The 72089-nt window shown below is 33.6% G+C and overlaps 1 protein-coding gene across 1 annotated transcript; it reads right to left on the bottom strand.

Annotated features, from left to right (window-relative positions):
• Positions 1 to 52395: 52395 nt before the first annotated feature.
• Positions 52396 to 54080, bottom strand: LOC139867309 (protein ASPARTIC PROTEASE IN GUARD CELL 2-like). Its single transcript, XM_071855663.1, has one exon. It carries the CDS (start codon positions 54056 to 54058, stop codon positions 52556 to 52558), a length of 1503 nt encoding a protein of 500 aa, XP_071711764.1. The 5' UTR covers positions 54059 to 54080; the 3' UTR covers positions 52396 to 52555.
• Positions 54081 to 72089: the final 18009 nt, after the last annotated feature.

Genomic DNA, 72089 nt, shown 5'->3' with positions numbered 1-72089 from the left:
ACATGTCAAAATAATCATTACTAGCAATTAAACAAGTCTCAAATGGCATTATCTTTCAAAAATCAAGTTCATGAATTTTAGACTTGAAAAAGTCCACTTTAATTCTTAAAATCATATTTAGGCTCAAAGTTTGGATCATTTAACTACCTAAACATGTTACACTGCTTATTTTAGCAACAATTCATGACAAAAATCGGCCATAACCTGTTTATATCAAAAAGCCCCAAATTTGCTCAAGAACACAAACCCTAAATTATTCAAAATTTGAAGTTTAAGGCTTCTAATCATGTTAAACAGCATCAATCTAGGTTATACAAGCATAATACATAAACAATTTAAGCCTAATTACACTAAAAAGCATCAAAATCAAATTGGGAAAAAAATGACTCAAGAACACCAAATTTCGGATTAAATGGTGTTTAGGTGTAGAAATTTACTGTTTTTCTTGAGTAATTCTTAGATAGCATCCTTCTCAACATGATTTTAGCAAAAGATTTGGTGATTAACGGTTAAAAATTGTGATTTTGGGGGTTTTTTCTCGGGTATTTTCGTGGGTTTTCGCAGTTTATTTTCTGTTGTGGGGAGTGAAACTGAGCTGTTGCAGCTCTTTATTTTTTTTTCTGTAATCCGACTCCTCCGCGACTCGCGGCGAATTGCACTTCAAACTCCACGAGTCGCGGAGTTTGCTATTTTTTTTATTTTTTATTTATAATCATTAACTTATGAAACAATTAAGTACTTAATTTTAAAATTTTGTTTCCTTTGTTATTTAGGACGAGGTCGTTTCGGATCGATGTCCTAGTCCGTCCCTCGACAAAATTTTAAAATTTGTCTTTTTGTAGCGATTGTTTTAAAAGCTAAGATTTTTGGATTTTTTAATGTTTTTGGCATACTTTAATTCAATAAGATTAAAAATAATGATAATAAAAGTTCTCGTCCCTCCCTCGGGTAAAGCAATTTCGGTTCAAAGACCTAGTCTTCAACTTACGACGAATTTTAAAAATCATATTTTTAACTTAATGAGATAAAGTAAATTTTTTTTTTTAAATTCACACAACTTAAATATAAAAAAAAATTCACACCAAACTTAAAATTGAAATGCATAAAATTAAAAATTTATATTTTAAAAATTAAAAATTCACACCAAACTTAATTTAAAAATTTATAAATTCATACCAAACTTATATTAATTTTTCAAATATTTACAATTTTAAATATATTGTTTTTACAAAGTTTACAATATTAATTTAAGATTTAAATTTTAATTTTAAAAACATGGTAAGAATAAAATTAAAAATCTTTTTGTCTTTTTATCCCACTTTAATCAATCAAATATTATCAAAAATATGCGCCCCTCTTTTCGGTAAAGTAATTTCGGTTCCAAGACCTAATTTAACTCATGACGAATTTTTGAAATATTTTGGGTTGATTGATTAAAGATATTTATACCTTAAGAATAAACGTTAAATTTCGCAGTGTTGTAATAAATTTTTGAATGATATCAATAATTTCGGTCGCCAAACCTAATTTTATTCAATACCAATTTAATACTTTTTAGCGAACAAATTAGCGTTTATTATCAAAAGGTTAAAAATAAAAAAAAATAAAAATAAAAACTGTACAGACATACCTGTGAAATAGATTTCTTAGTTATATGATCTATCCCATTCATAAGATAGTCGGTTTAATTGGTTTTCCATGGCTACATAGGCGTAACCTCGCGCATTCAGTGTCTTTTCTTCTAAACATATGAACGGTTCGTCTCTGCATAAAGTAACAAATTCGGTATTTGAATAGGTTTGATTATTTGAACATTTACCTCCATGTGACCATTTTCCGCATTTGTGACATCGTTCTAGGTGTCGTGCTCTTCTTTTCGCTGCGGATTTTGATTTTCCTTTACCAAATTGTAACTTATTATCTTCGCATCTGGATTCTTTTCTAACTCCGTCCATTCTTTCTCTGATTACTGATACTATTTCACTTGGTAGTATGTCATTATTTCTTTTAGTGATCAAAGCGTGTAGCATTAGGCCATGGTTTAGCTCACAGGCAGTCTTCATTTTGTAAAAACCTAAAAAAATAAAAATTCAGAATGGGGGGAGAAGACTAGTTCTTTAGGGTCTGCTAGGGAAAGACCATTCGGGTTCCATTTTCGAGATTTACACGAAAACAAACAATCTAACTCTAACAGAAATACATATTATCCTTTAAAGACTTGATTCTCCCCACACTTAGTTAGCTGTGGTGTCGAAATTATGATTAACTTCGTTGTCGACTTCCATCGGACCATGTATGTAATGTTTAACTCTGTGACCATTAACTTTAAATTCCATCCCATTTGAATTTATTAATTCTATCGTTCCGTATGGGAAAACTCTTTTGACTATGAATGGTCCAGACCATCTTGATTTCAATTTTCCAGGAAATAGCTTGAATCGTGAATTGAAAAGAAGAACTCTGTCTCCTTCTTTAAATTCTTTTGAACTTCTGATTCTTTTATCATGCCATTTCTTCGTTCTTTCTTTATAGATTAACGAATTTTCGTATGCTTCATGTCTTAATTCTTCTAATTCGTTTAGTTGACTTAATCGTAGACGTCCAGCTTCATGTAAATCAAGATTACATGTCTTCAAAGCCCAAAATGCTTTGTGTTCAATTTCTACTGGAAGATGACATGCTTTTCCATAAACAAGTCTAAAAGGTGTGGTTCCAATTGGAGTTTTGTAGGCTGTTCTAAAAGCCCAGAGTGCATCCTCCAATTTAATGGACCATTCCTTCGGATTTGATCCTACGGTTTTCTCTAGAATACGTTTTAAAGCTCGGTTGGTATTTTCAACTTGTCCACTTGTTTGTGGATGATATGCGGTGGAGATTTTATGAGTTACTCCATATCTTTTAAGAACTTTCTCAAGTTGATTATTACAAAAATGAGTTCCCCGATCACTTATTAAAGCTTTCGGTGTTCCAAACCTTGCAAAAAGATGTTTTAAAAAGTTGACTACAACTCGTGCATCGTTAGTTGGGAGAGCTTGTGCTTCCGCCCATTTAGATACATAATCAATGGCTACGAGTATATATAGATTATTATGAGATTTTGGAAATGGACCCATAAAGTCAATACCCCAAATGTCAAATACTTCACATACTTGGATGACATTTTGTGGCATTTCATCATGTTGACTTATTTTTCCGGCCCTTTGACATGCATCACAGGATTTGCAAAGAAGGTGTGCGTCTTTGTAAATTGTAGGCCAATAGAATCCAGCTTCATAAACTTTTCTTGCTGTTAGTTGAGGCCCATAATGCCCTCCTGTTGGTCCTGTGTGACAATGGTTTAAAATTTTACTAGCTTCATCTCCAAATACACATCGGCGTATTATTCCATCGGGACAACTTTTAAACAGATGTGGATCTTCCCAGAAATAGTGTTTTATATCACTGAAGAATTTCTTTCGTCTTTGGTACGATAATCCTTTTTCAAGGAATCCACAAACTAAGTAGTTTGCATAGTCTGCAAACCATGGGATTTCTTTATAATCTATCTTCAATAGATATTCATCAGGAAAGTTGTCTTGTATGGCCGATTCATTTAGAACTTCTAATTTGGGATTTTCAAGACGAGAAAGATGATCAGCGGCGAGATTTTCTGCTCCTCTTTTATCTCGGATTTCAATATCAAACTCTTGTAAGAGTAAGATCCAACGGATTAATCTTGGTTTAGCATCTTGTTTTGAAAATAGGTATCTAAGAGCAGAATGGTCGGTATAGACCACCGTTTTTGCTAGAACGAGATATGATCGAAATTTGTCAAAAGCAAAGACAATAGCAAGGAGTTCTTTTTCAGTAGTTGTATAGTTCGTTTGTGCTCCTTGTAATGTCTTACTAGCATAATATATAGGTTGAAAGCGTTTTTCAATCCTTTGTCCTAAAACGGCTCCCATTGCAAAATCACTTGCATCGCACATTAGTTCAAATGGTAGATTCCAATTTGGTGTTATCATGATCGGCGCATTAGTGAGTTTCTCTTTAAGAATATTAAAAGATTTGATACACTCATCTGAAAAGATGAATGGAGCATCCTTTTCTAGGAGTTTATTCATAGGAGTGGCAATTTTAGAAAAATCTTTTATGAAACGTCGGTAAAAACCGGCATGCCCTAGAAAACTCCTAACTCCTCTAACATTGGTGGGATGTGGAAGTTTATCAATTACATCTACTTTAGCTCTATCCACTTCAATTCCTTCTTTTGAAATTTTATGTCCAAGAACGATGCCTTCTTTAACCATGAAATGGCATTTCTCCCAATTAAGTACTAGATTTGATTTTTCGCATCTAATTAGCATTCGTTCCAGATTAACTAGACATGATTTAAATGTATCACCGAAGACTGAAAAGTCATCCATGAATACTTCCATGCATTCTTCTATCATGTCGTGAAAAATCGCCATCATACACCTTTGAAAGGTTGCAGGGGCGTTGCAAAGTCCAAATGGCATGCGTTTGTAAGCAAAAGTACCATAAGGGCACGTGAATGTGGTTTTCTCTTGATCTTCGGGTGCTATTGGAATTTGAAAATATCCGGAAAATCCATCTAGAAAACAATAGTAACTATTTCCGGCTAATCTTTCCAACATTTGATCTATGAAAGGTAAGGGAAAGTGATCTTTTCTGGTGGCGTCATTTAATTTTCTATAATCAATACATACACGCCATCCTGTTACAGTCCTAGTAGGAATAAGCTCATTTTTCTCATTTGTGATGACAGTCATGCCACCCTTCTTAGGCACGCATTGAACTGGGCTTACCCATGGACTATCAGAAATTGGATATATCAAACCTGCATCTAGCAGTTTAATAATCTCTTTCTTAACTACATCTTGCATATTAAGATTTAGTCTTCGTTGGCATTGCACATACGTTTTATGACCTTCTTCCATAAGGATTTTATGTGTGCAATACGAAGGACTTATTCCTTTAATATCATGAATCTTCCATGCAATGGCTGGTTTATGAGCTTTCAACACAGAAATGAGTTGTGATTTCTCATTTTCAGTAAGAGAAGACGATATTATTACAGGTAATTCAGATTCACCATGTAAATAAGCGTATTCCAAATGGTTTGGAAGTGGCTTTAACTCTAATTTCGGAGGTTCTTCTATCGATGATTTGTATCGATATCTGTCTTCTTCTTTTAGCATTTGAATTTCTTCTGTTGTTGGTTCATATCCATTAGCTATAAGTGTAGCCAACATTTCAGCTTCATCAATTGGTTCATTACCTTCTCCTAAAGAACATTCTCCTGTTCCTTGTAATTCTGGAAATTCTTCTAATAATTCTGCATGTGCATCTATAGTTTGAATATAATAACATGTATCATCTGCAGATTGTGGTTGTTGCATTGCTCTATCAACTGAAAAGGTAACACTCTCATCCTCTATACTTAGGGTCAGTTTCTTACCGAACACGTCTATCATTGCTTTAGCCGTGTTTAAGAATGGTCTTCCTAATATGAGAGGAACTTGAGAATCTTCTTCCATGTCCAAAACAACAAAATCTACTGGAAATACTAAAGTACCAACTTTAACTAGCATGTTCTCCATTATCCCTCTAGGATATTTTATTGATCTATCGGCTAGTTGTATGCTTATTCTGGTTGGTTTCAATTCTCCAAGGTCTAGTTTAGTGTATAGTGAATACGACATTAGATTTATACTAGCACCTAAGTCTGCCAATGCTTCTATTGAACTAAGACTACCCAGAAAACATGGAATTGTGAAACTTCCTGGATCAGATAGTTTTTCTGGTATCTTATTCAACAGCACTGCTGAACAATTAGCATTCATAGTAACAGCCGAGAGTTCTTCCATTTTCTTTCTATTTGAAATTAGATCTTTCAAGAATTTAGCATATCTAGGCATTCCTGAAATCACATCAATGAAAGGAAGATTTACATTTATCTGTTTAAACATATCCAAGAATTTGGATTGCTCGGCTTCAAGTTTCTCTTTCTTCATTTTACTCGGGTAAGGAAGTGGTGGTTGGTATGGTTTAACATAAGGTTTATCCTTAACTGTGTTATCTTCATTAACCTTTTCAACTACCGGTTCTTTTTCCTTATCTTGATCAGGTTGTGGTTCTTGTGGAGTAGGAATGGCTTCATCAGAAGTTACAGGTATTTCAGGTGGTTTAAGTGTTGTACCACTTCTTGTGGTAATGGCTTTAGCTGTTTCATTCCGGGGGTTAGCATTTGTATCACTAGGTAGACTTCCCGGTTTTCTTTCACCTATTAACCTTGCTAGGTTACTTACTTCTTGTTCCAGATTTTGAATAGAAGCTTGTTGATTTCTAAATGCTTGAGCATTTTGTTCATTGGTTTGTTTTTGAGATGTGAAAAACTGCGTTTGAGTTTCAACTAGCTTCGTCATCATATCTTCTAAATTAGGATTTTTATCATCGGTTTGTTGTGGTGGTTTGTTTTGAAAATTTGGTCTTTGCTGATTGTAAGTATTATTGGATACTTGTTGATTGCTAGGACCTTGTTGGTTGTTGTATGGAATATTTCTGTTATAATTCTGGTTTTGATTGTAAATCGGTCTTGGCGATTGATAATTATTCTGATAATTATTTCCAGGCCTTTGGTTTATGTATGAAATATTCTCTCTTTGTTCCATTGTTAATTCAATACTGAGACAATCTTTTGTCAAATGTGGTCCTCCACACTGCTCACAACTAATTCGTATTGAGTGAATATCCTTAGTCATCTTTTCCATTCGTCTTTCCACAGCATCTATCTTTGCGGAAATGGAATCTAAGTCATGGCTAGAATCGGCTCTAGCTGCTTTAGATGATCTAACGATGTCTTTTTCTTGGTGCCACTCATGTGAGTGAGAAGCAGTATTATCAATAATTTTGTAAGCATCAGTTTCGGTTTTTTTCATAATAGAACCACCAGCTGCTATATCTATGTCTTTTCTTGTAGTGATGTCGCATCCTTGGTAGAATATTTGTACTATTTGACAGGTGTCTAAACCATGTTGCGGACATCCTCTTAACAATTTTCCATATCTTGTCCATGCCTCATATAGAGTTTCATTTGGTTTCTGTGTAAACGTAACAATTTCTGCTTGAAGTCTTACGGCTTTAGATGCAGGAAAGAATTGTTTAAGAAATTTGTCAACTAAAACGTCCCATGTATCGATCGCCCCTTCAGGTAACGATTCCAACCAATCTTTGGCTTCTCCCTTTAAAGTCCAGGGAAATAACATGAGATATATCTGTTCATCCTCCACTTCTCGGATTTTAAATAGTGTGCAGATCCTATTAAAGGTACGTAGATGTTCATTTGGATCTTCCTTCGGCGCACCACTAAATTGGCATTGATTAGTCACCATGTGTAGAATTTGTCCTTTGATTTCATAATCTGGCGCATTAATGTCTGGATGAGTAATTGCGTGACCTTGGCCAGTGCGTTTAGCTCTCATTCGGTCTTCCATACTTAAAGGTTCCAGATTTTCCATAATTGAATTTGTTGAATCGGTATCACTAGATGATTCTGATTTAATGGTTCGTTCCTCAACAATCTCTGTTTGAATGATTGGTGGCTCCGGAGGAAAGTTTAGTGGTTCAGGATCTACGAACCGTTCCTGAATATTTTCCGGATTCTCAATTGTGAGGTCGGGTTCAAAAAATGGATTATCGGAAATTTGAACTGAAGTACTTGGTCGACTGGATGACGATTCTAAAGAAAAATCAACGGCGGTTATATTTGCTAAATGTCTTGATCTAGTTACAGGTGGTGAACGTACAAAAGGTGGTGAGCGTCTTGCTCGGTGCATTCACTGAATATCCTATTAGTTTTTAAAAAGGAAAGAAAAATTATAATAAGTTATCCAATCAATAGACTTTTCTGATTTTGCCCACGTTTCGAATAGCCAAAAGATGCAGCAGAGGGGCAGGATTCGTTTGGTCTCAATATAATTGAGGACTGTTTGGCTCCAATAACCCGGTCCACGTACAAATCCAACTATTACTACGAACCAGAAAATTTTGATGTCTATCAATTTAACCACTCAAAATAAATTTTCGTAATTTTAAGAAATTTAGATAAGAAGTAGAATAAAAATCTATGTCCTAAAAACTAGAATAGCGAGAAATAAGAAAGAAAAAGAGTTCGTCGAAAAAGGTTGAAAAAGAAAAATGGTTGAAAAATAAAAGGTGACGGAAAAATAAAAGAAACTTATAAAAACTTAAAAATACTTGACTAACCTAACCTTATTACTACAACTAACTTAAAATTATAATCGCAAATTGAAATTACTAATTGGAATGATAATTGATACATAGTAAAAGGTGTCTAAAAATATTAAAGCTTACAGGAAAACTAAATCCCAAATGAAAATAACTTAAAAAGAAACTAAAACTTAAAAAGGCGTCGCAAAATTCTAACGCACCTAAATCTTAGTCTAAAGAAAAAGCACTTAAGGAATTTTACGGCAAAGCCTAAAAATCTAGGAGTAAAAATGACTATGGCAAAAACTAAGTTTAAAATTAAATATGAGCGAAAAAATACAAATATTACGCTACAACGATTAAAAAGGGACAAAATATAAAAATATACAAAATGTTGTAAAAATTACAATTTTTATAAAAATATTATTTTTATATTATTTATTTAATAAAACTACTAATTTTACAAATTAATTAAATTAATTAAACTAAAAATACAAATTAATTAAAAAGTAAAAGTTAAAATAAAACTAATAATAATAATAATAATTATTAGGGTTAAATAATAATAATAATTAATAATTATCCGTAATTAATGCTGAATTAGGGTTTTGTCGCCTGTCAGAAAATCTCCGCGAGTCGCGGTATTTATTGCATCAAACCCCGCGAGTCGCGGGGTTCAGAAATTCAACTCTGGAGCAGTTTTAATTTACGCGTTTTTTTTTTTGTTTTAATATAAATAAAAGATATTTAAATAAAACTTATATTTTTATAAACTAAAAGAAACTTATAAAACTTTTTAACAAACTCTTAAAAATATATAAATTTTTGTTTTTCTTTTTATATTTTCGAATATTCAAAACATATTTTTACAAAAGCGAATTTTAATAAAAGTAAATAAAAAATCTTTTTTTTTTATATTAGCGTTGCGCTTCCGGCTTTTAAGATGGTCCCCGGCAGCGGCGCCAAAAATACTTGATGTGCAGCGGGGCGTATATAAAATAGTTATTAAATTTTAGCAGGAAATACTATTAAATACGATACAATTTTACACAAGATATTTATTTATTTATAGAATGGATATACTTAAACCTTGCTACAACACTTATAGGCAGTGTACCTAATCGTACAGTAGTGTAGTTTTTAGTAAGTCCGGTTCGTTCCACAGGGAATCTTTTTTAAACAAAGCTCAACGCTATATTAGTTTACTTTTATAAAAATACAAACATATATATAAGTAATATTATTATTATAAAGGGGGGTTTTTACCGTTTAATGACCGGTTTGTCGATTTTTAGACTTTAGTCGCAGTTAAAACCAAATGTAAAATAATAAATATAAATACAAGACTTAAATTAAAGCGTAAAGTAAATAACAATAATGAAATTGCGAATAATAAAAATGCGATAATTAAAAATACGATAATTAAAAATGCAATTAAATAAAATAACAATAAAAATGCGATAATTAGAAGTGCAATTAAATATAAAATAAAGGAAATTAAATATGAAATAAAAGAATTATGCTTATTTAAACTTCCGTAATCATGATGTTTGACATGTTGATTTTAGTTTTATACCCATGGGTTAATTGTCCTTTGTCCTGGATTATTTAATATGTCCGTCTGGTTTTTGTCCATAACAGTCCATCAGTCATAAATATAAAGTGCGAGTGTCCTCGTCAAATTATTCTTATACCCGAAGTTAAATATTCCAACTAATTGGGGATTCGAATTGTAACAAGGTTTTAATACTTTGTTTAATGAATACACCAGGTTATCGACTGCGTGTAAACCAAGGTTTTACTACTTTGTTAACAATTACACCAATTACCCTTGAATGTAATTCACCCCTGTTTCAACAAGTTTATTAACTATTAATCCATTTCCGTGTCCGGTTAAATGAACGATTATTCGTACATATAAATACCCCGCCCATCGTGTCCGATTGAGTGTATATGGTAATTTATAGGGACGCCCAATTGTAAATCTTTATATTAACATTAACAAACTATCATTTAGTTAAACAAATATAAAGCCCATTAATAGCCCATAGTCTAATTTCCACAAGTGTCGTTCTTTTGTCCAACCCCCAATTATGGTACAAAGCCCAATTACCCAATTTTAGTAATTAGCCCAACATCATGATTACTTCGTTTTAAATAAGCATAATAATAACTTAGCTACGAGACATTAATATAAAAAGGTTGAACATAACTTACAATGATTAAAAATAGCGTAGCGTTACACGGACAGAATTTCGACTTACACCCTTACAATATTCGCTAACATACCCTTATTATTAGAATTATAATTAAAATTAAAATATAAATTATAAATATATATATATATATATATATATATATATATATATATATATATATATATATATATATATATTTACGTATGAGGAGAAGAAGAAAAAGATGATGAAAATTATCAGAATTCGGTTTGCTTTATAGGGAGTTTCAAAACTGGGGGTTCCGCGACTCGCGGCCATTTTGGCCTTCAAACTCCGCGAGTCGCGGAGAATGAAATTACAGCTCAGTCCCTTGGAGTCTTTCTCTGCCGACGGTTTTTATTTATAAATATAATATATATATAATTAATATAATTAATTATATATTATATTATATTTATATACATAGTTAACTTGTAATTTTTAGTCCGTTGCGTCGAGCGTTAAGAGTTGACTCTGGTCCCGGTTCTGGATTTTCGAACGTCCTTGCGTACAATTTAATATCTTGTACTTTGCGTTTTGAATCTTGTACTCTTGTAATTTCGAGACGTTTCTTATCAATAATTGGAACCTTTTTGATTGTCTTTTGTACTTTTGAGCTTTTTGGTCGTTTGCGTCTTCAATTCGTCGAATCTATCTTTTGTCTTTACCTTTTATTATTTAAACGAATATCACTTGTAAATAGAACAATTGCAACTAAAAGCTTGTCTTTCTTGAGGAATAATGCTATGAAATATATGTTCGTTTTTAGCATTATCACTCATGTTTGTCAATTGAAGTAAAAATGGTTATTTGATAATCTTATAGGTTTTTAGATGTATGTATGCCCTGCTTCGTTTGAGATTAGTTTGATAATCTCAAACTAATCTTATAGGTATTTAGATGTATTTAGATGTATGGTTATTTGATAATTTTATAGGTATTTAGATGTATATAATGAAATTAGTTTGTACTAAAAACATATACAATTAGAGATGTACATAAAATATTATTTTTAACAATTGATTTTGAAATAACTTTTTAGGGGGCTCATGTTTGTTGTTTAATCGATTATTTGTCTATTTGGAGTTAAACTGATTTCAACATACAGACTCATAATCTATGCGTTAATATTCAATATTAATGTTTTGGATACAAATGTTATCAGTAATAAAGGATTTTGTTTAATTGTAATTGTATTATACATCCGATAAGTATCAATGTTAACGTTATCGATTACTAATTTATACAAATGTCTTGTAAAGCACGGACTCATAAAACTAGTATATATATACATATATATACACACACACACCTTACATCTTAGATAGGCGACATCGACATCACTCAGAGGGGACTTAAGCACCTTCGCGATCATGTCACCCGCATACATGTTAGGAGGAAACTTAATCGCGACGATTTTGGCAGTAACATCAAAGGTTGGAAAAACCCTCACGAGACCTTCCCAAATCGCATTGATATTAACAGTACCATTAAAGGTTCGAAACTCCCGCTTGAAGTGAGAATCAAACTTGGGTTGACAGTACCCCAAGTTGAATCTCACCCATACCACTCAAGTCGAGGCTTCGATAATATTATATATACATATTACTTTATATATACTTTATATATACTGTAATATTACAAACATATCATTAACCTTGACTGACAAGAACATTAACGCTCACTCTTTCATCACTTCAATGTTCTCAGAAAATATATGATATGGACACTAAATTAAACTCATTAACACTTCTAAACAAATAATATTTCGTAATTTGTAGTTTTTGTTCGAAATAGATCATATGGAATGTGTGGATAAACCGTTGAATCGTGTAATCACTTTCACGATAAAGACGTTTTTCGATTTCATACATTGCCTTAAAATTACACGAAATCTTTATTCAAAATAAGACAATGACACAATTCCAATTTAACGCAACCGACATTTAGAGTCAAAAACAAAGAAATTTTGTATATTATGATTGTTCCTCATTTCATTATATATAAATTAAAACAAGAACTTCATATATATATAGAGTGTATGTGAAAGGTTAAATCTTTTGGTGAAAATGTGTGCATGAATGATCACACCTTTTGATGAAAAGGTACCATGAATGGTCATACCTTTCGGTGAAAATGTACCATAGATGATCACATATTTTGACACCTTTTCATAAAAAGTAGACAAAATTTCATTCCTCGTCCCTGAACTTTACATCGACTTTGACTTCAGGTCCTTTTTCTTTTTTTTGTGCATTCCGAGTCCCTAAACTATGAAAAGAGTACATGCCTCGTCCCCCCGTCTAGTTTCTGTCAATTTCAGCCGTTTGTTCAGTCATGTGCAAATCATGTGAGGGTAAAAAGGTCATTTTGTCTTAAATGTATTTAATTATTAAAGGTTCACCCATTTTGGCTTATTTTGGCTAAGGAGGGACAAGGAGAATAAATTATGGGACCCACCTACCAAACTTCACAAATATTACACTCAATCCACCCGTAACTACTGATGTTGCTGTTTCTTCTTCACACACACACACACACACACACACACGCGCGCACACACATACACACACACACACACACATATATATATATATATATATGTGTGTGTGTGTGTGTGTAATTTTTTTTTTATGTTTTTGAACAGCAACATCATAAGTTTTCGAACACCAAGAACAGAGTGTGGCCGAAGATGGGTGGTTAGTGGCGGTTGGTGGTGGTGTTAATGGAAAACACCTCAAAACTCCATGAAACTTCATGAAAAGTTGCAAATAGCTGCAGTATCAACCATTAAACACATCTCCATTCTTAGATTTTGCAGAAACACAACCAAAATCGATGAACAATTCGATTTTAGTTTCAATTTTTTTATCAAAATAAAATATACAGATCTCAGTGATGACAACGAATTAGCTTCTGGTATTTTGAACACACCTTCACGAAAGGATTACCAAGCTTTCCATTCAAACACAATTTCCAATTTTGTTCTCGATTTTCAAAACCCAAAAGTCAACTAAAAAGTCAAACTTTCAAAAAACAAAAATTGGTTTTTCAGCAGTTGAGATGTTGTTTTTGGATTATATATATATGAACCTTCACGTTTGACTCGAGTGAATCCGAATTTTGGTGGTGGTGATTGTAAATGTGATGAGATTGAAGAAGATGAAGAATTGAAGTGGGTCCATTTGGGATTTTGATTTTTTTTTTTCTTCTAAAGAATGAGTGGGTGATAAATGGGATTTAATAAAAAATGATAACTTTGTTATGTGAAGAAGAAGACATAATTACGCTCCTCATCCCTGTAGTTTAATGACTTTTTTACCCTCACATGCTCTGCACGTGATAGGAGGGTAACGGAAAATAGACAGAAAATAAACGGGAGGATGAGGGATGTACTCTTTTCATAGTTTAGGGACTCGGAATGCACAAAAAAAAGAAAAAGGACCGGGAGTTAAAGTCGATGTAAAGTTCAGGGACGAGTTTCGTCTTTTTGAAGAAAAAAAACACAAACCAACCAACATATTTATTGACTTTAGTTACCTTAAACAAGTTTACATTCAACACTCTCCTAACTTAGAATAAAGATTAACTAAAAATTCACTTATCTAAGTAAATCACCATCACACATAGAATAATCAAGAATCAACAATACTAAAATTCCCAACACTTCCACATTAGCGATAATAAATTGTTGAACGATTCAAACGTATTTAGATTATTTATACATATATAGTTCCATACCGACTTAAACATATACGGAGTAACTTATTTAAACCAATATATTTAAACCAATACATCCATTACACTAAGTACTACACCATTAAACTTTTACACCATTCTCCAAGTCGTTAATCGTTGTGAAATTTTATGTTTTCGCGTCTTCTACTGTTTTTGTTTATCATCGCATCGCTTTGAGTTTGATGTTGCGACGACATTTTCTTTAGATAACATTGACTGCGAGACATCAACGGCACGAGTTTTCTTGAATTTCCAACAAGAACAGTGGCACCGGGAGACCTTTTCATCATCGTTATCATAACTCATGCGTTTCTCGCCATCTCTACGATTTTCGATTTCTGTTATCTTCTTTTTATGAAGCTTTCCCATTGCATAAACCTCAGCCAAAGTGCTACCTGCCATACTATTTGGACTCAAATGAGAAATTTTATGTGAAAGTACATACAGATTGAAAACGCCACTAATTTATATAGTACTCCGTACTATAAAGGTGCTTGGGCAACAAGGAACTTTTGTGGCTAATAAATTAAATAACTTTGAACTTTAATTAATCAACGGTTCACCTATTAAAAATTGCATTAGTGTATGTTAAAAAGTGTAGTTCACATGGATAAAATAAAAACTGGTTTTGTCACCATGGAGAATGCTACAAAATTGTTAAAGGTAGCACTAAGATCTACACTTATGTTATAATATATAAATTGTTATAATTCAGTAGGCTTATAACTAATTTTGACCTAAGCCTATACAATCCTTAAATATGAGAGAGTAGTAATGGAAGAGAGAGATAGTATATTTCTTATATGTAAGAAAAATGGTGTGTATATGTGTGTTCATTATCCACATATATATAGTACAAATTTTACTATCCATATTTGACTAATTACCATCCATATTTTACTACTAAATTTACAACACTCCCCCTTGGATGGTAATTTTTTTAAAGAGCAATTAATACTGCCTCGTTAAAAACCTTGCTAAAGAAAATCCAGTGGGATAAAACTTTTAGCTAAGGGAAAAAGAGTGCAGCATAGAGTTGACTCCCCCTTAAGTAGACAACGCTGAGTCGTCACATCTTTTGAACTTGCCTCATGCCAATATTGTGAATGTATGTTTTGAAAAACAGCGATTGACAGTGCTTTGGTATAAAGATCAACAGAGTTGTTGATTGAACGTATCTCATTTTAATCTGGTTATCTTTTACGAGATCTTGAGTATATGAGAAGAATCTGAGGTTTTCATCTGAAACTGTATCATCTAAATCTTTTATGTACAAGACTGGTCCACGTGATTTGTCTACAGTCTCCTTCATGGTTTGTTCAAACTGTTGTTTCAATTCCTATTCCCTTTCAGTCTTTTTCTGAGCCTTACCAATATACCATTCTTTTCCATCAAACTTATGACTGTTGAGACCGTTTATAACTTTAGCGCCTCGTCAGCATTTATGTTTTGTTCTGTCATTTTTTGATACTCTTCTTTCATTTGTACTATGTAAGCTGTATTATCTTCATAGATAGTTGTTAGGCTTTTATAGCGTTCTAGTCCACAAGAATCAATAATGATTTGTATCATTGATCTTAACTAAAATCATTCCCGAGTAGCTTCATGTAATGCAATCACTTCGGCATGATTTGATGATGTTGCAACAAGTGTTTGTTTTGAGAACGTCATGATATTGCGGTGTCTCCATTTAGGAATACATATCCAGTTTTGAGATTTAGCTTTATGTAGATCAGATAAATAATCTGGATCTGTATAACCAAACAAATCTTGTTTCGAGTTGTTAGAATAAAATAATTATAAATCAGTAGTTCCCCGAAGGTATCAAACTATTTGTTTGATCCCATTCCAATGTCTTTTGGTATGGGCTGAGCTGAACCTTGTCAACAAATTAACTGCAAAATAAACGTCAGTTCTTGTACAATTTGTAAGATACATAAGAGCTTCAATTGCATTAGGATATGGTATTTCTGGTCCCAGAATATCTTCATGATCTTCACAGAAATTAAATGGCTCAGTGTCAACATTAAGTGATCTAACAATCATAAGAGTAGTTAATGGTTTTGTCTTGTCCATATTGAAAATGTTTTAAAATCTTTTCTGTATAAGCTGTTTGATGTACAAGTAAATCATTAGGCATATGCTCAATTTATAAACCAAGGCAATACTTGGTTTTTCCGAGATCCTTCATTTCAAATTCTTTCTTTAGAAGTTGAATGACTTCATGAATCTCTTTATTTGTACCTATGATGTTAAGATCATCAATATAAACAGCTATAATCACATATCCGGATGTTGTTTTCTTAATGAAAACACATGGGAAAACAAGATTATTTGTATACCCTTTGCTTATCAAGTAATCACTTAATCGGGTATACCACATGCGACCCGATTATTTCAACCCATAAAAATCTTTGTGATTTAATGGAATACATTTTCTTGTGTTTTGCATCAGATGCTTCTGATACCTTAAACCCTTCATGTATATTCATGTATATATCATTATCAAGTGATCCATACAGATAAGTAGTAACAACATCCATGAGATGCATTTAAGTAACTATTAGGTTGATTAAGTATCTAATAAGTAATTGTATCCATTACAGGAAGATAAGTTTTCCTTATAACCCATTTTCGGTCTTTGTGGGAAATCTTGAGTTACAAGTCTAGTTTTGCCTTGTAACTTTATTTGCACATTTCTTTTTCGGATAAAAATTCATTTGTATCCCTTACGTTTCACATCTTTAAAAGTGATAACGATTGATCCGAAATTTTTTTTTTATTGAGCGATTCTAGTTCAGCTCGTAATGCTCCTTTCCATTGAGCTCAATCATATCTATTTTGATATTTAATTACAGATTTTGGTTCAAGATCATCATCTTTAATCATGATGTCATTGTAATATTATATGAAAATATCTCATCAAGATTTTTCATTTCATTTTGGGTTCCATAATATTGCATAAGTTATCGCAATTTATGTATTTACATTTATCAATATCCTCTGCAGAAGGAATATTGATTTGTGGTTCTTCTTGAACACTTTCTTTTACCTCATTATCAGCTGATTTTCTTTTTCGAGGATTTTTATCTTTGGAACCAATTGGTCTCCCACGTTTCTGCCGTAGCAAAGACTCATAAGTGACATTATTGCCAGCTTTTGTAATTTCAATTCTAGCTGAAGCATTTACTGCTGGTATATATGATTTAGTCACTTATTTTTTGTATATTTAAATGCATAAAGTAATTAATTTGCAAGTTCTTGCATATGCATTATATTTGAACTTTCTTTTCACATTCTTTTGTGTGATGATCAATATTCCTTAATTGATGTTCACACCATGAAACATCATTTTATTTATATTTCATTTCTCCCCCTAATATAGGGAACAATGTTTCATTAAAGTGACAATCGACAAAACTTGCTGTAAAAACATCACCCGTCATGGGTTCAATATATCTTATGATTGAAGATGTTTCATATCTAACATATATTTCAATCCTTCTTTGAGGAACCATTTGTTGTGATTGTTCAATTAAAAATACACTGCACAATCAAATGTTCTAAGATGGAAAATATTCGGTCTCCACCAAAATTAAGTTGGTAATGGAGAATATTTATAACTTGCACTTGATGTAATGCGAATTAATGTCACATCATGTAAATTTACATGTCCCCATATAAATATTGAGAGTTTTGTACTCATTTCTAATTGTCTAGTTATTAGCTGTAAGCGTTTATCTATTGATTCAGCTAAACCAATTTTGTGTATGCACATGAGCAACTGGATGTTCAACAACAATCCTTGTAGACATATAATAATCATTAAAAGCTTGAGATGTTAACTCACCAGCATTATCAAGTCTCATCCTTTTAATAGTGTAATCAGAATAATGTGTTCTTAATTTAATAATTTGTGCAAGAAACTTTGCAAATACCATATTACGGCTTGATAACACACAAACATGAGACCATGCGTTAGATGCGTCTATTAGAAAAATAGTCCACATGATGGATGAATTGGTCCATATATATACCCTTGAATTTTTTCAAGAAACATTGGTGATTATTTCTCAATGTGCTTTTCATTAATCGCCATATGTGCTTTTCATTAATCACCATATGTGTTTTTCGTTAATCACTATATGTGCTTTTCATTAATCACTATATGTGCTTTTCATTAATCACCATATGTGATTTTCATTAATCACCATATGTGCTTTTCATCATATATCATTTTCACCATATGCGCTTTTAATCATATGTGCTGCGCTTTTCGTCATATGCACTTTTCATTATATGCGCTTTTAATTATATGCGCTGCGCTTTTCATCATATGCCTTTTTTATCATATGCGCTTTTAATCATATGCGCTGCGCTTTTCATCATATGCGCTTTTTATCATATGCGCTTTTAATCCTATGCGTTGCGCTTTTCATCATATGCGCTTTTTATCATATGCGCTTTTCGGTGCTACATAGATATTTCTCATTTTCGATTATCATTGACTGATAATCATATCCATTATGATATATATCAGAGAAACTTAACAAATTTCTCTTTGATTTGGGAGAAAACAAGACATTGTTTACCAAAAAATTCGTACCATTTGGTAATATGAAATTTTGCCTTTTTCGTTCCTTATATCAAGTTTGCAAGAGTTGATATAGTATTTATAATTCCTTCATTTGATTTAAATCAATGAAATATTTGATAGATTTGATCATAGTGTGTATGTTACTACTATCTGCAATACATAGGTCTTTACCATTTAATTGATGTTGTATTTCAGCAGGATTCATACTAAAACTTCAAATAAGATAAGCAAATAATGAGTTATATTTCAGCAAGATAATCAAATTATATTACCTGCAAACAAGTTATAATCTGAAGTACATAAAAGATAACACTTAATAAAACATATGCGTTATGGTCTAAAACCATTTATTTATGAGTGATACATAAAAAAAACTAGGCATCTTAGAAAATTCAAACCATTCAAGTCTCAAGGTAGCTCAGAGTTAATTTAATCAAGATTTGTCAACAGATTCACTCTCGTTTTCTTTTCTTTTGGGACTTATTTGTAGAGCTAAACGAGATGTTCATGTATTCAAGAAATACTAGACCGATGATCCACGTTACCAGATCATTAATAAGAATCTCCGAAATTCTTATAAGAGCGTCTACTAATATCTTTAATTTTATTCTTTCATGGATCACCGTTATTATTATTTATTTATTTTTGATAATTAATATCGTATCTATCTTTGAGTATTTTCCATAATACACTTGGATTTTCGATCATATAATATGTAGATTCTAAGGACTCGTCAATATGTTTACTAAGAAAAATACTTACTATTGCTTTCTCTTGTTCGGAATAATTGTTATTTTCATTTAGGGTTTCTAAAATACCGTTTGATTCGAGATGTTTTTCTACATTCATAACCCATGTTAAGTAGTTGTTCCCACTTGTTCTAAATGAGCAAATTTAAGCCTTTTCAAATTCGACATTTTCTATTATAAAAAAGATGAATAACATAAATCATAATCATAATCAACTTCTATTCATAGACAAATAATAAAATGAAATTAGAATCATTTTAAATTCATAAGTAGCAAACAACAGAATAATGGTATGATTACAAATAATAAAACCACAAGGGCAGGATAGAATATAGGTTCACCCGGTGGTATATTAGCAACAATGATGATAGTTAATATGACCAATACAATAGGAAAAATCATCCTTGTGTGAATCATTTTTACAAAAACTTTTTGAGAGTAGTAATCTGAAAAATGAAAATTGATTTGTGAAAATGTGAAAACGGAGATGTTTATTTTATATTTGAAAAATATAGTTGTTGTAACGTCGTTAGTTGACGTTAACAACCGTTATGTATATATGACCGTTGTAACGTCGTTAGTTGACGTTAACGAATAAAGTCACTATATCAAAACGCGTATGAGTAATATAAAGGACAAGATTTTTTTTTCTTATTTTAACTTTTAAGATTTACTTTTAATAAAAATACAAACAACTTTTTCTTATTTTAACTTTTAAGATTTACTTTTAATAAAAATACAAATAACTTTTCTTATTTTAACTTTTAAGATTTACTTTTAATAAAAATACAAACTACTTTTCTTATTTTAACTTTTAAGATTTACTTTTAATAAAAATACAAACTACTTTTTCTTATTTTAACTTTTAAGATTTACTTTTAATAAAGATACAAACTACTTTTTCTTATTTTAACTTTTAAGATTTACTTTTAATAAAAATACAAACTATTTTTTCTTATTTTAACTTTTAAGATTTACTTTTAAGAATAAACATTAGTATGCATGAAATAAATAATGATTAATTGCATAAGTAATCATAAATGTTAGATAACATATAAAGACCCCATCGTATTCGTATTGATCGGAATTAATCTCGACCCATGGTACCGTGTTGTCAAATGACGTGTTGCGTACATAAAGTACCGTGTTGTCAAATGACGTGTTGCGTACAATCATGAGGTCTTATTAACATAAATATAAATGTTAGTGAAGTTAATAAGAGTTAGATTACAGAAAATATAATTCAGGCGGTATAACCGGCCATATATAACTTAAATAACATAAATATAAATGTTAGTGAAGTTAATAAAAGTTAGTAAACATAAATGATAGTTAGGCGACAGTGTCGACCATATATAATTTAGGTGGCAGAGCCAACCATATAATAAGAACAATACAAATGCACTAAGAACTTAATAAAAATTAGTAGTTCAAAATGTTAGTAGTCCAAAATTTGATATGTCCGAGTCTGAAAAACCTTAATAATTTCATACCTTGATTAGTGACTCGTGATCGTTTGAGATATCCTTTGATTACACTAAGCTCTTCGTGCTGATAACGTGTTATAATTCAGTAGGCTTATAACTAATTTTGACCTAAGCCTATACAATCCTTAAATATGAGAGAGTAGTAATGGAAGAGAGAGATAGTATATTTCTTATATGTAAGAAAAATGGTGTGTATATGTGTGTTCATTATCCACATATATATAGTACAAATTTTACTATCCATATTTGACTAATTACCATCCATATTTTACTACTAAATTTACAACATAAATATATATATAAATGGATAGTCAATTATTGATACACAAAAGTAATATTATTGTATTATCTAAACTTGTGATATTTTTGCTATAAATAGCCATGAATGCAAGCATTAAACTTGCACCATTTTCTCACACTTACAAAGTGTTTCTTTCTTTCTCTCCATTATCATCTTTGTTCTTACACTTCATTATTAGCATTCTTAATCAAGAATCAAACCACTAAAGGTAGTTATAAGCCTACTGAATTATAACATCAAGAATCAAACCACTAAAGGTAGTTATAAGCCTACTGAATTATAACACGTTATCAGCACGATAATCTTAATACTAATTATGGTTGGCTCTGCCACCTAAATGATATATGGTCGGTTATACCACCTGAATAATATATGGTCGACACTGTCGCCTAATTATCATTTATGTTACTAACATTTATATTTCTATTATCTAACATTTATATGGTAGACACTGTCGCCTAATTATCATTTATGTTACTAACATTTATATTTCTATTATCTAACATTTATGTGGTCGACACTGTCACCTAATTATCATTTATGTTATATAACATTTATTTATGATTGCTTACATATGGTCGACACTGTCGCTTACTTATCATTTATGTTATATTAAATTTATGTTTAATGTTTATATACTTATGAATATAAATCGACTCTAATTTATCATGTTGTTTGTTTTAATTTTTGATAATAGAAAATGTCGAATCTAGAAAAGCTTAAATTTACTCCTTTAGAATCGACAGGAAACAACTACATGTCATGGGTTATAAAAGTAAAAATGCATCTTAAATCAATGGGCATTCTTGAAACCATAAATGAAAACAACACTTGTTCTGAAAAAGAACAAGCAACGGCATGTTGCTTTATTCATCAACATATTGATGAATGCTTACAAAATAATTATGTGACTGTAGAAGATCCCCATGTTTTATGAGAAGGTCTCAAAAGCAGATTCAATAATCAAAGAGAAATTTTACTTCCAGCTGCTATGGATCAATGGAGAACATTAAGGTTCCAAGACTTTAAGAAAGTAAATGAATACAGCTCAACTCTGTATAATACAGTCTCACAACTTAAATTCTGTGGACATGAAATAAGTGATGCAGACATGTTGGAGAAAATTTTCTCCACAATGAATGCTGCCAACATCACAGTGCAAAGAAATTTGAGAATGCTAAAGTTCAACACATATCCTGAACTTAATTCATATCTCTTGGTTGCAGAGCAAAATGATGAGCTATTAATGAAAAATCAGCAATCCCGTCCTACTGGTACACTTGCAATCTCTGAAGCAAATACTGCAAATAATTATAAACAGGGACAAGGACGCGGGCAAGGTCGTGATTATAATAACCATCACCATCATCATGCCAAAAGCCATAACTATGGTAGAAACCATCCTTATGGTAATGGGAATGGGAATGGGCGTGGATGTGGCCGTGGTCGTGGCCGTGGTGGTCAAAGAAATAATAATCCACGAAAATATAAATATCAACCACAAAACAAGCCCACTAAACAAGATGTTGAAGAAAATTCTTCTAAAAATTCTGAAGAATCTTGTTACAGATGTGGTAGAATGGGGCACTGGGCTAATACTTGCCGAACATCTAAATATCTTGTTAAGATGTATCAGGATTCGCTGAAAGGTAAAGAAAAGGAAGTAAATTTTGTGGATAATATTGATCCAACAGTCACTGAGCAACCATCTGATTTATATGAAGATTTCTTGAATTAAATTAATATGTTTCTTTTATAAATAAAACGATTTAACCTTTGTCATCATGTTTTCTCAAATGTTTCAGTTCTATATGTTTTATCAAATGTTCCAGTTCTATGTTTGATGTTTCAATTCTATGTATGTCAAATGTTTCAGTTTTATCTATTTGTGTGTAATAAACATTTTGTGCAACATTTATATACTTACTGTTTGTTTCTTATATATGAGGTTTAATATGAATTCTGCTGGAACACAACATCAATCAAGTAGTGGAGATATCTGTATAGCAGATAGTGGTACTACACACACTATACTTAAATCTGAAAAATATTTCATTGATTTGAAACCAACGGAAGGAACTATACATACAATATCAGGTGCTGCTAACTTGATAGAAGGGATAGGAAAGGCAAAATTCATATTACCAAATGGTACAACATTTTTAATTAATAATGCCTTATTCTCTCCTAAGTCAAGCAGAAATTTATTGAGTTTTTCTGACATATACCTTAATGGATATGATTATCAGTCAGTAACAGCAGAAAATGAGAAATATTTAAGTATCACTAACAAGAATCACGTGATTGAAAAACTGCCAAGACTTAATTCTGGATTACATTATACACATATAAATGTACCAGAAGCACATATGGTGATTAAAGAAAAGTATATTGATCCTGGTGTATTTAATTTATGGCATAACAGATTGGGCCATCCAGGATCAACAATGATGAAAAGAATTATTGAATGTACACATGAACATCCACTGAAGGATAGAAAAATCCTTCATGATGAAATGTCCCGTTCTTATTGATTAAAAACGTTCCATATTAATTGATTTCGTTGCGAGGTTTTGACCTCTATATGAGACGTTTTTCAAAGACTGCATTCATTTTTAAAACAAACCATAACCTTTATTTCATAAATAAAGGTTTAAAAAGCTTTACGTAGATTATCAAATAATGATAATCTAAAATATCCTGTTTACACACGACCATTACATAATGGTTTACAATACAAATATGTCACATCGAAATCAGTTTCTTGAATGCAGTTTTTACACAATATCATACAAACATGGACTCCAAATCTTGTCCTTATTTTAGTATGCAACAGCGGAAGCTCTTAATATTCACCTGAGAATAAACATGCGTTAAACGTCAACAAAAATATTGGTGAGTTATAGGTTTAACCTATATATATCAAATCGTAACAATAGACCACAAGATTTCATATTTCAATACACATCCCACACATAGAGATAAAAATCATTCATATGGTGAACACCTGGTAACCGACATTAACAAGATGCATATATAAGAATATCCCCATCATTCCGGGACACCCTTCGGATATGATATAAATTTCGAAGTACTAAAGCATCCGGTACTTTGGATGGGGCTTGTTGGGCCCAATAGATCTATCTTTAGGATTCGCATCAATTAGGGTGTCTGTTCCCTAATTCTTAGATTACCAGACTTAATAAAAAGGGGCATATTCGATTTCGATAATTCAACCATAGAATGTAGTTTCACGTACTTGTTTCTATTTTGTAAATCATTTATAAAACCTGCATGTATTCTCATCCCAAAAATATTAGATTTTAAAAGTGGGACTATAACTCACTTTCACAGATTTTTACTTCGTCGAGAAGTAAGACTTGGCCACTGTTGATTCACGAACCTATAACAATATATACATATATATTAAAGTATGTTCAAAATATATTTACAACACTTTTAATATATTTTGATGTTTTAAGTTTATTAAGTCAGCTGTCCTCGTTAGTAACCTACAACTAGTTGTCCACAGTTAGATATACAGAAATAAATCGATAAATATTATCTTGAATCAATCCACGACCCAGTGTATACGTATCTCAGTATTGATCACAACTCAAACTATACATATTTTGGAATCAACCTCAATCCTGTATAGCTAACTCCAACATTCACATATAGAGTGTCTATGGTTGTTCCGAAATATATATAGATGTGTCGACATGATAGGTCTAAACATTGTATACGTGTCTATGGTATCTCAAGATTACATAATATACAATACAAGTTGATTAAGTTATGGTTGTAATAGATTTGTTACCAATTTTCACGTAGCTAAAATGAGAAAAATTATCCAATCTTGTTTTACTCATAACTTCTTCATTTTAAATCCGTTTTGAGTGAATCAAATTGCTATGGTTTCATATTGAACTATATTTTATGAATCTAAACAGAAAAAGTATAGTTTTATAGTCGGAAAAATAAGTTACAAGTCGTTTTTGTAAAGGTAGTCATTTCAGTCGAAAGAACGACGTCTAGATGACCATTTTAGAAAACATACTTCCACTTTGAGTTTAACCATAATTTTTGGATATAGTTTCATGTTCATAATAAAAATCATTTTCTCAGAATAACAACTTTTAAATCAAAGTTTATCATAGTTTTTAATTAACTAACCCAAAACAGCCCGCGGTGTTACTACGACGGCGTAAATCCGGTTTTACGGTGTTTTTTGTGTTTCCAGGTTTTAAATCATTAAGTTAGCATATCATATAGATATAGAACATGTGTTTAGTTAACTTTAAAAGTCAAGTTAGAAGGATTAACTTTTGTTTTCGAACAAGTTTAGAATTAACTAAACTATGTTCTAGTGATTACGAGTTTAAACCTTCGAATAAGATAGTTTTATATATATGAATTGAATGATGTTATGAACATCATTACTACCTCAAGTTTAGTAGGTAAACCTACTGGAAGTGACAAGAAATGATCTAGCTTTAAAGGATCTTGGATGGCTTGAAAGTTCTTGAAGTAGGATCATGACACAAAAACAAGTTCAAGTAAGATTTTTACTCGAATTAAGATATTTTATAGTTATAGAAATTGAATCAAAGTTTGAATATGAATATTACCTTGAATAAGAAAGATAACCTACTGTATATAACAAAGGTTTCTTGATCTTAGATGATTACTTGGAATGGATTAGAAAGCTTGGAAGTAAATTAGTAAACTTGAAGGGATTTTTGAAGTGTTCTTGAAGTGTTCTTCCTATGATGATTATAGCTTGATTCTTGAAGTGATTTTTGATGAAGATGATGATTAACTACTGGAAAAATACGTTCATAATAGTGTGTGTGTTGAGAGAGAATTAGAAAGAGAATTGGAAGTGAAATGGAGTGAATAATGAGTGGTAATTGGTGAGTGGTGAGTGGGGTTAAAAGGAGTTCTAGTTAGTTGACTAGCTCATGGTAGAAGTTAAAATTGATTAGTCATACATGACATAATCAAGAGTGGAATCCCATGCTAGTTCCTATTGGTATATACCCATAGTAAGCACGTTTTGAAGCTGTGTATAATACGAGTAAGAATACGACTAGAATTCTTGATGAAAGAAAAGAATGGGAAAGTAACTGTAACCATTTTCGTTAAGTATGAGTGTTTTGATATATGTCTTGAAGTCTTCCAAAAGTATTTTAATACATCTAAATACACTACATGTATATACATTTTAACTGAGTCGTTAAGTCATCGTTAGTCGTTACATGTAAGTGTTGTTTTGAAACCTTTAAGTTAACGATCTCAATTAATGTTGTTAACCCATTGTTAATTATATCTAATGAGATGTTAAATTATTATATTATCATGATATTATGATATATTAATATATCTTAATATGATATATATACATTTAAATGTCGTTACAACGATAATCGTTACATATATGTCTCGTTTCGAAATCCTTAAGTTAGTAGTCTTGTTTATATGTATATAACTCATTGTTAATATACTTATGGAGATACTTACTTATCATAATCTCATGTTAACCATATGTATATCCATATATATATCGTCATGTCGTTTTTACAAGTTTTAACGTTCGTGAATCGCCGGTCAACTTGGGTGGTCAATTGTCTATATGAAACATATTTCAATTAATCAAGTCTTAACAAGTTTGATTGCTTAATATGTTGGAAACATTTAATCATGTAAATATCAATCTCAATTAATATATATAAACATGGAAAAGTTCGGGTCACTACAGTACCTACCCGTTAAATAAATTTCGTCCCGAAATTTTAAGCTGTTGAAGGTGTTGACGAATCTTCTGGAAATAGAACCTTAACGATCCATTATTTCGAACCTTAACAATTGGTATCTTGTTTTGCTTAAGTCTTTTAACTTCACGATCCATTATTTCGACGGGTTATTCGATGAATTGAAGTTTTTCGTTGATTTGGATTTCATCTAACGAAATAGTGAGATCTTCTTTAGCAAAACATTTCTTCAAATTCGAGACGTGGAAAGTGTTATGTACACCCGCGAGTTGTTGAGGTAACTCAAGTAGGTAAGCTACTGGTCCGACACGATCAATAATCTTGAATGGTTCAATATACCTTGGATTTAATTTCCCTCGTTTACCAAATCGAACAACGCCTTTCCAAGGTGCAACTTTAAGCATGACCATCTCTCCAATTTTAAATTCTATATCTTTTCTTTTAATGTCAGCGTAGCTATTTTGTCGACTTTGGGCGGTTTTCAACCGTTGTTGTATTTGGATGATCTTCTCGGTAGTTTCTTGTATAATCTCCGGACCCGTAATCTGTCTATCCCCCACTTCACTCCAACAAATCAGAGACCTGCAATTTCTACAATAAAGTGCTTCAAACGGCGCCATCTCAATGCTTGAATGGTAGCTGTTGTTGTAGGAAAATTCTGCTAACGGTAGATGTCGATCCCAACTGTTTCTGAAATCAATAACACATGCTCGTAGCATGTATTCAAGCGTTTGTATCGTCCTTTCGCTCTGCCCATCAGTTTGTGGATGATAGGCAGTACTCATGTCTAGACGAGTTCCTAATGCTTGCTGTAATGTCTGCCAGAATCTTGAAATAAATCTGCCATCCCTATCAGAGATAATAGAGATTGGTATTCCATGTCTGGAGACGACTTCCTTCAAATACAGTCGTGCTAACTTCTCCATCTTGTCATCTTCTCTTATTGGTAGGAAGTGTGCTGATTTGGTGAGACGATCAACTATTACCCAAATAGTATCAAAACTACTTGCAGTCCTTGGCAATTTAGTGATGAAATCCATGGTAATGTTTTCCCATTTCCATTCCGGGATTTCGGGTTGTTGAAGTAGACCTGATGGTTTCTGATGCTCAGCTTTGACCTTAGAACACGTCAAACATTCTCCTACGTATTTAGCAACATCGGCTTTCATACCCGGCCACCAAAAATGTTTCTTGAGATCCTTGTACATCTTCCTCGTTCCAGGATGTATTGAGTATCTGGTTTTATGAGCTTCTCTAAGTACCATTTCTCTCATATCTCCAAATTTTGGTACCCAAATCCTTTCAGCCCTATACCGGGTTCCGTCTTCCCGAATATTAAGATGCTTCTCCGATCCTTTGGGTATTTCATCCTTTAAATTTCCCTCTTTTAAAACTCCTTGTTGTGCCTCCTTTATTTGAGTAGTAATGTTATTATGAATCATTATATTCATAGATTTTACTCGAATGGGTTCTCTGTCCTTCCTGCTCAAGGCATCGGCTACCACATTTGCCTTCCCCGGGTGGTAACGAATCTCAAAGTCGTAATCATTCAATAATTCAATCCACCTACGCTGCCTCATATTCAGTTGTTTCTGATTAAATATGTGTTGAAGACTTTTGTGGTTGGTATATATAATACTTTTGACCCCATATAAGTAGTGCCTCCAAGTCTTTAATGCAAAAACAACCGCGCCTAATTCCAAATCATGCGTCGTATAATTTTGTTCGTGAATCTTCAATTGTCTAGACGCATAAGCAATCACCTTCGTTTGTTGCATTAATACACAACCGAGACCTTGCTTTGATGCGTCACAATAAATCACAAAATCATCATTCCCTTCAGGCAATGACAATATAGGTGCCGTAGTTAGCTTTTTCTTCAATAACTGAAACGCTTTCTCTTGTTCATCATTCCATTCAAATTTCTTCCCTTTATGCGTTAATGCAGTCAAGGGTTTTGCTATTCTGGAAAAGTCTTGGATGAACCTTCTGTAGTAACCAGCTAGTCCTAAAAACTGGCGTATGTGTTTCGGAGTTTTTGGGGTTTCCCACTTTTCAACAATTTCTATCTTTGCCGGATCCACCTTAATACCTTCTTTGTTCACTATGTGACCGAGGAATTGAACTTCTTCCAACCAAAATGCACACTTTGAAAACTTAGCGTACAATTCTTCCTTCCTCAATACTTCTAACACCTTTCTCAAATGTTCACCGTGTTCTTGGTCATTCTTTGAGTAAATAAGTATGTCATCAATGAAAACAATGACAAACTTGTCAAGGTATGGTCCACACACTCGGTTCATAAGGTCCATGAACACAGCTGGTGCATTAGTTAAACCAAACGGCATGACCATAAACTAGTAATGACCGTAACGTGTTCTGAAAGCAGTCTTTGGAATATCATCTTCTTTCACCCGCATTTGATGATACCCGGAACGTAAGTCAATCTTTGAATAAACAGACGAGCCTTGTAGTTGATCAAATAAGTCGTCGATTCTCGGTAGTGGGTAGCGGTTCTTGATGGTAAGTTTGTTCAACTCTCGGTAGTCGATACACAACCTGAATGTACCATCTTTCTTCTTGACAAACAAAACAGGAGCTCCCCACGGTTATGTGCTTGGTCGAATGAAACCACGCTCTAAAAGTTCTTGTAATTGGCTTTGCAGTTCTTTCATCTCGCTGGGTGCGAGTCTGTAAGGAGCACGAGCTATTGGTGCAGCTCCTGGTACAAGATCTATTTGAAATTCAACGGATCGATGTGGGGGTAATCCCGGTAATTCTTTCGGAAATACATCGGGAAATTCTTTTGCAATGGGAACATCATTGATGCTCTTTTCTTCAGTTTGTACTTTTTCGACGTGTGCTAGAACAGCATAGCAACCTTTTCTTATTAGTTTTTGTGCCTTCAAATTACTAATAAGATGTAGCTTCGTGTTGCCCTTTTCTCCGTACACCATTAAGGGTTTTCCTTTTTCTCGTATAATGCGAATTGAATTTTTGTAACAAACGATCTCTGCTTTCACTTCTTTCAACCAGTCCATACCGATTATCACATCAAAACTCCCTAACTCTACTGGTATCAAATCAATCTTAAATGTTTCGCTAACCAGTTTAATTTCTCGATTCCGACATATATTATCTGCTGAAATTAATTTACCATTTGCTAATTCGAGTAAAAATTTACTATCCAAAGGCGTCAATGGACAACTTAATTTAGCACAAAAATCTCTACTCATATAGCTTCTATCCGCACCCGAATCAAATAAAACGTAAGCAGATTTATTGTCAATAAGAAACGTACCCGTAACAAGCTCCGGGTCTTCCTGTGCCTCTGCCGCATTAATATTGAAAACTCTTCCGCGGCCTTGTCCATTCGTGTTCTCCTGGTTCGGGCAATTTCTAATAATGTGGCCCGGTTTTCCACATTTATAACAAACTACATTGGCATAACTTACTCCGACACTACTTGCTCCGCCATTACTCGTTCCGACACCATTTGTTCCTTTCGTTCTATTAACCCCTGGTCCGTAGACCTCACACTTCGCCGCGCTATGACCATTTCTTTTACACTTGTTGCAAAATTTGGTGCAGAACCCCGAGTGATACTTTTCACACCTTTGGCATAGCTGCTTCTGATTGTTGTTGTTGTTGCGGTTATTATTGTGGTTGGGATGATTGTTGTAGTTGCTGTTGTTGTTGTTGTTGGGCCGTTTGTTGTAGTTGCGATTGATGTTGCGATTGTTGGGATAATTGTTGCGATTATTGTTGTAATTGCTGTTGTTGTTGTATTGGTGATTCTTATCACCCTTTTCCTCCCACTTTCTTTTGACTTGCTTCACATTGGCCTCTTCAGCAGTCTGTTCTTTAATTCTTTCTTCAATCTGGTTCACTAGTTTGTGAGCCATTCTACATGCCTGTTGTATGGAGGGGGGCTCGTGTGAACTTATATCTTCTTGGATTCTTTTCGGTAATCCTTTCACAAACGCGTCGATCTTCTCTTCCTCATCTTCGAATGCTCCCGGACACAATAGGCACAATTCTGTGAATCGTCTTTCGTACGTGGTAATATCAAATCCTTGGGTTCGTAACCCTCTAAGTTCTGTCTTGAGCTTATTGACCTCGGTTCTGGGACGGTACTTCTCGTTCATCAAGTGCTTGAATGCTGACCACGGTAGTGCGTACGCATCGTCTTGTCCCACTTGCTCTAGATAGGTATTCCACCATGTTAACGCAGAACCTGTGAAGGTATGCGTAGCGTACTTTACTTTGTCCTCTTCAGTACACTTACTTATGGCAAACACCGATTCGACCTTCTCGGTCCACCGTTTCAATCCGATCGGTCCTTCGGTTCCATCAAATTCCAAAGGTTTGCTGGCAGTGAATTCTTTGTAGGTGCATCCTACACGATTTCCTGTACTACTAGATCCAAGGTTATTGTTGGTATGTAGCGCAGCCTGTACTGCTGCTATGTTTGAAGCTAGAAAAGTACGGAATTCCTCTTCATTCATATTCACGGTGTGTCGAGTAGTCGGTGCCATTTCCTTCAAAATAGTCAAATGGAACAAGTTAATCATACAGAATATCAAGAGTAGTTAATATTATTTCGTAGCATAATATGAACTCATTTATAAAAGCTTTTTCTTCATATTAGCGTTTTATAAGTTTAAATTCGGGTAGTACCTACCCGTTAAGTTCATACTTAGTAGCTAATATACAATTCAACTACTACAATTCTATATGAAAAACTGATTATAATAATATTTCGCGTTCAAACTTTTATACAATATTTTACAAACTTACAATACCGCTTATTTTACATAAAGCATGAAATATAGCACACAATAACTTTGATACAAGATAGTTGTGAAGATAATTCTAGCTAGTACACAAGTCGTTCAGCAAAGGCAATAAAGACACGTAATTCATACGTCCAGAAACAAGTCATGCATTTTGGTTTTACTAGGACTACTTCCCATCCTTGGTCTTGTGGAACATAACCGTTATGGCCGTTGATAAGACAGCGTGTTGTAACGTCGTCAAAGGGACGAGGGTTACGTAATGTCCAACAGTCCCGTAACAATCTAAAAACCTCATTTCTTACCCCAATTACCGACTCCGTCACTTGTGGGAACGTTTTGTTTAATAGTTGTAGGCTGATGTTCTTGTTCTCACTTTGGTGAGAAGCGAACATTACTAATCCGTAAGCATAACATGCTTCTTTATGTTGCATGTTAGCCGCTTTTTCTAAATCACGAAGTCCAATATTCGGATATATTGAGTCAAAATAATTTCTTAACCCATTGCGTAAAATAGCATTTGGGTTCCCCGCAATATATGCGTCAAAGTAAACACATCGTAACTTATGGATTTCCCAATGTGATATCCCCCATCTTTCGAACGAAAGCCTTTTATAAACCAAGGCATTCTTGGAACGTTCTTCGAATGTCTTACAAACTGATCTCGCCTTAAATAGTTGTACCGAAGAATTCTGACCGACTCTAGACAAGATTTCATCAATCATGTCTCCGGGTAGGTCTCTTAAAATATTGGGTTGTCTATCCATTTTGTGTTTTTATACTGTAAAATAGACAAGAGTTAGATTCATAAAAAAAATACTTATTAATACAAGCAATTTTTACGCATAAAGTTCATCGGGGTTGGAATTAGATTTCTCTATTTTTATGCCCTTTTCCTTATTATTTTCTTTTGCCTTTTTAAATTCAGTTAAGGTAATTTCTATAACATCATCGGAATTCTCGTCGGAATCCGATTCATCGGAGAATTGGTAATCCTCCCAATATTTTGCTTCCTTGGCGGAAACACCATTGACCATAATTAACCTTGGTCGGTTGGTTGAGGATTTTCCTTTACTTAACCATTTTATTATTTCCCCCACCGGTTCTATTTCTTCATCCGGTTTCGATTCTTCTTTCGGTTCCGATTCTTCTTCCGGTTCCGACTCTTCTTCCGGTTCCTCTTCGGGAACTTGTGAATCAGTCCAATATATATTCGACTCTTCGTTATTATTAGGTGAGTCAATGGGATTTGTGCTAGAGGTAGACATCTATCACACAATATCAAACATGTTAAGAGATTAATATATCACATAATATATACATGTTAATAATATATAGTTTCCAACAAAAATGTTAAGTAATCATTTTTAAAGAAAACACGATCGAAGTCCAGACTCACTAATGCCTCCTAACAAACTCGATAAGACACACTAATGCAAATTTTTTGGTTCTCTAAGACCAATGCTCTGATACCAACTGAAATGTCCCGTTCTTATTGATTAAAAACGTTCCATATTAATTGATTTCGTTGCGAGGTTTTGACCTCTATATGAGACGTTTTTCAAAGACTGCATTCATTTTTAAAACAAACCATAACCTTTATTTCATAAATAAAGGTTTAAAAAGCTTTACGTAGATTATCAAATAATGATAATCTAAAATATCCTGTTTACACACGACCATTACATAATGGTTTACAATACAAATATGTTACATCGAAATCAGTTTCTTGAATGCAGTTTTTACACAATATCATACAAACATGGACTCCAAATCTTGTCCTTATTTTAGTATGCAACAGCGGAAGCTCTTAATATTCACCTGAGAATAAACATGCTTTAAACGTCAACAAAAATGTTGGTGAGTTATAGGTTTAACCTATATATATCAAATCGTAACAATAGACCACAAGATTTCATAATTCAACCATAGAATGTAGTTTCACGTACTTGTTTCTATTTTGTAAATCATTTATAAAACCTGCATGTATTCTCATCCCAAAAATATTAGATTTTAAAAGTGGGACTATAACTCACTTTCACAGATTTTTACTTCGTCGAGAAGTAAGACTTGGCCACTGTTGATTCACGAACCTATAACAATATATACATATATATTAAAGTATGTTCAAAATATATTTACAACACTTTTAATATATTTTGATGTTTTAAGTTTATTAAGTCAGCTGTCCTCGTTAGTAACCTACAACTAGTTGTCCATAGTTAGATATGCAGAAATAAATTGATAAATATTATCTTGAATCAATCCATGACCCAGTGTATACGTATCTCAGTATTGATCACAACTCAAACTATACATATTTTGGAATCAACCTCAACCCTGTATAGCTAACTCCAACATTCACATATAGAGTGTCTATGGTTGTTCCGAAATATATATAGATGTGTTGACATGATAGGTCGAAACATTGTATATGTGTCTATGGTATCTCAAGATTACATAATATACAATACAAGTTGATTAAGTTATGGTTGGAATAGATTTGTTACCAATTTTCACGTAGCTAAAATGAGAAAAATTATCCAATCTTGTTTTACTCATAACTTCTTCATTTTAAATCCGTTTTGAGTGAATCAAATTGCTATGGTTTCATATTGAACTCTATTTTATGAATCTAAACAGAATAAGTATAGGTTTATAGTCAGAAAAATAAGGTACAAGTCATTTTTGTAAAGGTAGTCATTTCAGTCGAAAGAACGACGTCTAGATGACCATTTTAGAAAACATACTTTCACTCTGAGTTTAACCATAATTTTTGGATATAGTTTCATGTTCATAATAAAAATAATTTTCTCAGAATAACAACTTTTAAATCAAATTTTATCATAGTTTTTAATTAACTAACCCAAAACAGCCCGCGGTGTTACTACGACGGCGTAAATCCAGTTTTACGGTGTTTTTCGTGTTTCCAGGTTTTAAATCATTAAGTTAGCATATCATATAGATATAGAACATGTGTTTAGTTAATTTTAAAAGTCAATTTAGAAGGATTAACTTTTGTTTGCGAACAAATTTAGAATTAACTAAACTATGTTCTAGTGATTATGAGTTTAAACCTTCGAATAAGATAGTTTTATATATATGAATCGAATGATGTTATGAACATCATTACTACCTCAAGTTTAGTAGGTAAACCTACTGGAAGTGACAAGAAATGATCTAGCTTCAAAGGATCTTGGATGGCTTGAAAGTTCTTGAAGTAGGATCATGACACAAAAACAAGTTCAAGTAAGATTTTTACTCGAATTAAGATAGTTTATAGTTATAGAAATTGAATCAAAGTTTGAATATGAATATTACCTTGAATAAGAAAGATAACCTACTGTATATAACAAAGGTTTCTTGATCTTAGATGATTACTTGGAATGGATTAGAAAGCTTGGAAGTAAATTAGTAAACTTGAAGGGATTTTTGAAGTGTTCTTGAAGTGTTCTTCCTATGATGATTATAGCTTGATTCTTGAAGTGATTTTTGATGAAGATGATGATTAAATACTGGAAAAATACGTTCATAATAGTGTGTGTGTGTTGAGAGAGAATTAGAAAGAGAATTGGAAGTGAAATGGAGTGAATGATGAGTGGTAATTGGTGAGTGGTGAGTGGGGTTAAAAGGAGTTCTAGTTAGTTGACTAGCTCATGGTAGAAGTTAAAATTGATTAGTCATACATGACATAATCAAGAGTGGAATCCCATGCTAGTTCCTATTGGTATATACCCATAGTAAGTACGTTTTGAAGCTGTGTATAATACGGGTAAGAATACGACTAGAATTCTTGATGAAAGAAAAGAATGGGAAAGTAACTGTAACCATTTTCGTTAAGTATGAGTGTTTTGATATATGTCTTGAAGTCTTCCAAAAGTATTTTAATACATCTAAATACACTACATGTATATACATTTTAACTGAGTCGTTAAGTCATCGTTAGTCGTTACATGTAAGTGTTGTTTTGAAACCTTTAAGTTAACGATCTCAATTAATGTTGTTAACCCATTGTTTATTATATCTAATGAGATGTTAAATTATTATATTATCATGATATTATGATATATTAATATATCTTAATATGATATATATACATTTAAATGTCGTTACAACGATAATCGTTACATATATGTCTCGTTTCGAAATCCTTAAGTTAGTAGTCTTGTTTATATGTATATAACTCATTGTTAATATACTTATGGAGATACTTACTTATCATAATCTCATGTTAACCATATGTATATCCATATATATATATCGTCATGTCGTTTTTACAAGTTTTAACGTTCGTGAATCGCCGGTCAACTTGGGTGGTCAATTGTCTATATGAAACATATTTCAATTAATCAAGTCTTAACAAGTTTGATTGCTTAACATGTTGGAAACATTTAATCATGTAAATATTAATCTCAATTAATATATATAAACATGGAAAAGTTAGGGTCACTACACATGATACAATGGTTCCATGTATATCTTGCTCTCTTGGAAAATTGATAACTAGACCCTCACCACTTAAGGTTGAGAAAGAATCACAAATGTTTCTTGAAAGAATTCAAGGTGATATTTGTGGACCAATTCATCCACCATGTGGACCATTTAGATATTTCATGGTCCTAATAGACGCATCTAGTAGATGGTCTCATGTTTGTCTGTTATCAAGCCGTAATGTGGCATTTGCAAAATTTCTTGCTGAAATTATTAAATTGAGAGCACATTTTCGTGATTACATCATTAAAAATGTGAGACTTGATAATGCCGGTGAGTTTACATCTCAAGCATTTAATGACTATTGCATGTCTATAGGAATTGTTGTTGAACATTATGTTGCTCATGTGCATACACAAAATGGTTTAGCCGAGTCACTGATTAAACGTTTACAGTTAATCGCTAGACCATTGATAATGAGAACAAAACTCCCTGTATCTATATGGGGTCATGCAATTTTACATGCTGCTGCATTGATTCGCATCAGACCAAGTGCAAGTCATAAATATTTCCCACTACAACTTGCTTTTGGTCAAGAGCCAAATATTTCCCACCTTAGAACATTTGGTTGTGCAGTATATGTTCCAATTGCGCCACCACAACGTATAAAAATGGGTCCTCAAAGGAGGTTGGGAATATATGTTGGATATGAAACATCTTCAATCATAAGGTATATTGAACCTATGACAGGTGATGTTTTTACAGCACGTTTTGCTGATTGTCATTTTAATGAAACATTGTTTCCTAGATTAGGGGGAGAAATAAAAAATAAAGAAAATGATGTTTCATGGTGTGAGCCTCAATTAAAGTATCTTGATCCTCGCACAAAAGAATGCGAGATAGAAGTTCAAAAGATAATGCATATACAAGAACTTGCAAATCAATTGCCTGATGCATTCACAGATACAAAAAGGGTGACTAAATCATATATACCAGCAGTTAATACTCCAGCTCGAGTTGAGATTCTAAATCGAAAAACTGATAATGTAGTCACTCAAGAATCTATGCCACGTCTGAAACGTGGGAGACCAGTTGGTTCCAAAGATAAAAATCATCGAAAAAGAAAATCAGCTGATAATAAGGTAAAAGAAAGTGTTCAAGAAGAACCACAAATCAGTACTCCTACTGCAGAGGAGATTGATGATGTCAATACAGAAATTGCAATCAATTATGCACATTCAAAAATATTATGGAACCGAAATGAAATGAAAAATCTTGATGAGAAATTTTCATTTAATGTTGCATATGACATCATGAATAATGATGATGATCCAGAACCAACATCTATGGTTGAATGTCAAAATAGACATGACTGGGCTCAATGGAAAGAAGCAATACGAGCTGAATTAGAATCACTCAATAAAAGAAAAGTTTTCGGATCCATCATTCTCACTCCTAAAGATGTGAAACCTGTAGGATACAGATGGATTTTTGTCCGAAAAAGAAATGAGAAAAATGAAGTTACAAGGTATAAAGCTAGACTTGTAGCTCAAGGTTTTTCTCAAAGACCGGGAATTGATTATGAAGAAACTTATTCCCCTGTTATGGATGCAATTACTTTTAGATACTTAATCAGCCTGGCAGTTTCTAAAAATTTAGAAATGCATCTCATGGATGTTGTGACTGCTTATCTATATGGATCACTTGATAGTGATATATATATGAAGATACCTGAAGGATTTAAGGTACCAGAAGCATCAAATGCAAAACCCAAAGAAATGTATTCGATTAAATTACAAAGATCTTTATATGGGTTAAAACAATCGGGACGTATGTGGTATAACCAATTAAGTGATTACTTGCTAAGAAAAGGGTATACAAATAACCTTATTTGTCCTTGTGTTTTCATTAAGAAAACAACATCCGGATATGTGATCATAGCTATTTATGTTGATGATCTTAACATCATAGGTACAAATAAAGAGATCCATGAAGCCATTCAACATCTAAAGAAAGAATTTGAAATGAAAGATATCGGAAAAACCAAGTATTACCTTGGTTTACAAATTGAGCATATGCCTAATGGTTTACTTCTACATCAAACAACATATACTGAAAAGATTCTGAAACGTTTCAATATGGACAAGGCAAAACCATTAAGTACTCCTATGGTTGTTAGATCACTCAATGTTGAAACTGATCCATTTCATCCATGTGAAGATCATGAAGATATTCTTGGACCAGAAGTACCATATCTTAGTGCAATTGGAGCCCTTATGTATCTTACAAATTGTACAAGACCTGACATTTCTTTTGCAGTTAATTTGTTGGCAAGGTTCAGCTCTGCTCCTACCAAAAGACACTGGAATGGGATCAAACACATATTTCGATACCTTCGAGGAACTACTGATTTAGGATTATTTTATTCTAACGAATCAAAACAAGATTTGGTTGGTTATGCTGATGCAGGTTATTTATCTGATCCACATAAAGCTAAATCTCAAACTGGATATGTATTCCTAAATGGAGGTACTGCAATATCATGGCGTTCTCAAAAGCAAACACTTGTTGCTACATCATCAAATCATGCCGAAGTGATTGCATTACATGAAGCTACTCGGGAATGTTTTTGGTTGAGATCAATGACATAAATCATTACTGATTCTTGTGGACTAGAACGCGATAAAAGTCCAACAATTATCTATGAAGATAATGCAGCTTGCATAGCACAGATGAAAGAAGGGTATATCAAAAGTGATCGAACCAAACACATACCTCCTAGATTCTTCTCATACACTCAAAATCTCATTAAGGACAATGAGATTGAAATGAGATATGTTCAATCCAGCAAAAACTATGCTGATCTTTTCACGAAAGCACTTCCAACTGCTATTTTCAGAACACACGTTCATAACATTGGCATGAGACATGTTCAAAAGATGTAACAACTGAAGCGATGTCTACTTGAGGGGGAGTCAACTCCATGCTGCACTCTTTTTCCCTTAGCTAAAGTTTTTTTCCCACTGGGTTTTCTTTAGCAAGGTTTTTAACGAGGCAGTAACTTACAGTTGATCTTAAACAAACAAAATTGCTATCCAAGGGGGAGTGTTATAATATATAAATATATATATAAATGGATAGTCAATTATTGATACACAAAAGTAATATTATTGTATTACCTAAACTTGTGATATTTTTGCTATAAATAGCCATGAATGCAAGCATTAAACTTGCACCATTTTCTCACACTTACAAAGTGTTTCTTTCTTTCTCTCCATTATCATCTTTGTTCTTACACTTCATTATTAGCATTCTTAATCAAGAATCAAACCACTAAAGGTAGTTATAAGCCTACTGAATTATAACATCAAGAATCAAACCACTAAAGGTAGTTATAAGCCTACTGAATTATAACAACTTAAACATTTATTACAAAGTGTTAGTTTTATACACTTAAACTCATGAAGTCAATTTATTCATATATTATAAATATTAACTTTACAATTAATGTTTCATCATAGCCCTTAAAGTTATAGTTATCATTTTTTCCTTTATTATTTAACTTTTAACTTTTGAGAATACGTAAGTTGTGTTTTAGTTTTGTTTTATTTTCATAATTATACTCCGTATTCAGTAACAGTTTTACTAAATATGTCAAAAAGGTGAAAAAAATAGAGGTATTCAGATGATTAAAATTAAGTTATGTACTTGTAAATTAATATTCATGTTACTACACATAAAGGATTTGTTGTCGTTGTTGACAAAAAACACTTCACTTTAGTTCTATTAGTTTTTTTCTCGACAATGGTGATTTCATGCTTACAGCAAAATAAGCGATTTGAAGTTTAAAGTTTTGAAGATTGCTTAATTGATATTGTTTAGAGCTCAAGATTTATTTGAGGACAAACAAAGACAAATGTGAGAATTTGATCGGTCCCTACTTTATCCTCACAATGATAACTTTATGCCAAGGTTTATGTGATTTTAACGGTGGAAACGAAGTGTTTTTGTGAGTTTTTGCATATTGTAAGTGTGGAATGAGAAATGCGTGAAAATTAGCTAAAAGATGTTGAAAAATTCGACTCCTACCAGCTGTCACCATTTTGGCCATAACTCACTGATATTGCCGAAATTATAGATATTTTCACGCCTTTTATTGAGCAATATACGTACTTTACTGACCAAAGCAACACACTTATATGCACCTTTTGCGTTTAATTTGATATTTGGGGATTTCCGATAACATTACATGATTCAACCCCAAAAGGAACAAAATAAGCAGAAAAACTAATTAAAACTTACGAAAATGAAGAAATAAATCTGAGGCCGATGGCCCATGCTGTTGGGCGCCGGGAGAAGGAAATCAAAAAAGAAGATTCACACGAAGATTCAAAAAGAAGAAATTTCCTGCCAAATTCCAAAGCCGGCAACAGCGCGTGTAATAAACTTTGACCAAACATTTACGACGAATCTCTGGTGACAACTAAGGACGGTGAAAAATATATGAAGTCGGCGGTAGAGTGTCGAACAACTTCAATAAAATACCAAAACGCGTTGACCAAATGCCAGCTAATTAAGCAGGTCGGTGTCCTGAGACATTCAGCTGGCGACCTGACTCTAATACCTCAGCTATAAATAAAACATCATTTTCTGCATAAGAAGAGGTTGGACAGTGGTGTTTCTCTCCATTGATCTCATTTACATTTTTAAGTCTTTTTTATTTCAAAGTTAGTTCCAATTCATGTTTAAAGTAGAAGAATTAATTGATTCGATTTTGTGCAAGTATTTACAGCTTTTGTTGGAATACCTTATGTAAGTAACTAGAGGGGGGTGAATAGTTACTTAATGGTTTCTTAAATTTTTTTTTTTTTAAATCTTTAACAATTAAAACATAAGTTTTAAGTGTAGAAGCGTCCGTGTTTGTTAATGCAAGTATGTAAAGAATGTAAGTGCATAAATACGAGGATTTATAGTGGTTCGGGAGGATGTAAACAAATCCTCCTTATCCACTCCCCGATTCACTAATCGGGAGTTAGCATCACTAAGCATTTCTCCAAATCCTGGTGGAGAGCCGATTACATCACACTAGCATGGATCTTTCGGTGTCGTTGAAAGAATCTCCACGAATGTTAATGTTCTTATCACAAGAACAAAATCTAATAGAAAGTTCACTCACAAGTAAACTTACACATTTGTGGTTCTTAAATAAGCCACACCAACTTGATTTTTCACACACTTAGTAATAATCAAGCTTACTTAGATCAAACTTGTCTTCATCTTGGACAAGTATTAATTCCTAATGAAATTAATAAACTTCCTAGATTCCTTTAAGGAAGTTGAATCACTAAATAAGATAGTGTTCTTGTCACAAGAACTAACCAACTTCCTTGATCACTCTAAGGAAGTATCTCACAATGTAACCTTAAAGATATGAATGATAAGCATAAGTTTTACATTATAATTCTACTTAGTGTAAGTAGAATCTGCCTTTCTCTCTTATAATCTCTCCATAGATATGTGCTTGAGGCTTGGGAGATTAGTTGATAAGTCTTTGAAAGAATGTTGGAAAGAGGTGTCCTTTAATTGCTCCAAGGCTTGGTATTTATAGGCAAGGAAAATCTTTCCAGATCCCGTGCGGCTCACCCCACGGTCGACCGTGGATCGACCTTGTAGCCTCAGGACAACTTTTCAATATATCCGTTGGAGCTATTTTGACTTTAAATTTTTGGCTTCTTTACTCAATATAGAGCCTTCAGAAGATGCTTATTAGTCCTTAACCTTCTGATGCGTAATTATGACTTTAAAAACGAAATTTAGAACAAGCTTTCTTCACTCAACAGATCTGAACACGAAACCCCCAATTTATAACAGTAACAACCCAAAACAGAGTATAAAACTCTGAAATAGGAACACAAAGGATAAAGAATCTAAACCCCAAATTGATAAAGATACCACCACAATCAGAGATCTAGAAACACTCCAATCCTTCAACTACAGCTGATAAAGATTCCATCACAACTATAATATCAGATACGAAGATTTGGATTTCACCACAATATTTGATAAAGTAACACCACAAACACTGATAAAGAAACCACTCTTAGCCACCGGAATCAAAGATTCGTAAAGACACATAGATTTTTGTAAATAAATAAGCTCTATCAAACTTTCATTTATTCATCAACTGAGTTTTACAATTATAAGAGTTCTCTATTTATAGGAGAAGCATATCATCTACTATCTAGATAAGACAAAATATAAAAAGAAAAAGGAGACAAAAAGGACAAACAATTACAAATCATCTAATAAGAATAAAGGACACAATCTGAAAAAGTCTGCCAATTTGTAGTGCTCCTCCCATGATAAAAAGCAGCCAATGATAGACAAGAATCTTCCTTGGACAGCTCAACATTCTAGAACAGCCACACACACGTGTTAAGCACATGACTTGGCCTGGTTATTGAAAAGCATAAGATAAACTTTGAATCGCATCAGCAAGTTGGCCTTTTAGAATGAAAACAATGTTGCGTGCTGGTTGTATTAAAGTTCTTCTTGCTGGTTCTATTTAGAAGTTCGTCTTGTTGGCTGAACTAGCTTTATCGGCTGAGTAAAACTTTGCTGGTTGAACTAAAGACATTTTGTTGGTTGAACTAAAGTGCATTTGCTGGTCCGGCTAGCTGGTTCTTCTTCGTTGCTGGCTTGCCTTCAACTATCAAGAACTTTATTCATGAAAACTTAACTACTTCAGTTTAAGGACTGAAGTAGGGTAACCCCTGAGCCTCTTGAACCAGCTCCAAAAACACTTAGGTGATACGAAACAGATGGCAACACGAACATTGTTTGACCAGATTCAGGTGTAACATCTTTTGAGCTTGTGCTGGTTGTGTTGGTGGTTACATTGCCCAGCTCACCCGCATCACCTTCATCTTATACTTTCGATGCATTCATTGAAGTGGACATGAGCTTTTAAAAGAGCAAAGTCACATAGTCCTTGCATTGTGTCATTGATTTCCAAAATGGTATATGTAGATGTTTGTGCTTTGACAAACCACAAGCTTCCAAAGATCATATCACAAGTCTTCCATGAATATGTCAACATTTTGGGTGCAAGTATATACTTTCATTGGTTACTTGCAACACTTCAAATAAGACCAATTTTTTTTACATGAAGACTTCTAGGAAATTACACTAATCATAAAGAGATAAACATACTTAAGCATGTAAGTAATGCTTAATGACTAATCAAGTGGAGAACATCTCTTTAATTGGGACTTAATGACCATCTTATATGTAAAGATATATTTTAGATTCAAAGACTATTTAATAACATTTATGTGTTATTCTTAATCATATACTAAGATGTCATTAGATGAGATTAATCATAATTAGTGTAGTGGTGATCAAAAACTCCTTTGATTAAAAAAGGATCAACTATATTAAGCTCAATGAAAAAGGTTTCGAGAATTATATCAAAAACTCCTTTGATCTTATATATAAAGATGTATTTTTTTACTCGTAGCTCCGATTTAGTCACCGCTTTTTTTTGAAATCGTGTATTTTTCGAAAACGGTGACTAAATCGGTGCTAAAAGTCAAAAAATACGTTCATTCAAAGTTCTTGCCCAACAAGCACAAAACGCCAAACACCATGCACCAAGCTCCATGCACAAAACATCATGCACCAAACACCACACACGGTGCGTGTTGCGTGGTTTTTGGTGCATGTTTAAAAGCAAAAAGGGTTGTCAAGCTGAATATCACAAAAATATGCATCATGCACGGGTTTGCACGCATCATGTGTGGTGCATGATGCGTGGACAGGGGGCGTATCTTACTATTTTGATTTTTTGAGGGCACATTGTTAAAGACTTCCGAAAATGAAGATATATTGACCAATTTCCACAAGTTCTATATGTTTTTAATATAATGTCGAATTATAACCTTATATCTTCTAACTATGAGCTTAAACCTATAGCTAGAAAATTAGTTTTACCAAACAAACCTTAAATATATAACTTATTTATTTTATTAGTTACGAGTACCTAAATCATTTTGTATATTCAAGATTGCCTTTTTTTCCTGAAAAGCAAGTGAGGATTTTATATATAAATATATGATATCTACATGGATTGAATAGTCAAGCATCAGTGGAAGATGGTAAGTTTTTGGGTGCGTTTAATAAAACTGAATGATTTAACGTTAAATGGTTCATAATCTGAACGATTCAAAGGTTCTGAATGAAGTCGTTTCCGAATTAAAAATAACCTGTTTGACAATCATTTTAAACGAATAATGTGAATGATGTAAAATTAACATATTAACCTTTGATATGAATAAAAACTACAATATAGTTGTTTATGTATGTTCTTGATAAATTATGAAGAGCATATTACATAAATTAGGTGCTTAATGGTTAAGAGAGATTTTCAGCTCTGAATGGTTCAACACTGAATGCTGAACTATTCAACACTGTTTGTCATTCAGAGGTCAGAAACAAACGCACTACATGCGGAATGATTCAGTATTTAGTGCAACCATTCCATTAAGAGGTAAACAAACGCACCCTTAGACTCGAAAGCTATATATACAACACGATTAATCAGGAAATAACAGAACACAAGCATACATTAACCAATTCCTGCTCTTGGTCTTGCACCCGAACAACTGCCATCAGGAGAGGCCAGCCATTGTTGCCAATTGATTGTACCGGGATTTAGTCGATTAGATATCCACTCAAAACTTTTTAGTTGAATCTCGGTAACCACCATAGGAGTGGACCAATCTTTTTTCTGAAAAAAATTCTCATTCCTTATTTTCCATATTGTGTACCCTGTGATCCATTGTACCGCTTGCCATATGCTTCTTTCAATAGGTGAATATGTCGAAGAATTTAATCCATCAAAATAACCATTTGCATTTGTATGAGCATGAGGGTTTATATTCCACCTTGTATGAGCATGAGGGTTTATATTCCACCTTGTATAAATTCTTGACCATATTTCCTTTGCATACTTGTACTCAGTGGCGGACTCAGAAATTTTCACCGGGCAATATTTTTTTTTTAAAATGTAGGGATTTTTTTTTGCGCAAAACATGGAGGTTTTGGGGCAAAATATACAGTTTTTTTAAGCAAAATTTGAAGATTTTTGGACAAAATACGAAGATTTTGGGGCAAAATATGAATGTTTTGAGACAATATACGAAGGGTTTGGGGCAAGAAAAAAAAATTCCACCAGAGGCAAAATCGAAAAACCAAAAAAATTTGCACAAAAAATTGCGAATCCACTGGGGGCGGGCGCCCCCTTTGCCCCTACATAGGTCCGCCCCTGCTTGCACTCGAACATCATATGAGACCGTGTCTCGATTTCATCTTTACATCGAGGACAAAGAGTGGAATTTAGATCAATGCACTGTTTATCCAATTCGCTCCGAGTTGCAAGCCTATTCTTTCTAGAATTCCAGATGAAAATTATCACTTTTTGAGGAATCAGTTGATTTCGGCATGTTTCTAAATTGCGAAAAGAAGTAGGAAGCAACTTATTTTCTATCTTTGACACAAGGGATTTGGTATGAAATTTACCACTGTTGTCGAGATATCATTTCGATGAATCGTGGATATGATCAGGCATCTCAAATGATGTAATTAATTCATTTAACTCATCACATACTCTTCCTGTTAAATGAGCTCCATTTCCAAACAGATCTATCCATAGTAAATTAGTAATGGTGATCACATTTATATTTAGTAGAATATAATATCCAGACCTATTATTGACGGGGCTCAAACATTATGTGTTGTTAGATACAGATATGGTATATATATATATATATATATATATACTCATAATCATTTGTATTATGATTAATGACTAATCAGTCATGTCAGTTATATCATATCACTTTCAATATTTGAGCTTAAACACATTAACTGATTAGGCTTGGGAGCTGATCGAACTGGGACGAATCATTGACCCGATACATACGAGATATATTGGAAATGACATTCACACCCTTTGAGCAAAACAAGAAGTTTTAATTTATACTATAAATACAATCTCTGTAGTAGCACATACCGACATAAACGTAACTTATTCAAACAAAAAAAAAAAAAAAAAAAGAAATACATAATACATCCATTAATTATACATACGTTACAGTCCTGTTACATGTACATTTACACAACTCTTTATTTCTTGTTTTTGTTTATCGTCACACCACTTTGTTTTGAATGAGAGACGTTAGCCGTACGAGTTTGCTTGAATATCCAACAACTACAGTAGGACGGGGAGAGCTTTTCTTCTTCATCGTCATAAATTATTCGTTTCTCATCTCTATCATTTTCTGTTTCTGTTACTTTTTTCTTATGAAGCTTTCCTAATACGTAAATTTCAGCCAAAGTGTGACCTGCCATGGCCATGGACTTACTCTAAGTGGAAATAGAAAGAAAAAACTAATTGCAAATTACAAGTACTTGGAATTTATAATCTCCACCAGTTAATAAAGTACCGAGGCAATTGGACAACAAGCAATTTTCTTGGTGGCTAAAATCGGAACCTTTTGCCTTGGGGAACAAGGGGATTGATATTGTAATGTAGCGACCTTCTTAATTGCTCATTTTTGGACTTTAGTCAGGAATATTGACTATAATTATATATTCAAATTGATCTTCTTTCTTTTATGGTCCAAAATACCAATAATAGAGATATAAATATATGTGTGTTTAGTGATTTATTAATCAAATGTAAGGAGGAGGTTACTAAGGAGCAAGGTTGTAAAAGTCGCGAGTCGGCGACGCATCGGTCGAGACCTAAAAAGGACGCGTCGGCCTAGTCGGGGGACGAGTCGGGGACGCCTTGGTCGTTGACCAACGTTGACTTTATTAATAATTTCTTATATATATATATATAAAATAATTGATTATGTACCATAAATTTCTTAAATAAGAACTCGAATTTAAAAACAATCAAACTTCAAACTCAATTAATGTTACAGAGTACATAATCAGTAAGGACACAAAGAAAAGAGTGGACCGAAAAATGAAAACAACCCTAATTTTAAAATATATCAGATCATGACGAAAATTTGACTGACTTTGACCATTTTTGACCGTCTTTAACAGACTTTGACCGAACTTTTAGCTCTAACCGTCTTTTGGGGAACCCAAAAAAATGACGCATCGGCCGACCCGTCGGTCAAGTCGGCCGATTTTTACAACACTGCTAAGGAGTATAATTACTAACTTCCTCCCCTCATATCATTCTTATTCATGATTCATGACATGATTTTCCATTAAAGACTATTACATTAATGATACTACCATTTTCTTGTTATGAGAATAACAGATTCAATGTTATCTTTGACATTTTTCCTCTCTATCACATTGAATCCCACTTTAATATAGAATTAGTTTCATTAAAATCAAATAACATTAATCTAAAATAAAATATTTCATTAAAACTAAAAGAACATTACATAAATTTACAATAAAATAAATTATGCAAACATATAAATTATAAAACTAATCTCCGTCTTCGTCTTGTTTTCGTCTTGTTTGATTGAATTTTAGAAAATGTTGGAAGGTCCCACTTGCATTCATATCGAATTTGTTGACTCATGTGTAGATATTCGTCTAAAAACCGACAGACGTACCATACACTATTTGTCGTATAGCTTATGCACATTTTTGAAATTTCTTATAGCCAAACAAATCAAGTAGCATCACGCTTTTGATGAAAATAACTAAAATAATCGAGTAATGGTACTTAATAATACTTAATTATACCTTGGCTCATACGGATAAATCTACAAGGTGCTCTTGGTATGTAAGTTACTACAATGACGATCCCTTTATATAAATCTACAAGGTGCTCTTGGTATGTAAATTTCAATCTTCTTATCTATCAAGTTATCGATCATGTCGAGTGTGTTGGGTGCTTGAATTTGATCGTATACAAACACGATTTCTCGAATTTCCTCGATATGATATCGTTCATATTCATTTTAAAATATGAAAATATTAAAGATAAATATCGAGAGAATGTCTGAAAATATATAAGAATGAGTGATAATGTGTGAGAAAAGTTTGGACTTTTTAAAAGTACCTTTAAAAAGCTTAAGTTTTGTTTCTAAAATGTATTGGTTTATTTATGGTTAGTCTAGAAGTTTGTGCAGGTTTTGTAATTTAAGACAAGTTGAAGAGTTTGCTTGTAGATTGAAGATGGTTGGAGGTTCTTGTAGCTGTTTTATGAAGAAGTGGGGTTGCTGGTGTCAACATTGAGATGCTTAGGGTTACATCATGGTTATCTCATTCTCTATATAAGGAATGAGATGAGATTAATAGTTTTGTAATAGACTTGTTTAGTTGTTGATTCTCAATCGTGTTGATTGAGAAGAGTGATTGTAAATGATAAATGACACTTTCGGTGATTTGGGTGCCCTATTGATTGTGTTGTGGTGTTATTTTAGCCTTCTTGTCGTCTTTTGTTGTTATCTTTAATTACGTACTTATCTTTTATTAGGTTGACGTAATAGTAAAGCTCGGTAGTTTAACGTTCTTTATATGTTTTGGTGGGATTCCTTTTGAGCGAATGACCCAAAAGGGTAACATAAGTACCCAAAATTACTAATTATAGGAATATAAATTTCCTAATTTTTTAAATGGGTCGTATATTTTAATTCATTCTCAAAAAGGATTATAATTTCAAAAATGTGAGGTAATGTTATCCAACTTATCAACTATTATTTTCGTTAAGTGATCAAATTTCGTTACACGGTGTGTCCTTGAAATTATAAAAACCTATAAATAATAAAAAAAATGGTCATTTCAGTGTCTTTTTTAACTTTTTGTTTTTATTTTTTATTATTGTTTTATTAATTTTTACTTTTTATTATTGTTTTTTATTTTGTTATTATGATTATGATTATTATTTTTAATTATTTTTTATTAATTTCAAATTTTTTATTATACCGTTTTTTGAATTTTCAATATTTTTTTATTCCAGGGACCAACCGTGTAACGAAATTTGACACAATTTGAGTAGTTAACGAAATTTGACTAACGATCGTTATAAGTTGAAAAATATTAATCAATTTCACACTTTTTAATATAATAATCCTTTATGGGAATGAACTAAACTATATGATCTGTTTAGAAGTTATATTACCTTGATTGATTGGTAATTTTGGACACTTATATTAATCGTTTGGGCTATTTGTCCATTTCTTTTGATAAATCCTTTAAGTGGTTATATAATTTCTTCCTTTTTTGGCCAAAAAATTGTTTACTTTTGGTTCTAGTAATAAATGATTGAGTTATTTTTACAGATATAATTGTGTCTATGGAAGTAGTAGCGTAGTTTATAGTTTGGGCTTCTTAAATCATCTTGATCACTTATTCCATATTATTCTTCTGTTACCTGGAATAAATTTTGCAAACGTGAGTGACACCATTTTATTTTTGCTGAAGAAACAATAATATAAATAAATAGATCCGAAGCTTAACAAGACATAAATCGATATAACAGTGAATAAAATCTAACCGTAGTCAACACTCGCAACATACGAGAAAACTAACAAAAAAGCTAACCGAATAAAATCTATTCCCAAATATAGTTAACCTAAAGCTAACAAGGCAAGCTAAATATGACCAAACCAATGTCATCGAACACAACTAGCCATTGGAAGAACGTCGAAGACTGCAATATCCGCCCTCAGTCAGAACACTTGTTGCCACAACAACGCGTCGTCAAAAGAGCCCCAACCGCAAAACCAGTCACATCACCTGGCTCAAAAATCAATTCTTCGATGGGGAGATCGTCGTCTGGCTCAACTCAAGAGATGAGACCGAAAACGAAGGAGCAATGTCATTCAATGTGTCTCTTACAATATTATTGACACCGTTAATTATGGACATTATTTTGATAACTACATTTATATTATATATAATCATATTACAAAACTAGTAGATAATAATAAAAAATATGAATAAATAAACATTAGTCTGTATTACAACAAATTACAATTATCAATAAGATTTTTTTTTTTTTTTTTTTTTTACATTTGACCCGACAGAATGGCCTTGACTCTAACGATGGCACGGATAATTGATCTTCATTGGTACTATATCACTCATTTATATTCTCCGTTTAATGAGGCGTTATGTTTTTTTAGCTATAGGTTATGAGGAGTAGAAGATTTAGACACCATTGAGGACGACGTTGTTGTGGGATGAATTTTCTTGAACAGAAATGGGAAGCAACTAATTGCCGATGAAGCATGATCATTGTTGTAAGGTGTTGTAAGTTTGGTTGTACCATGTGCATCGAAGGTTGTTTTCATCATCTTCTGTTGATGAAGTTTTTTCATCACATAAGCTTCAGCAAGGGCAGAACTGGCAATTGACATATTTTGGTAACGAAATAAGAATGAAAGCAATGAATTAAAAATTATTTGTGATTTATGAAAAATTGTGTTCGGGTGAGTATTTATAGGATAATTTGAACTTGGCGAACACGTTGATGCTTTCAATTTTGCCTTTTTTTCTTTCTTTCTAAAGTCCAAATAGTCAGACAGAATTGGTAAGCATATTATGAGTTAAGTAGAAAAGTCAAGTTTGATAACTCGTTTTCAATTTCATCTTTTTTTTTTTTTTCTCTTGGGCTACAAGCAATAATACTTTGACGCCATCAAATACGTATCTTATAATGTACAGTAAAAAACTTAACATGCACATAAAAATTTTGGGTTTATAATCGGTTCATAATTAACGTATATCTGAAATATTTAAAATTATTAGTACAGTGATTGTAGTTAATATACAAAGTGTCAAAGTACGAACACTCAAAATTTCGCATCATAGACGTCGTTAAAAGTATGCAAGATGTGCAATCAAACATAAGCATAAAATTTCAAAGTGACCCAAAATTTAAATAACACTCATTTTATTTATTTTTTTCTATAGGTCCAAGTAGGGAAAAAAACTTAAAATTGCAAAAAAATAAAAAATAAAAAAAAATTATTTGCTATACTTTTAAAAATATTGAAAAATCTATTATATATTGAAAAATTTGAGATTAATAAGGTTTCATATTCTATATTTCAAATGGGTGGTGTTTTGGTTGATACAATTTTTGAATTCTCTATTTTGAATGAGGTTGAACCGTGTATTTAACATATTGAGGCCCAACATCATGAGGTGGTACCACTTTTTGAGGTTGCTCCTATTTCTTTTGGTGTTCAAAGTGTCAAAAAGTGTATGTTGGAATCTCGAGATAAAAAAGATAAACGCAAAGCAAAAAAGGATAAGGTTTCGTTTGTAATTCGGGACAAGAGGAAGTAGACCATCCGGATGATAAACAAGAGATTTATGATCAAGGATTGGTGGATAGTGGTCTGGGTACAACGGGTTGTAGATCGGATTTTGAAGTGTTGGCAACCCCGGATGATGTTTGTGTTGTTGAAGCGGATCGGAACGTTGGTTCTTTTTAGGGTCTTGAGAAGGAAGGTGAGCTCCGAACTCGCGTGTCAGACATTAGAAGTGGTAGTTTTTCGACGAAGGTTTCATCTTATGAGATTAAAATTAGAAGGGCAAGTTATTTAATCGATTGAAGGTGGACAGAGTGGTCAAGTAGTCCGTGTTCGGTTTTTTGTCTTGTTCTTATGTTGTTTGTAATCTTTTTATTAGTATTGGGCATATTGTGTTGGATTTTGTTTTCTTGATTTTGTTTTCTTGAATTTGTTAATCCGGGATCGGGTTTGCGATACGGTTTGCTTAATGTTCGAGCTTAGTTAGCTTTTGCTCATTTATTAGTGTTACGGTACGTTTACTGCTTTCGAGCCTTGCAACATTTTTATTTCGTTTGTATCTTTGTTAGTCTTTTTCATCTTTTGATGAAAATGATTTGTTTCCATGTTATCTTTATTTGTCATAAAAAAAAGGGCCCTATAAATTACGAGTAATTAATGAAACATGCTATTTTGTACCACAAAAATTTATATTTATATGCATATAATGATTATGATTATTAGACTAAAAGCATCAACATGATTAACGACTTTAATAGGAAAATACGGCTACTATTTAATTATATATGTATGCATACAATAAGCAATATAACCCGATTATGATTGATTCGTACATGGGTGTTGAATACTAGGCGACCAGATAATTATCGCAATATAGGCTTATAATGACAGAAACATATATACACGATTTGGGATGTATCGGTTTCAAGTGATCAGCAAAGATTGGGACCGAATCCCACAACTCCGTTAGCAGAATCAAAAGAAATTTGGATTCCTTCTTGTTGAATATTTCCAATAATCGAAAGTCCTGACGATGTTGGGGCGAAAGCAAAGCAAAATGTTCCCATGTCGTCCACTGGAATTAGAAAGTTGTTGGCAGGAAGTGTCAAGGCTGGTCCTCCCGAGAAGATGAATGAAACAGTGGGGACTCGAACGGTGACAAAACCGTTTAGGTTGTAGCATGTGTCGAATATAGAAACTGGTTCTGCACGAGGTAGGGAAGTCGTCTGAGCGACGAAAGCGTCACGAAAGGTGGTATATGCGACAGTTGGGAGTCTGGTGACAGCTGTCCCAGTATCCATCACAACTCCTCCATGGCCCATATCACTTAACTTGAAAATGGGTTCAGGTATGCTGACCTGAACCCCTCCCACACCGAGGCCCGAAAGCCCAACATAGTAAAAACTAGGGGCTTTCGGGTTCCGTAGAAGTGGAACCCAAACTACATTATCTGACGGGAGAGATTCTCTCCCGAATTCCAAGGAGCCTGGAGAATCATTTCCACGACTAACAAGACAATAACTAAACGCACCCCCGACTTCACCACCGAGTTGACTCACTAGCGATATTGAGCCACCACCAATTCCAAGTAAGCCGGCGGCTCCAACAAACAACCCTTGGTTTCTATGACCACATCCAATGGCAACATTTCGGATGATGGTATTACCAAAAGTTAGCGTCTCAAGGGCCAAAGTTCCTTTAGTGAAGGATCCGTCACCATACGAAACCTTGTATTGACACCATCGACCACCACCATGACCACGACAGCCACCTGCAGTCTCTGCATGTTCGCAAATTGTTGATCCACATGACACAGACACAAAAGAATCGGAACTAGTCGGGTCAAAAATCGGGTCGGACTGTTGGTAGCATTGCTTGCATGGCAAGCATTGGATCCACACAACGTCACTCCCGGAATCAACCACCATGTCTTGACTCCGTGACGGAGTACCAACCCCAATTCTAACAAAATACTCTCCACTCCCTTGTTGCATGCCGGAAACCACATCCGAACCAAAATCCTCCACCTCAAACCGCCCACCGTCACCACCACCACCGGTAGTGTGATTACCACCTATTCGACTATTTAAAAAAGCCACTCTTTTTACATCCCTCTTCAACCGAGACTCCACACGCTTCCGATGGCCACCATGGTGCTCCGACAGCTTGTCCCGATGTACAAGGTTGAGCTTCCATTTCTTTCCGTCGTTAGCCTCATCGGATTCTAACATTTTATGGTCAAAAAGTTTTGTTTGGGGTACATAAGAAGCTGATTTGATACTCTGCATGATTTCATGGACATCAAGTAGTTGATGAGATGGATGCAACAACGATGATGGTGATGGTGATGATGCTGTTGCGGCAGAGGTGATGGTGGCGAGTGGCGGTAAGATAAGCATAATAACTACTGCGGTTAGTATGGCGGCTGTCATCATTATGCCTTTCTGTTTTCGATGGCAAACGCGATATAGCTGATGATATACATATAAACTATACTATATATATATATATAGTCAACTTTTAACTAATAACACTATTCTGTTGTACAATTAATATTAATAATTGATTAAAAGTGAACTTATTAACGTGTACTTAATACGTAAATTAAATAATGGAGTAGCACTTTATATATTGAATATATATTGCAGGTATATATATATGGTGTTTTCAAGATTAAAACATACGTGCATGGTGGCCATATAATAAAGCTAGCTGTGGTTGATGTTTGAATTTTGAAGAGAGAATATTATTTGTGTTGAAAAAGTTGGTAAAAAAATAAGTGTGTTTTCATTAACTTTGGACAATAATTAATATAAGATAAATTAATAATAAACATTTAGTGAGTTTTGTAGTCCTTGACGAGGGCGTTACAATGAACTAAAGTGTGTTCAAAACAGATTAAACGTGAATGAGATATCGAATCTCAAAGTAGCTTGTTTGATGCAAGATCTAGAAGGTTTGACAATTGTCTCACATCGGAAGTGGGAGCAAATCTAAGTCTTTGATTTCCACTATAAATAAAGGCCTATAGGGTTTTTAGAAAAACACACTAAAAATCGTATAAGCATTCTTATATGATCTGAGTTTCCTCTCAGCCGCAACAAGGTCTCCCCGTTCCGGTTACCTTTCAGGCAAGTGTTTAAGTCCGGTAGTACGTTGCTTCAGAATGTGTTATATGTTCCTGAGATTCGCAAGGAATCTGGTGTCCGGATGTTTTTTGAACAAGTTTGGCTTTAAAAAAAAATGGAAAGTATGTTCAACTTGTGTTGAAGCCAAATTAACGAGATTGTTTTCGATTGAACGAATAACCGGACCTCTTGATATGTTCCACACCGATGTGTGTGATTTGAAATTCATTCCAGTGAGGAATGGTAACAAGTACTTCATTACGTTTATCAATGATAGCATGAAGTATTGTTATGTTTACTTGTTGGAAAGTAAAGAAGAAGCAATTGAGAAGTTTATTGCTTATAAAATTGAAGTTGAGAATCAACTAGAATAAAAACTCAAGGTTGTTCGTAGTAATAGAGGTGGTGAATATGTTGTACTCTTTGCTGAGTTCACAAAAAGGCATTAGACATGAATTCACTGCACCTTGCCGAACGAAAGAATAGAATCTTGAAAGAAATAGTAAATGTCATGTTGGTGTGTTTAGTTGTAATTCAGAACATGTGGGGGTTCTATTGGCAAATTATCTTTTAAATAAGATACCCCAGAAGAAAAGGGATAATACCACATATGAGTTATGGTGGAAAATGAAACCATCCCATGAATATCTCAAAGTGTGGGGGTGCCTAGCAAAGGTAGTTGTTCCATTGCCTAAGGCACGAAAGTTAAGATCCAAGAATGACATATGCATTATGCTTATAGAGGAACTAATACTGAATGTATACAAAGATATACGTGATGCTTAAAACCATCTTAAATGTTATATTTAAGGCGGTGATTAAATATATGAAGTCGATTTTGTCATGATACAGGGATATCATATTACATTCCTTGTGAGAATAGCTATGGAGAATATGAATGATGTGTCTTCTATTCTCATGCTTTGGACTTGAAGTCTATAGAATACTAAACTTAGACTTGTTAATAATGATCATCTGCAGAGATCAATTAACAACTAATATTTCACTGTGTTAAATTTATTTAAAGACAAACTCACTTTCATTCAGTAATAGAAGCATTTGGTATATTGTGAAACCAGATTTGTAAACATCATTGATGATGTGAATTATTCCATTTTATGTGGAATATGATATTGAAGATAATTATAAATATAAAGATGATAATCTTTATTATATTATTATTTTGAGATTTGGATTACCTAATCAGAATTCAGATGTGGAAATATAATTATGAGTGCGAGAACTTTGTTAAGTTTTTCTAAATTCGATATCTCTAGGTATCAAGTTGCAAGACATGTGGGGGAAGCTTTAAAAAGATGAGCAATAACCCTTGTTAGTTGTGTAAAATGAACACAATAACTTTAAAATGTGGGGGTGTCTTGTATTTGATATCAAGAACATGATACATGATAACACGTTCTAACGTATCTAATGAGTTGTACTAGATCTGACTTAGCATATGATGTAAGCAAGCTAAGTAGATATAAAAGTAATCCAAGTACATCTCATTAGAGTTAAGTTAGTAACAGATATCCTGCAGTGATCATGGGACACTGTGATGCAAACTAGATATCTGATACGAATGGTTCCAGAGCGACAAGTGGGTACATATTCACACTTGGAGGTGCGGCTATATCGTGGAAATCGTTTAAACAAGCGGTTATTGCTAGATCCACGATGGAATCAAAATTCATCGCTTTAGATAAAGCTGGTGAAGAGGTAGAATGACTACATCAATACGTTAATGATATACCAGATGACCTAAGTCGGTGTCAGCTATATGTATACATTGTGATAGCCAATCGGTGATTGGTAGAGCTCATATTACAAAGTGTAATGATATGAATAAACATACGAGATGTAGACGTAATAAAGTACGACAACTAATCTCTAGAGGAATTATCACTATTGACTATGTGAAGTTAAAGGATAATATTGCGGATCCACTGAAAAAGGCTTAAGTAGAGAGTTAGTGTATGAGTCATGTGTGCGAATTGGAGTGAAGCCCTTGAAAGACTAAGTTTATATGAAAGAAAACCTAACTCAATTAACTGGAGATCCCAAGATCCGAGTTCAATAGGACAACCTAAAGTCACTGTGGGGGAGTTAATTACTAAACTAGCAACCCCTACTCCTTTTAAAGGAAGTTTACTAATTAAGGGTAGACTTCCTAGTCCATTCCTAAATGTGACATGTAAGAGGATAAGTCAATGGCTTTTAATGATTCAACTGAAATAACCATGTGTGGTTAATCAGTAGCCATTCGGTGGTGAATCACCTATGTGAAAGAGAAGTGGGCTCGCTTCGAAGGGTATTGTTGGGGCACAATACTTGATAAGCTCTCGTAGAACCAGGCTAGTGTTCATGACCATAACGAACATAACTATGAGGACTTGAAGTTGTCAGGGAGAGTCTTGTGTGAATCGTATTGTCGCCTACACAAATGGTACACGAGTTCAAAGACATCGCCGTCTACTCAGAGCCAGTAGACTAAGTGCGTTTTCACAAGCGAAAGTTCAAAGGGTAACACCTACTTATCATATGCAAGAATCAACCGCTGAAACGTAATCGAAATATTGTTGTTTCTGAGATCGATCTCCATTCATGTAGGGGATTGTTGGAAAATTTGGTAAAAAAACAAGTGTGTTTTCAACAACTTTGGACACTAATTAATATATGATAAAATGATATGTATTAATATACCTTTAGTGGCTTTTGTAGTCCTTGACGTTACAATGAACTAAAGTGTGTTCAAACAGATTAAAGGTGAATGAGATATTGAATCTCAAACTAGCTTGTTTGATGCGTGATCTAGATAGTTTGGCAATTGTCCCACATCGGAAATGGGAGCAAACCTAAGGCTTTGATTTACACTATAAATAAAGGCCTATAAGGGTGTAAGCCCCTAATATTTATTGTACATAGAGTATTAATGATGTACGTTTAGTGTGTGAAGCGTAGTGTAAGAGGTAAATCTCAGAACCTGTTCAAACAAGTGTGCGCGCCGTGCACATTCATGGGAGCGCGCCGCGCACGTGGCCTAGCGACAGATTTCTGTCTTTTTCTATTTAGAGTTAAATGAGGGGATTTTTGGTCATTTCACTTGGGGACGGATCTGAAGCCATATCAGCTGGTTTGGATCCAACTTTGGATCACTTTCACATCCACAAACACTCTCAACTATCTTAGAGAGAGAGAGAGTCCTAGAGTTCTAGAGAGAGAATTGGGGTTTTGGAGAAGAAGAAGCTCGAATTGATCAAAAGCTCGAGTGTTAAAGTTGTTCACCTCGTTCCTACCTATGTTTTGGTGGTCGGGGTAAGTTCTAACTCCAAATTTCAATGTTTTATTTGATATTCAAAGTTATGGTTTGAACTTGAATGGTAAAGAAACCCATTTAAACTCTTGAAGTGAGTTCATTGATGCTTGTAATCGGGTTTATTGCTGTTGTTGGTGGGTTTTGGGTTGGAAACTGACTTGGACATGATTAGGACTTGTAATTGAATTTAATCACTAGGCTTGGTGATTATGGAAGTGTTGGAACCCATTTTAGTGTATTTGAAAGACTAATTTTGAAATGAGTCATAATTTTGAACCCATTTTAGTACGGTTGTGCATTTTGGTTGACCACCTTTGGTGAGGTGCACACTTCGTGTGTACGTTATTACATGTGTTTGTGATGTGGATTATATAACCCCAATGGCGAAGGGTTGATATTTGAGTTGTGAATTGGATAACCCCGATGATGTGGATTTTTATAAATCCCGGGACCGTGGGTTTTGATGTGGGAAGTGAATCTCGTGTGGATGCGGATTCACGATGACGAGTGTAGTTCGGTCATCTTATTGAGGTAGTGATCTCGTGTGGATTCGGATTTACTAAGGCTCGTGTAGTTCGGTCAATCTTCATTTTGGTATTGGGTTAAGGGGTTAACCTTGCGCGGTTTACGCTTTTGATATATATATATATATATATATATATATATATATATATATATATATATATTATCGTACTGTTGTGATGTAGCTAGCCCTCCAGGTGTAGCTTGATGGCATTTGTTCATATTGTCGTTGGTGAACTTACTTTGTTGATATTGTTAGCTTGTTGTATAGCGATTGTACGGTATGCTTAGATTAGCTTGCCTTTATACTTGGATACTCCGGTATGTGTTATTTGATTATTAGTATGTGGCGTGTCCATTTTATGCATATATATGTATGTAATATATTCTCACTCACTAAGCGTTAGCTTACCCTCTCGTTGTTTACATTTTTATAGATTTGCATGGATGCAGTGGCTCGGGTAAGCGTGGGAACTAGTGGACTCGCGTAAGTTGCTTTAGAAGACGTGCTTTTGGATTGATTAGGATTGGGTAGCATATCCCCAATCGCCATGCTCGGTCTTTATTTTGTGTTAAAATCATGTGATCGAAAACTTGTATTTTGTACGAAAGTCGTAAAACGGCCGATGTGGGCCCGGTGTCGTAAAACTCGTTTTATTATTGGAACGTGTTAGTTTTACTTATTATAATATGTTGTGAAAAACCGTTTCGTCTAAAAGTGTCGGGAAGTGGGAGATCTTTAAACCAAAATTGGAAATTTCGGACAGAAGGGGCTGCGCGCCGCGTGTAGTGACCCGAACTTTTTCATGTTTACATATATTAAATGAAATTGATATTTACATGATTAAGTGTTTCCAACATGTTAAGCAATCAAACTTGTTAAGACTTGATTAATTGAAATAGGTTCTATATAGACAATTGACCACCCAAGTTGACCGGTGATTCACGAACGTTAAAACTTGTAAAAACTATATGATGACATATATATGGTTATATATATAGTTAACATGATATTATGATAAGTAAGTATTTCATTAGGTATTTTAACAATGAGTTATATACATAAAAATGAGACTATTGAATTAAGAAACTCGAAAACGATATATATAATGATTATCGTTATAACCGCGTCTTACTAAATACATATGAATCATATTAAGATATTGATACACTATGTTTAATCATGATAAATGATAAGTAAACATGTCATTAAGTGTATTAACAGTGAACTACATATGTAAAAACAAGACTACTAACTTAATGATTTCGAAACGAGACATATACGTAACGATTATCGTTGTAACAATATTTAACTGTATATATATCATATTAAGATATATTAATACATCATATTATCATGATAATAATATAATAATTTAACATCTCATTTGATATAATAAACAATGGGTTAACAACATTTAACAAGATCGTTAACTTAAAGGTTTCAAAACAACACTTACATGTAACGACTAACGATGACTTAACGACTCAGTTAAAATGTATATACATGTAGTGTTTTAATATGTATTCATACACTTTTGAAAGACTTCAAGACACTTATCAAAGTACTTCTACTTAACAAAATGCTTACAATTACATCCTCATTCATTTTTCATCAACAATTCTACTCGTATGCACTCGTATTTGTACTCGTACAATGCACAGCTTCTAAATGTATTTACTATTAGTATATACACTCCAATGATCAGCTCTTAGCAGCCCATGTGAGTCACCTAACTATGTGGTAACCATCATTTAACATCTAGCATGAAATATCTCACAAAATTACAAACTAATGGAGCCTATATGGAGAGTCTAAGTTCACGTGAATGAGGGAGCTCACAAACACTTTCACTTTGCAATTTTCTTGAATCAAATTACTCTCTCTCAAGTGTTCTTCATTTGTTCTAAGTTTTCTTCATCATCTTCAACAAAATCTAGCTTAATCTAGTTCATAAATCCGTACATAAACCAAGTTATAAAACAACTACTCAAGAACACACCAACAACACTTCCAAGTTTGCTAGCTTACTTCCAATCTTGCAAATCCACTTTGAGTGATCATCCAACCTCAAGAAATCTTTCTTATTTATAGTAAGATATCTTTCTAATATAAGGTAATACTCATATTCAAACTTTAATTCAATTTCTATAACTTTAACAATCTTATTTCGAGTGGAAATCTTACTTGAACTTGTTTTCGTGTCTTGATTTTGCTTCAAGAACTTTCAAGCCATCCAAGGATCCTTTGAAGCTAGATCTATTTTTCTCATTTCCAGTAGGTTTATCCATAAAACCTGAGGTAGTAATGATGTTCATAACATCATTCGATTCGTATATATAAAACTACCTTATTCGAAGGTTTAAACTTGTAATCACTAGAACATAGTTTAGTTAATTCTAAACTTGTTCGCAAACAAAAGTTAATCCTTCTAACTTAACTTTTAAAATTAACTAAACACATATTCTATATCTATATGATATGCTAACTTAATGATTTAAAACCTGAAAACACGAAAAACACCGTAAAACCGGATATACGCCGTCGTAGTAACACCGCGGGCTGTTTTGGGTTAGTTAATTAAAAACTATGATAAACTTTGATTTAAAAGTTTTTATTCTGGGAAAATGATTTTTCTTATGAACATGAAACTATATCCAAAAATCATAGTTAAACTCAAAGTGGAAGTATGTTTTCCAAAATGGTCATCTAGACGTCGTTCTTTCGACTGAAATGACTACCTTTACAAAAATGACTTGTAATCTGTATTTCTGACTATAAACTTATACTTTTTCTATTTAGATTCATAAACTTAAGTTTAATATGAAACCATAGCAACTTGAATCACTCAAAACGGATTTAAAACGAAGAAGTTAGGGGTAAAACAAGATTGGATAATTTTTCTTGTTGTAGCTACGTGAAAATTGGTAACAAATATATATTAATCATATCCTAGTTAACTCATATTGTATTATACATATATTCTAATATATTATGTAATCTTGGGATACCATAGACACAAATACAATGTTTTGACATATCATATCGACCCATCTATATATATATTTCGGAACAACCATAGACACTCTATATGCAGTAATGTTGGAGTTAGCTATACAGGGTTGAGGTTGATTCCAAAATATTATATATACTTTGAGTTGTGATCTAGCATGAGGCTTGTATACACGAGGTCGTGGATTGATTCGAGATAATATATATTGCTTTATTTCTGTACATCTAACTGTGGACAACTAATTGTAGGTTACTAATGAGGACAGCTGACTTAATAAACTTAAAACATTAAAACGTATTAAAAATGTTGTAAATATATTTTGAACATACTTTGATATATATGTACATATTTGTTATAGGTTCTGAATCGACCAGTGGTCAAGTCTTACTTCCCGACGAAGTAAAAATCTGTGAAAGTGAGTTATAGTCCCACTTTTAAAATCTAATATTTTGGGATGAGAATACATGCAGTTTTGAAAATGATTTACAAAATAGACACAAGAATTGAAACTACATTCTATGTTGAATCGTTATACCGGATATCGCCCTTGTTATACTTGGTAACCTAAGAATTGGTGTTTATTATAATTGCCACCAATTGACGCGAATCCTAAAAATAGATCTACGGGCCATTGACAAGCCCTAGTCAGAAAATTTGAACTGCTTTAGTACTTCGATATTTATATATGGGGATATTCTAGATGCATTTGTTAATGTCGGTTACCAGGTGTTCAACCATACGAATGATTTTTATGCAGATTGCATGTTATTGAAAGATGAAATCTTGTGGTCTATTATTACAATTTGATATATAGGTTAAACCTATAACTCACCAACATTTTTGTTGACGTTTAAAGCATGTTTATTCTCAGGTGATTATTAAGAGCTTCTGCTGTTGCATGCTAATATATGTACAAGATTTGGTGTCAGCATGCTTGTATAATATTGTTTAAAACTGCATTCGAGATTTACTTTGTTGTAACATATTAATATTGTAAACCAATATGTATTGGTAGTGTGTAAGTGTGATATTTTTAGATTATCATTTCTGATAATCTAAGTGGTGTCCTTTTAACCTTGTCGATAAAATAAAGGTTATGGTTTGTTTTAAAAATGAATGCAGTCTTTGAAAAACGTCTCATATAGAGGTCAAAACCTCGCAACGAAATCAATTAATATGGAACGTTTATAATCAATATGAACGGGACATTTCAGTTGGTATCCGAGCGTTGGTCTTAGAGAACTAGAAATTTGCATTAGTGTGTCTTATCAAGTTTGTTAGGATACATTAGTGAGTCTGGACTTTGACAGTGTTTTCTTTAAAAATGATTGCTTAACACTTTTGTTGGAAACTATATATTATTAACATGTAATTATTATGTGATATATTAACCTCTTAATATGTTTGATATTGTGTGATAGATGTCTACTACTAGTACAAATCCCATCGACTCACCTAATAATAATGAAGAGTCGAATATACTTTGGGAAGATTCACAAATTCTCGAAGAGGAATCGGAAGAGGAGGAACCAGAAGAGGAGGAACTGGAAGAAGAGGAACCGGAAGAGGAGGAACCGAAAGAAGAAGAGGTTCCGGAGGAATAAATATTGATACCTACACTAATTCGATTAAATAAAATAAAATCCTCAACCAACAGACCAACGTTAAAAATGGTCAATGGTGTTTCCTCCGAGGAAGCAAAATATTGGGAAGATTACCAATTTTTCGATGAATCGGATCCCGATGAGGATTCCGATGATGTTATAGAAATTACCTCGACCCAATTTAATATAGCAAAAGAAAATAATAAGGGAAAAGGTGTAAAAAAAGAGAAACCTGATTCCAACCCCGATGAATTTTATATGTATCGACAACATCCGTATCTCCCAAATTGTAACAATAACCCGGGAACATCTAAACCACCAGGTTTTTCTAAACCATTGTGGAAAACGACGGCTCGTATTAGAGGAGCACCATATATCCCTAGAAAATTAGGAAAACGAACCAAGTCCGAAGAAGAAGAAACCAGTGATTCAGATTAGAGGGTTGTAATCATGTTGTGTATTATATGTATCGTAGTGTGCTTGTACTTTTATGTTGTATGTAAAAATTACTTGTATTGTTTGTTAATTATCTTTTACGAATCTAACCCTTGTCTATTTTACAGTATAAAAACACAAAGTGGACGTTAAGGATAGACAACCAAAAATTTTAGAAGACCTACCAGGAGATATGATTGATGAAATCTTGTCTAGAGTCGAGCAGAATTCATCAGCACAATTAGTTACGGCAAAATTAGTTTGTCAAACGTTTGAAAGACATTCCAGGCATGCCTTAGTATATAAAAGGCTTTCCTTTGAAAGATGGGGTATATCACATTGGGGAGACTTTAAGTTACGCCAAGTTTTCTTTAAGGCATTTAATGCGGGAAACCCATATGCAATTTTACGCTACGGGTTACGAACCTATTTTGACTCAACATATCCCAACATAGGACTCCGTTCTTTAGAAAGAGCTTCTAACATGCAACATAAAGAAGCATGTTATGCTTACGGGTTAATAATGTTCGCTTCTCATCAAATTGAGAAAAAGAACATTGGGTTGCAACTTTTAAATAAAACATTCTCACAAGTGACGGACTCAGTAGTTGGGGTAAGAAACAAGGTTTTTAGATTGCTACGAGGCTATTGGGCATTACGAAACCCTCGTACTTTTGACGACATTACAACATGCTGCATAGCCAATGGTCATAACAGTTACTTTCCACAAGACCAAGGATGGAAAGTCGTCTTAGTAAAACCAGAATGCATGACTTGTTTCTGGACTTATGAATTACGTGTCTTTATTTCTTTTGCTGAACAACTTGCGTATTAACTAGAAATGCCTTTATAGCTGCCGAGTAGCAAAATTATTATGTGCTATATTTCATCCTAAATGTATAATAGTGGTATTGTAAGTTGTAAAATATTATATAAAATTTGAACGTGAAATTTTATTATAATCAGTTTTTTCATATGGAATTGTAGTAGTTGAATTGTATATTAGCTACTAAGTATGAACTTAACGGGTAGGTACTACCCGAATTAAAAACTATAAAACGCTAATATGAAGAAAAAGCTTTTATAAATGAATTCATACTATGCTACGAAATACTACTGACTATAAACCTATACTTTCTCTATTTATATTCATAAAATAGAGTTCAATATGAAACCATAGCAATTTGATTCACTCAAAACGGATTTAAAATGAAGAAGTTATGGGTAAAACAAGATTGGATAATTTTTCTCATTTTAGCTACGTGAAAATTGGTAACAAATCTATTCCAACCATAACTTAATCAACTTGTATTGTATATTATGTAATCTTGAGATACCATAGACACGTATACAATGTTTTGACCTATCATGTCGACACATCTATATATATTTCGGAACAACCATAGACACTCTATATGTGAATGTTGGAGTTAGCTATACAGGGTTGAGGTTGATTCCAAAATATATATAGTTTGAGTTGTGATCAATACTGAGATACGTATACACTGGGTCGTGGATTGATTCAAGATAATATTTATCGATTTATTTCTGTACATATAACTGTGGACAACTAGTTATAGGTTACTAACGAGGACAGCTGACTTAATAAACTTAAAACATCAAAATATATTAAAAGTGTTGTAAATATATTTTGAACATACTTTGATATATATGTATATATTATTATAGGTTCGTGAATCAACCAGTGGCCAAGTCTTACTTCCTGACGAAGTAAAAATTTGTGAAAGTGAGTTATAGTCCCACTTTTAAAATCTAATATTTTTGGGATGAGAATACATGCAGGTTTTATAAATGATTTACAAAATAGACACAAGTACGTGAAACTACATTATATGGTTGAATTATCACAATCGAATATGCCCCTTTTTATTAAGTCTGGTAATCTAAGAATTAGGGAACAGACACCCTAATTGACGCGAATCCTAAAGATAGATCTATTGGGCCTAACAAACCCCATCCAAAGTACCGGATGCTTTAGTACTTCGAAATTTATATCATATCCGAAGGGTGTCCCGGAATGATGGGGATATTCTTATATATGCATCTTGTTAATGTCGGTTACCAGGTGTTCACCATATGAATGATTTTTATCTCTATGTATGGGATGTGTATTGAAATATGAAATCTTGTGGTCTATTATTATGATTTGATATATATAGGTTAAACCTATAACTCACCAACATTTTTGTTGACGTTTTAAGCATGTTTATTCTCAGGTGATTATTAAGAGCTTCCGCTGTCGCATACTTAAATAAGGACGAGATTTGGAGTCCATGCTTGTATGATATTGTGTAAAAACTGCATTCAAGAAACTTATTTTGTTGTAACATATTTGTATTGTAAACCATTATGTAATGGTCGTGTGTAAACAGAATATTTTAGATTATCATTATTTGATAATCTACGTAAAGCTTTTTAAACCTTTATTGATGAAATAAAGGTTATGGTTTATTTAAAAATGAATGCAGTCTTTGAAAAACGTCTCATATAGAGGTCAAAACCTCGCAACGAAATCAATTAATATGGAACGTTTTTAATCAATAAGAACGGGACATTTCAGTTGGTATCCGAGCGTTGGTCTTAGAGAACCAGAATTTTGCATTAGTGTGTCTTATCAAGTTTGTTAGGATGCATTAGTGAGTCTGGACTTCGACCGTGTTTACTTGAAAAATGATTGCTTAATAAATTTTGTTGGAAACTATATATTTTTAACATATGAATATTATGTGATATATTAATCTCTTAACGCGTTTGATATTATGTGATAGATGTCTACCTCTAGAACAAGTCCCATTGACTCACCTAATAATAATGAAGAGTCAAATGTAAATTGGAATGATTCGTGGACTGATTCACAAGTTCCCGAAGAGGAACCGGAAGAAGAGTCGGAACCGGAAGAAGAATCGGAACCGGAAGAAGAATCGGAACCGGATGAAGAAATAGAACCGGTGGGGGAAATAATAAAACGGTTAAGTAAAAGAAAATCCTCAACCAACCGACCAAGGTTAATTATGGTCAATGGTGTTTCCGTCAAGGAAGCAAAATATTGGGAGGATTACCAATTCTTCGATGAATCGGATTCCGACTAAAATTCCGATGATGTTATAGAAATTACCCCAACTGAATTTAAAAAGGCAAAAGAAAATAATAATGGAAAGGGCATAAAAATAGAGAAATCTAATTCCAACCCCGATGAACTTTATATGTATCGTCAACCCCCGAAGCCCTTAAGTTGTAACAATGACCCGGGAACCTCTAAACCACCAGGTTTTTCTAAACCAATGTGGAAAACGACGGCTCGTATTAGGAGAACATCATATATCCCTAGAAACTTGTCAAAACGAACCAAAACCAAAGAAGAAGAAACGAGCGAGTCGGAATAAGATAGTTGTATTTGTGTGGTGTAATATATGTAATATAGTGTGCTTATGCTTTATGATATATGTAAAAATTGCTTGTATTAATAAGTATTTTTTTTTTATGAATCTAACTCTTGTCTATTTTACAGTATAAAAACACAAAATGGATAGACAACCCAATATTTTAAGAGACCTACCCGGAGACATGATTGATGAAATCTTGTCTAGAGTCGGTCAGAATTCTTCGACACAACTATTTAAGGCGAGATCAGTTTGTAAGACATTCGAAGAACGTTCCAAGAATGCCTTGGTTTATAAAAGGCTTTCGTTCGAAAGATGGGGGATATCACATTGGGAAATCCATAAGTTACGATGTGTTTACTTTGACGCATATATTGCGGGGAACCCAAATGCTATTTTACGCAATGGGTTAAGAAATTATTTTGACTCAATATATCCGAATATTGGACTTCGTGATTTAGAAAAAGCGGCTAACATGCAACATAAAGAAGCATGTTATGCTTACGAATTAGTAATGTTCGCTTCTCACCAAAGTGAGAACAAGAACATCGGGCTACAACTATTAAACAAAACGTTCCCACAAATGACGGAGTCGGTAATTGGGGTAAGAAATGAGGTTTTTAGATTGTTACGGGACTGTTGGACATTACGTAACCCTCATTCCTTTGACGACGTTACAACACGCTGTCTTATCAACAGCCATAACGGTTATGTTCCACAAGACCAAGGATGGGAAGTAGTCCTAGTAAAACCAGAATGCATGACTTGTTTCTGGACGTATGAATTACGTGTCTTTATTGCCTTTGCTGAACGACTTGTGTACTAGCTAGAATTATCTTCACAACTATCTTGTATCAAAGTTATTGTGTGCTATATTTCATGCTTTATGTAAAATAAGCGGTATTGTAAGTTTGTAAAATATTGTATAAAAGTTTGAATGCGAAATATTATTATAATCAGTTTTTCATATAGAATTGTAGTAGTTGAATTGTATATTAGCTACTAAGTATGAACTTAACGGGTAGGTAATAGCCGAATTTAAACTTATAAAACGCTAATATGAAGAAAAAGCTTTTATAAATGAGTTCATATTATGCTACGAAATACTATTAACTACTCTTAATATTCTGTATGATTAACTTGTTCCATTTGACTATTTTGAAGAAAATGGCACCTACTACTCGACACACTGTGAATATGAATGAAGAGGAATTCCGTACTTTTCTAGCTTCAAACATAACCGCAGTACAGGTTGCGCTACATACCAACAATAACCTTGGATCTAGCAGTACAGGAAATCGTGTAGGATGCACCTACAAAGAATTCACTGCCTGTAAACCTTTGGAATTTGATGGAACCGAAGGACCGATCGGATTGAAACGGTGGACCGAGAAGGTCGAATCGGTGTTTGCCATAAGTAAGTGTACTGAAGAGGACAAAGTGAAGTACGCTACGCATACCTTCACAGGTTATGCGTTAACATGGTGGAATACCTATCTAGAGCAAGTGGGACAAGATGATGCGTACGCACTACCGTGGTCAGCATTCAAGCACTTGATGAACGAGAAGTACCGTCCCAGAACCGAGGTAAATAAGCTCAAGACAGAACTTAGAGGGTTACGAACCCAAGGATTTGATATTACCACGTACGAAAGACGATTCACAGAATTGTGCCTATTGTGTCCGGGAGCGTTCGAAGATGAGGAAGAGAAGATCGACGCGTTTGTGAAAGGATTACCGGAAAGAATTCAAGAAGATATAAGTTCACACGAGCCCGCCTCCATACAACAGGCATGTAGAATGGCTCACAAACTAGTGAACCAGATTGAAGAAAGAATTAAAGAACAGACTGCTGAAGAGGCCAATGTGAAGCAAGTCAAAAGAAAGTGGGAGAAAAACGGTGATAAGAATCACCAATACAACAACAACAGCAATTACAACAATAATCGCAACAATTATCCCAACAATCGCAACATCAATCGCAACTACAACAAACGGCCCAACAACAACAACAACAACAACAACAACAACAACAACAACAACAACAACTACAATAATCATCCCAACAACAATAATAACCGCAACAACAACAACAATCAGAAGCAGCTATGCCAATGGTGTGAAAAGTATCACTCGGGGTTCTGCACCAAATTTTGCAACAAGTGTAAAAGAAATGGTCATAGCGCGGTGAAGTGTGAGGTCTACGGACCAGGGGTTAATAGAACGAAAGGAACAAATGGTGTCGGAACGAGTAATGGCGGAGCAAGTAGTGTCGGAGCAAGTTATGCCAATGTAGTTTGTTATAAGTGGAAAACCGGGCCACAATATTAGAAATTGCCCGAACCAGGAGAACACGAATGGATAAAGCCGCGGAAGAGTTTTCAATATTAATGCGGCAGAGGCACAGGAAGACCCGGAGCTTGTTACGGGTACGTTTCTTATTGATAATAAATCTGCTTACGTTTTATTTGATTCGGGTGCGGATAGAAGCTATATGAGTAGAGATTTTTGTGCTAAATTAAGTTGTCCATTGACGCTTTTGGATAGTAAATTTTTACTCGAATTAGCAAATGGTAAATTAATTTTAGCAGATAATATATGTCGGAATCGAGAAATTAAACTGGTTAGCGAAACATTTAAGATTGATTTGATACCAGTAGAGTTAGGGAGTTTTGATGTGATACTCGGTATGGACTGGTTGAAAGAAGTGAAAGCAGAGATCGTTTGTTACAAAAATACAATTCGTATTATACGAGAAAAAGGAAAACCCTTAATGGTGTACGGAGAAAAGGGCAACACGAAGCTACATCTTATTATTAATTTGAAGGCACAAAAACTAATAAGAAAAGGTTGCTATGCTGTTCTAGCACACGTCGAGAAAGTACAAACTGAAGAAAAGAGCATCAATGATGTTCCCATTGCAAAAGAATTTCCCGATGTATTTCCGAAAGAATTACCGGGATTACCCCCACATCGATCCGTTGAATTTCAAATAGATCTTGTACCAGGAGCTGCACCAATAGCTCGTGCTCCTTACAGACTCGCACCCAGCGAGATGAAAGAACTGCAAAGCCAATTACAAGAACTTTTAGAGCGTGGTTTCATTCGACCAAGCACATCACCGTGGGGAGCTCCTGTTTTGTTTGTCAAGAAGAAAGATGGTACATTCAGGTTGTGTATCGACTACCGAGAGTTGAACAAACTTACCATCAAGAATCGCTACCCACTACCGAGAATCGACGACTTATTTGATCAACTACAAGGCTCGTCTGTTTATTCAAAGATTGACTTACGTTCCGGGTATCATCAAATGCGGGTGAAAGAAGATGATATTCCAAAGACTGCTTTCAGAACACGTTACGGTTATTACGAGTTTATGGTCATGCCTTTGGTTTAACTAATGCACCAGCTGTGTTCATGGACCTTATGAACCGAGTGTGTGGACCATACCTTGACAAGTTTGTCATTGTTTTCATTGATGACATACTTATTTACTCAAAGAATGACCAAGAACACGGTGAACATTTGAGAAAGGTGTTAGAAGTATTGAGGAAGAAAGAATTGTACGCTAAGTTTTCAAAGTGTGCATTTTGGTTGGAAGAAGTTCAATTCCTTGGTCACATAGTGAACAAAGAAGGTATTAAGGTGGATCCGGCAAAGATAGAAACTGTTGAAAAGTGGAAAACCCCGAAAACTCCGAAACACATACGCCAGTTTTTAGGACTAGCTGGTTACTACAGAAGGTTCATCCAAGACTTTTCCAGAATAGCAAAACCCTTGACTGCATTAACGTATAAAGGGAAGAAATTTGAATGGAATGATGAACAAGAGAAAGCGTTTCAGTTATTGAAGAAAAAGCTAACTACGGCACCTATATTGTCATTGCCTGAAGGGAATGATGATTTTGTGATTTATTGTGACGCATCAAAGCAAGGCCTCGTTTGTGTATTAATGCAACGAACGAATGTGATTGCTTATGCGTCTAGACAATTGAAGATTCACGAACAAAATTATACGACGCATGATTTGGAATTAGGCGCGGTTGTTTTTGCATTAAAGACTTGGAGGCACTACTTATATGGGGTCAAAAGTATTATATATACCGACCACAAAAGTCTTCAACACATATTTAATCAGAAACAACTGAATATGAGGCAGCGTAGGTGGATTGAATTATTGAATGATTACGACTTTGAGATTCGTTACCACCCGGGAAAGGCAAATGTGGTAGCCGACGCTTTGAGCAGAAAGGACAGAGAACCCATTCGAGTAAAATCTATGAATATAATGATTCACACTAACCTTACTACTCAAATAAAGGAGGCGCAACAAGGAGTTTTAAAAGAGGGAAATTTAAAGGATGAAATACCCAAAGGATCGGAGAAGCATCTTAATATTCGGGAAGACGGAACCCGGTATAGGGCTGAAAGGATTTGGGTACCAAAATTTAGAGATATGAGAGAAATGGTACTTAGAGAAGCTCATAAAACCAGATACTCAATACATCCTGGAACGGGGAAGATGTACAAGGATCTCAAGAAACATTTTTGGTGGCCGGGTATGAAAGCCGATGTTGCTAAATACGTAGGAGAATGTTTGACGTGTTCTAAGGTCAAAGCTGAGCATCAGAAACCATCAGGTCTACTTCAACAACCCGAAATCCCGGAATGGAAATGGGAAAACATTACCATGGATTTCATCACTAAATTGCCAAGGACTACAAGTGGTTTTGATACTATTTGGGTAATAGTTGATCGTCTCACCAAATCAGCACACTTCCTGCCAATAAGAGAAGATGACAAGATGGAGAAGTTAGCACGACTGTATTTGAAGGAAGTCGTCTCCAGACATGGAATACCAATCTCTATTATCTCTGATAGGGATGGCAGATTTATTTCAAGATTCTGGCAGACATTACAGCAAGCATTAGGAACTCGTCTAGACATGAGTACTGCCTATCATCCACAAACTGATGGGCAGAGCGAAAGGACGATACAAACGCTTGAAGACATGCTACGAGCATGTGTTATTGATTTCGGAAATAGT

The sequence above is a fragment of the Rutidosis leptorrhynchoides genome, chromosome 9, assembly GCF_046630445.1.
Source record: "Rutidosis leptorrhynchoides isolate AG116_Rl617_1_P2 chromosome 9, CSIRO_AGI_Rlap_v1, whole genome shotgun sequence".
NCBI classification, from domain to species: domain Eukaryota; kingdom Viridiplantae; phylum Streptophyta; class Magnoliopsida; order Asterales; family Asteraceae; genus Rutidosis; species Rutidosis leptorrhynchoides.
This window is presented reverse-complemented; position numbering and strand designations above follow the sequence as displayed.

What these genes read in the sequence shown, in the direction of transcription:
- LOC139867309 (XM_071855663.1), bottom strand. Translation starts at nt 54,058, where the DNA reads ATGATGACAGCCGCCATACTAACCGCAGTAGTTATTATGCTTATCTTA.